The 56,595-nt window shown below is 40.4% G+C and overlaps 2 protein-coding genes and 1 long non-coding RNA gene across 4 annotated transcripts; 2 read left to right on the top strand and 1 right to left on the bottom strand.

Moving 5' to 3' along the window:
• Positions 1 to 2,466: 2,466 nt before the first annotated feature.
• Positions 2,467 to 9,071, top strand: LOC120320713. The gene is made up of 4 exons (XR_005560239.2): positions 2,467 to 2,570; positions 2,621 to 2,684; positions 5,063 to 5,553; positions 5,810 to 9,071. It is a non-coding gene; the product is annotated as an uncharacterized LOC120320713 (long non-coding RNA).
• A 2,038-nt stretch (positions 9,072 to 11,109) lies between these two features.
• LOC6527399 (protein nubbin) lies at positions 11,110 to 55,532 on the top strand. Of its 2 annotated transcripts, XM_015198183.3 has the most exons (6): positions 11,110 to 11,532; positions 17,252 to 18,333; positions 40,642 to 41,199; positions 50,267 to 50,311; positions 52,851 to 54,584; positions 54,857 to 55,532. In XM_015198183.3, the coding sequence occupies exons 2-5, from the start codon at positions 17,415 to 17,417 to the stop codon at positions 54,485 to 54,487; spliced, it is 3,159 nt and encodes a 1,052-aa protein (XP_015053669.2). In that variant the 5' UTR covers positions 11,110 to 11,532; positions 17,252 to 17,414; the 3' UTR covers positions 54,488 to 54,584; positions 54,857 to 55,532. The 2 variants fall into 2 exon arrangements, with proteins under 2 accessions (XP_015053669.2, XP_002088491.1); XM_002088455.3 differs by lacking the exons at positions 11,110 to 11,532; positions 17,252 to 18,333; positions 40,642 to 41,199 and adding an exon at positions 45,656 to 46,434 and having other exon boundaries at positions 54,857 to 55,521.
• LOC6527397 (aly/REF export factor 2) lies at positions 37,436 to 38,378 on the bottom strand. Its single transcript, XM_002088453.4, has 2 exons — positions 38,348 to 38,378; positions 37,436 to 38,291 (listed from the first exon to the last, which is right to left on the bottom strand). Exon 2 carries the CDS (start codon positions 38,289 to 38,291, stop codon positions 37,530 to 37,532), a length of 762 nt encoding a protein of 253 aa, XP_002088489.2. The 5' UTR covers positions 38,348 to 38,378; the 3' UTR covers positions 37,436 to 37,529.
• Positions 55,533 to 56,595: the final 1,063 nt, after the last annotated feature.

Here is a 56,595-nt window from a genome sequence, read left to right as displayed (position 1 = left end):
TGGGATGATGATGTTGATGATGTTCAAGATGATGATGTGTTGAGGTGTCGGCGCTTTTCAAGATCGGCGACACGCCCCAGTCGAGTGCATCATCTGAAGTGGGTCGGCTTGTGGCATATTCCACTGCTGATTTTGCGCTTATTAAAGATTTTTAAATACTGTAATTTGAGGGAGAAGACGATGGACTTGAACTTGCCGCTGGTAGAGTGCCAATTTATCAGGGATTCGTCATGGTCCTTTTTGGAGTGGCTAATTTAGAATGCACTTATGAAAACTCATCCAACTAATTGTCGCCGACTGAAATCCTTTTAAAGCATTTTTACTCTGTTTGCCCCATTATGCGAGCTGTGTTTATGCACAATTGATAATTATAATTGTTCGGGCACAATTACGGTCAGGTTTCCTTTTTAAATTTATGCAAACATTTTGCTGCCCTCAATTGACTCGATTTGATTCGAATCGAAAACTTACATATTTGCTCTCCTTTCATTGAACCGATTGATTGTGCCTTCTAAATGTGAATGTTGTTTTTAAGCTACTGCACAGAACATAGGTTCCTATAACTATCAAGATTGATGCATACTTATAACCTTTTCTTATTCGTTATCAAATAATATACATATGAATGGCCTATCCTAAGTAATACATATACTTACCTCTTTGGGAAATATAATAATGATTTATGTTGAACGCGGTGTGATAATAACTTTTAAGGGTATCTAAGCTTCGCCATTTACTTGTTAAATTTTGAGTTTTGCCTGGCGAGCTGGGCATTACGATCAAATGCACTTGAGAATTAACATTCGGAATGCCTTTAACAACTGATCGAGCTGTGGCATTTAATTGAAAGTCAACATACTTATGCAAATCCCGGCGGCTGACCACCTAACGAGCCACCTCGGACCGCAGCTCCCAACTCATCTCAATGGACTTGAATCGACGGGGACAAACGGATTTGCATAGAATGAGATACGCCGAGGATTTTGGCCAGCTTATTTGCATCTCGCATAGTCCGCCAAAGAGGTAATACATACGAGTATTAGTGTGTATCTACCGGATACACGGATACTCGGATGCCGCGGCCAGCGAAGCAGACAATAAATTATGACAAAGGTTGCATTAAAATAATTTACAAATTAAACAGCAGAAATTACATTAAAATGAGTGAAAATGTGGCAGCCGACGAGAGACGGCAAAAAGCGGAGATTCCTTTCCGAGAAAGCCAGTTGGATGCCGCAGACCAAGCCGAAGACGAAGACGAGTGTACGAAGACCAGACTGGAAGCCTGAATCTGCACTTCTGCCGATGCTGACTGATGTTAATAAGGCGTCTCATAAATTATCAAGGCGAAACGTGCTGAGAGACGCAGAAGAGTGCCTGCCAATGGCACTCCATCGGGCTGTGACTTTCGAGATGGCAGCGTGTCGAGTGAAGAGAAGATCCACTACAGTATTTGTTTTCTATAAATTACAACTTAACATTACCATGATAAATCCAAATCTTAAAAATAATTTAAAATATGTTTAAGCATGCTTAGTTTTACTTGTTCTTTAACTGAATTTAAACGAATATAACTGACCAATTAGCTTGCATTGTTTTAATAAACTAACTTAGCTATAAAATCATCAGAAAAAGGTATTACAATACTAGAGGCTCTAGAATTGGAGTGCTAAACTCACGGAACCATCCCCAATTTTCCTCATCTTTGGCCATCCACTCCGTCAGTGGACATATGCAATGGCGCGCAGAACACAAAAAAATTTACATTGCATTTATACGGATGCGAAATGCAAGACGAGCTCAAATGAGGCGGAGGGAGGATTGGAGGTGGGTTCGGGAATGGGAATGGGGATCCAGGTCGGGATGGGGATGCTGAAGGGGGGCATGTGGATGGGGATGGGAATGGCTGCCACTATTAACGTGACAATTTGTGATTTGTGCTGGATGCTGCTGTGACTGGTTGGTATTTAGAATTTCTTTCTCAGTGCCAGATGAGAACAGCATCCTGTTAAATGTTAAATGCGATGAGGAAAGCGTCGCCAACGTTCTTGGGCTTGTTTTCTTGCTCTGACGATGACTGCATTTAGATTACGGAATTATTTAAAATATTTTATTAAACAGCCGCTGAGAGATCGCTCCTTAAGTTGCAACTAAATGCCAGCTGTGCGTGGTCAACGTAGCGGGGTATTAATTATATAAATTATTCACAAGTCTTTGTCCCATTAATAACAACTACAGTGCAATGGAAATCCCACAAAAGTAGCTCAGCAGCGCCATCTGGCGTGCGGAACTGGTTCCCACTCCTTATCGAAGGGGTTGGAATGGTTCTAAAAAAGCCAAGACCACAGGTTCTATGCAAAAATCAGGGACTGGAAGTGAGAGACCATTCAAAGGGTTGAATGGGTGTTCATTTTTTATAGAAAGGGTGGTTCGACTCTTTTTTTTTACTCCCAACATTCAGTTTGTTTCAGACTCTGAAGAAGTGAGGACCTTAAAATGAAGCTAGGCATAGAACAAGTTTTAACCATCAATAATATGTATCTTCACAACACTCCAAAAAGTTTGCTAAGGTAAGAGACTATTTAAAATCATGAACTGCTTAATATCATTTATATTTTAGGTACTTCTCTGTAAAATAACAATAAAGTGAGGCGCAGAATAAATTTGTATTCGATTTATATTTGGTGAGTTTTCCAATGGAATTTTTAATGGTCTTGGAATTCTGCGTTCTAAAGAAAATAGCCATTGTTGCTAAAATGACAGGTTCTCATTATATTAAACCCAAATATAAATAATTCCTAAACACTGATGTTAGATGCGATCTTATTGCTAAATTTCCAATGCCTTTAAGATGAAAAGTCTCAAACATTAAGCTCATTAGGTTACCATACGATTTGATATGTGAGTTCCGAAAGCCCAAGATAAACTTCTGCATGTATGCCCTGCCACGAATCCACAACCAAATAAATAAACATCGAAGCACGCTTGCCGCAATCAAGACACAAAATAAGCATTGTTTGAACACGAGCCCAATGGGATCAATTTAAATATGTATTTTTTCAGTTTCTGCCTAACCCAAAAACCTGGCCACGCTTTCAAATTAATTCCAAACTCCAAAAAAAAAGCCACAAGTTTTTTTGTCGGATCATTTCCGTTTTCCTAACTGAAAATATTCCAGTCAAAACTTGACAAATTAGACAAATAGAAAACATGTCAAAGAACTGAGCGGATCGAGCTGACTGTCCGCCCCAATTAAGCGGCTCAAATACTTTTTTTTTTTACCAGTCATGGCGAGTGCGTAAGACCAGTGGATGTTGGTAAGAAGGTGTTGATAGGGGAAAGGGCAACCACCTGCTAATTAGAATAAGGAAAAGTGTTTATTCATGGTTTGTGGTAGGGAAAGCACCGACCAAGTGTAAAATCGAAGACAAAGGTTTTCGAACAGCCTGGAGATCTGAAAAATCTAAGTCTAAGGCTAGTTTCTAAATAATACTAAATACTGCTTAAATATGTATATTAAAAATCGAGCTTATCTTTATTCAAATTATCTAAAGTTTACATTTTAGTTTAATAGAAAATAGGCCAAAAATGGTATTTCTTTTAATAGGAACCAGTACAGATCACTGTGTATTAGGAACTCATAGAGAAAAGGTTGAGTGAAGGCATGATATTAATGTTCGTATCGTAGTTTCCTGATATCGATCAATGAATGCCCAAGACCTGAAAAAGGCGCCTAGTCATGCTTCCGCCTCTGGGAAGAAAGAGCTCCTCTGAATCGCATCCCATCCCATCCCAGTAGAATTCAGACACCTTGGGCCCATGTCGTCCAGCTGGCGGGGCCGGCATTTGGCCGTAATCAAAATCCTTTTATAGCATTTACATAGCAGCACATACAAATCAAGTAATGCCTGCTATTGGTCAGGTTTTTTTTCCCCCCGGTTTTTTGTACCTGGCCAACTGGCCAGCCACTTGTTGTGCAGTTAGAGTTAGTCATTGAGACTTGGGCCGCTGACAGGCGAGCCGATCTTAGCCGATCCGATCCAGTCGCTATGATCGTGGGAAAATGATCGATTTCATCAGGCCCGGAGAAGTGTCTCTCTCCCTAGACTACAGCCATGGAGTACATGACATCGAACATGCCTGGCGAGCTGGCTGGCAAAACGCAATTGAAACGTGTTCATAAAGCAATTTTCGACTTTTTTCCACTCCTCTTACAGCACGAAGCTGGGGTTTTTCTCGCCGCCGTTTGAGCTTTATGAAATGCATCTGACAGATTGTTGCCAATTTGGTAGTGGAGGCTTTTTGAATATTGATTTGATGACCGTGGAAAATGCCTTTTTTTTCCACTGGTCTTGATGGCTTGTTAGCCGTAGATAAGCACTAATAGACACTTAATGATTGATTAGGTAAAAATGTTATGAAAAACAGGGGTCTTGGGAAAATAAGCAGGGAATAACTATTACTATTTTTAATTTGTTCCTGCTTATAAAGCTTGAAAAAATAGATCGAAATAATATTTAAGGTTAAATAATTCAAAAACGAATTTTAATAGCCAGTCCAATGAAACCGAAAACCAACTGAGAGTATCAATAAAAACAATTTAATAAATGCTTTGTGTTTGTATACATTTATTGGAGATTTTATTGGAATTTTTATTTGAATTATTAAATCTAAAAATATTTAGATGTCACAATCGAATACGCCCCCATGAAAAATGGTGACATTCCCATTAGAAAATCATAAATTGGAATATGAGAAGCAAAGTTGCTCCACCCCAAAAGTATAATTTATATATGCACAGCCTTCTCGCCTCGCAAAAGTCAACACAACCTTATTGGCAATGGTAATTTTTCGCAACATTTTTATAATGAATTATTTTGCCACTTTTTAGTTGGCCATGCCTTTAAAGGCATTTTTCAGAGCTGCATCACCTTGTAATGGAATTTGTGTCTAATTGCCTCGTTAATTTAATTCATACCACATTAATTAATTCTCCTTATTAAATTAGGAACAAATGAATGTATATCTGAGAATATCATATTTTTCTACTGTATAAATTCAGGAAACTCACTCAACCAAAAACGGATTAAGTGGAGATGGCAAAAAAAAAAAAAGTGGAAAAAATCGCCAGCAAAGAGGCGCAAAAACTTGACCAGGCCAACGATGGATGGTGGCGAATTATTATGCAGCAGCAATTACTCGCCAATTGTCGTCGCAATGAGATAGTATAGAGAATGGGAACAGCAGAGGAAAAAGCTGTTCAAAAAGGCGATAATCCGGTCGTCGGGAACGATGGACGTCCTCCACGTCCAATGATCGCAATGATCAAACGCCTCTGGAACTGGGATGCTGGATGCTAGATGTTGGATGTTGGCCAGCTCAACGGTTTTGGCCCGGCCAGCAGCTACTATGACCAAATGCAGAGGATCAGCAGTCGTCAGTCGTCAGTCGCCCCCTGTGATTATTTTTATTATAATTGCGCGTTTATTGGCGTGAGGCTATGTGTTGCCACTCGAATCCGTGGGGACACCACACAATCGTACCGCCTCGACTGTGAGTGCTTTAAATTTCATAATCAAAAATCAAACACCATTATCAAATATATATATATATATCTATCGCTTTTCCACCATCACCAACTACAACTGCTAATGACGACGACACCTTGGTCGAAACATATACTCCTGGGCCCCCGATTCCATCGTCATCGTCGCTCTCTGGATGCTGAATGCTGAATGCTGGATACTGGACACTGTGGATACTGGACAATTCGAAAACATCCCACTAATTTTTCCATATATGTCCAAAGTGGTACACAAACGGCAAACGGCAAATCGGCTTTGATTTGTGTGGCAAACTTGGCGCTTGTTATACAGCATTTTTGCGTCTCTTAAATGCTGCATTTTCCCCTGCATTTCTTGCTCTTTAGTTTAAACGACCTATATGACTATCGGTTTGTTAAGAAGTCTATACAAATAATATTGTGTTAGATTATAAAATCTTGGAAACTTTCCTAAGGGTTTTTAAGCTGAAAATGTTTTAACAAACCTTTCTGCTGAATATTTGCAAAGTAAATGCTTTCTTATCTTTAGATTTTATTTAATTTAAAAACGTAAAAATAATTTCAAAAATTTAAATGTCAATTTTGTTACAAAGAGCCTTGTGTATTAATCAAAATTTTGTGTTTTCCTGGTTTACACATCAAAGTTAATAGTGCTTAAGAATGCTCGTACCAATTAAAAGAGGTTTACAAAATCAAACACAAGAACCCAAATTAAATTACAATTCCTATGTTGTCCATATCAGATTCTTTATATTGTAATGCCTAATGGCTTATTTCCCACTTCTCATATCTATAATCTCGATGGGAGCCTCACCTTCATTACCTCATCAATTTTTTCAAGCAAATGCAATTCAATTAGGAAGTGCATTTATAATAACCCAAGTCGAACTGTAAACTTTAATTTACCAACTTTTAAAGTAGATTTCAAATCAGGCAATTGCCGTTGGCGCCAACAGTTGCAACAAAGCCGTTAAACTGTTGGAAATCATCCTGAAATAATTAACTATTGAGCTGAAACGCAATTGAAAACACAAAAAGTGTTTTACAGATGGAAATCTCGAGCAATTTTCAGACCCAGTCTATCATTTAATAGAAAAAACCACTTGTAATGCTTGAATTTATTTTCACAGTTCAGGGAGGCGTGTTTTGAGGGTGGGGCTATGCTAAGTAAACGGTGATTAGATAAACTTGCATTAACATTCAAGCAAATTATATATACTATTCTTAGTAAACATTTCAAAAAAATAATACTAAGCCGTGCTTAAAATTGTTGTTTGCGTTTGTTGCACTTATTTACAGCACTCCATAAGTTTACATTTTAAAACGCCCAATATGTTTATAATTTTATAAATTCATTTATTTATGCACCATAAACTTTTATACGTCTGCACTAAAAGCAAATATAATATTAAGGCCAGACATATGTGCCCTAAGGTGCGATTTGCTTAAAAACAATTAAGCCGCAGAAGAAGCGCTAATAAAAAATTAAAATAATCAAGGGAACAGCACGCCAATGGCTCATTTGTAATGCTCCAGAAGAATTCCGCGTGTCAGCGGAGAGCTGAAGTGGATATATAGTATAGTGGATATATAATTACATCGCCTTTTGTTGTCTGCACTTTGCGTTTTGCGTTTGCTGCTGCTGCGGGTGTTGTAACGCGACAATTAAAGTTATAAAACTTTCTGTTTCTTGGCCGGCCTTAGCATAATCGCACAATTTGTCAACGAGTCTGTCTGCAACCGACCCCTTTCATATCACATTTAATTGTTTTTCCCTGATTGTTTCGCGCTTGCCTGTTTTTTAATATAAATGCAAAGTTTTGGGGTTAACCACTGCGCTTTAAATGCGTTAAAGAGAAAAATGTGGTTGGCATGGCGTGCTACAAGTGCGAAGTGAAAAATTGGCTTCCTGTTCTACACTAGGAAAAAATTCTTCTTACTGATACAAGTGTTTAGGAGAGTAGCCTGGATCACATTATAATGTTTAGTAGCTAAGCGTACCGAGTGGCCTAAGTACCTGACTCCATTTAAAATCGAATTACATTGTCACGCTATTCATTCACTTATTCAAGTAAAAACTTTGGGTCTATTAACATATTAACTTAAGATACTAATAGATCAGATAAAAATATAAAAGGATGAAGAAAATATATAATATGATGCCGAATGAATACACTATACTAGAAAATTACAATTCTTCGATTTTTTTCGCACTTAAACAGTAGCATTTCTGTTTTATTTATTATAAGGGCTGGTCGTTATCAAAACCGCAAAATCGCCATTATCTTTGGCATAACAATCATTTGGAATACTTTATGCCGCTGTTTTACCAATTATAATCAGATTAAACAAGACAAACGCATTTGGCGAACAGCGCAAAATGAGGGAATGCCATAAAGCAGCCAAATTATTGCAAATAAATATGGATGTAAAATCGCAGAATGAGGCGGCTAACAATTTGATTTGCTGCTACATTCTATCACATGAAATCGAGCAGTTTATGCTGAACAAAACTAACCATCGGGATTAGACCATAAAGCATGCTAGAGTGCTCGTGCTCGGCGGTGTATCTTCCAGATATCTAGATACGTACTCGCATCTAGACTGTGCGTGTCAGCGAGTGTGTAGTGTGTAGTGTGTCTTTCTCGGAGTCATATACGAATACGAATACGAAGTATAAGTATTCGTATTCGCATTTGGATTGGGATGCTTCATGGTGCACTGGGCCTGGCCTGGACCATCAAACCAGAACGGCCGCCTAGGAAGAATTCTGCCATAAATCATGGTCATAAAACTTAGCTGTAATCTGCGCGGAGAGTAGAAACACTGTTCTGTTCCTCGAGGTTTATATTATTTTTTCTTTTTGCGGAAGCATTGCGGACTTTCAACTGAGCATAACTTTGATTGATAATGATGTGTCAATAATATGTGTTTGCAATTTTATGCTGACTGAGTAATGTGAATGTAACATTGTGATGAAATGCCTCGGCTGGAGTAACATTTAAATGCTAATTTAAACATCGACTTAAGTTCCAGGAACCAATCCAACCATGATGGGAGACCATCAGCCGAAGGATTTTGTAATGACGGTATATTATCGTATTGTAATAGAAGCTTATTAGGCAAGAATTTCATGATTAGAGGAATTAGGATTTTTCACATTTTGTTACATTTTAAGGTAGTTTATGCGGAAATTTAGCGCTGCGTAAAGGCCAACTTGAAAAAGTTAAAGCGGGAGGGATTAGATTTTTATAGAAATATGAAACAATTTATGAACTAAAAAATAAATAATAACTAATAACTATTTAGGTATTAATATAAGATTAAGTTAAGATATTAGAATAAAATATTATAATTTTGTTTTTAAGTTTAAAATTTTATTGCTTAATTTAAATTACATTTTTTTGTCAGAAAAGTAAATAAAATAAGTTGAAGGGAAAATTAAAAAAAATTCATAAACAGAGTAGAATATCTAGTCTACAATAAATCATATTGTTGAACATAAAAAGGCATTTTTTTTCTTACTAATTATATATATATATAATCTTGGCAGGTGAGTAATAAAAGTGTACTTCCCTTACGGATAGGGTATCCCGGCTACCTCGGCATTAAATCTATAACTTCGCGGCCACAGTGAAGCGGCAACATTTGAATGACCAAAAGCGCGCAATGCGTGGAATTTGCATTCAAATTGGGGTCCGTTCACTTGGGGGGCCGGCGCCTTGAACAAAGTGGAAATACCGCAGAAATGCAAACGACAGGCTAATAAGCTCGAGCGGACAGTTTGGAATGCCTGGCCGGACTGCATATGGTAAACAATTGGCCAAGATCAGCTCCAGTTGCCCGGAATTATGCACCCAGGTCGTCGACTGCCGACTGCCGATTCGCAATTCCCGATGCCCGATCGCTGTTGACAGCTTTCTTAAACGCCGGCAAATTGAGCAACAGGTAAAATATCCAAGCCCGCGGAGGTGAATCAACTTAATTGCTGGCGGAATTGTGTCAGCAGATCGTGCGTTTGCGATATGCGATTTGTGAAGTAGCGGCGCCCTCCAAAACAATGCCCTTCAATGGAAACTCCGCGGGGCAGGTCCAACGTGAATGCTCTTCGCCATTCAATGGATCACCGTTTAGCTGGGAAATATTTCCCTCGAATTATTGATGATTAATTTACATTGTTGAGCTTATCCAGATGAAATAAAGTATACGCCATGGAAACAGAATTCTTAATCAGAGATTAAAAAAAATATTATGAGGCAGTATGTAATTTAATAAAAAACTATCTTTCAACATGTTGAAATAATAATTTTATTTTTTTTATATTAGAAGACATTGTTAACCAAAAAGTTAGTAAGCAACTAGCAATAACGTTAAAATGTCCTTTTATCTATTATCTATTATTTAGCTCTAAAACTAATAACAATTGGGTAAGAGTAGCACATAAATACAACAAAGTTTTACCTGGATGAAACGGAGAATGAAGAATACGATAAATAAATATATTCATGGGTAACACATTTTGGTTTGTACTGAATTAACCAAAACGGAAATCAAAAGAAATAAATATTAATTCCCCCTTCTTAACTCCCAATAAAAGCGCTTTTCTAATCAGTTTGCACTTAGTTAATAGCTGAAGCGGACCTAAAAATAGCGCTGCCAATAAGAGGCGTTGGCGAAACCAGTTTGCAAATAAAAAATCCAATTGGATAAATCCAGGCCCCAAAATAAAGATAAAGCCCCCCACTTTCGTCAAAGTGACAGTTAACGAGGCGCTATATGCAGGCGGAATGAGAGTCTATGCGAGCGTTACTCCCAATTGGACAGAGAAACGCGGCTCCACCTCCAATTGGATTAAGTAGGCACACACACAAGGGGGCGATAATCATAAATTTAAATAAGGCGAGGGAGCATGCGGGTGCGAGAGGGATGGCGAGCAACCAGATTTGAATAATGCAAAAGTGTGCGTTCCGAATTAGCGAGCGCGATTAGTTGTCTCTTTTTCGCCAATGGAGCAGCTTTTTGTGGAACCTAAGAGAGCGATCGCTGCTTTTTGCAGTCGTAGTGGTGCGCTCCAAGCACCGTCCAGCACCGCCACCCCCCCGCGATCGACTGTGGAGCGCGAAGAGAGAGAGCGAGAGATTTGAGACACAAGACACATTTTTGCTCTCAAAGGAAACTTAATTGTTTTTTTTTACATGCGAAAATGAATTTGTGTTTAAACATAACTCATTACAGCTTGGAAGAGCTTATGCTCGCTCTCTCTCTCTCTTGTCCCTCTCCCAGAATTGCAATGTTGCAAGCAGGTGTGTGTGCGAGTACCTGCAGCAGATACAAGCGCCTAAAGTCACACACACTTCGAGCAAAAGCACACACAGAGACACTTCACATTGCAATTGTTTGAGTGCACTGCCGTTTGTTTATTTGCCTTTTGTTTATATGGATTTGGCGAAAAACTTGTTGCAGCCCGCTGCCGTTAAAGTTGCCGATCCGTTGCGCATCTTTAAGATACTTTCAGCGAGCTCGCCTCAGTTGAGTTCAGCGTTCAGTGGTTGTAGCTCAAGTGCGCGCGCTCCCCGGACTTTGGCAACACATTGTGTCCTCCGCGATATCCCATGCGCTACTCTGCCGATACAATACGATCCCGAACGATTCGCTTCGTTTTGAAGATACCCCTCTAATAAAAATCCCCATTCTCGTCGCTCTCGCGTCGCGATTTTTCCGATCTCTTTTGTGCCGCAGTTTTTTGCGTTTTGACGGCGGCATTTGTGCGAATCGAAACGTGCTGCGAATGAGACGCAAATTCCGCTTTTGGAAACATCATAGTTTATTGAAAAACTATACGCTTATAGTTTTAAAGTGTGCCTACAATTGTGCAGATAATAAAAGGATAACTTATTACTTATTCACTTGAACGAAATGAATTTGGTATCCAAAGATTGAAAAGTTGTCTGAAAAGCTTAGCAACAGAGGTAAATCCCATGAGTATTCCATTAAGTTATGATAAATATAGAACAAATATAAAACTACATTTAAAACAAGGTGGATACAATCGGATGTTTATTGTATTTTATTTATTGAGTATTTTTGAACAAAATGTTTTATATGAAAGGTAGTTGCAAATAATTTGTTTATACTGTTTTGTTAGGTTAAAATGTGCAAGAAAATAATTCAAAATAATAGTTATTTAAAAATAAAATGTTCCAAGTTTGAAAGTTTTCTCAAAGAACTTATACAAATTTCAAAACGGCATTAGATGTAGATATATTATATAAAAGTCATAGATATAATTATATATTCTTAGGCGCCTTTATAATTATTTACCTTAATTTACGAAACAGTATGATCAAATTTCTCTTTTTTCTTAATTAAAACTTAATTAAATAAGTTTTGTGCCTTTTATATTGCTAAATAACGTACATTTTTTCCAAAAGGTTGAACAAAGTTAAACAATTTTACAACAAGTGACATCCGAAACTTTTTTTGATAACAGTTCCCCAGGCCACCTGGACCCTAATCATGATTCATACAATTAATCAAAGCCGTGTAGAATTTCACAATCCTAATCTGCAATCTTGAACAAGCTTTAATAAATGAAGCATTCTTGAATTTATGTTGCTTAGCGTTTTTACAGGGGCTTTCCCCCACCCGCAGCAGTAAATGGTGTTTGACAATCTAGGGCTTTCCACCATTTAAGATTCAAGAGGTACAAGGTTACTGAAAGTGTTAATAATAAAACAAAAGTTTACCATTTAAGAGGGGGGTATACGGGTGTATAAACCATTTTTAAGGAAGGCGCCTTGGGTTTCAGACCGGAGGTAAACAGAACCTGCATCAAAGTTTACTTTACAAAAGTTGAAGTGGAATACCTGTAACTCCAATGTCTTTCGCAATATCGCTGAGGTGAACCGTGGGGCGAGAAAAAAAAAATATTGAAATTGAAATAAATAAATACGGCAAACAAAGTGTAAGAAGAACCGATCGATTTACACTTTAAATATCGTACCACCCCGTCGTTCGATTTGTTTAATGTGTATATCCATATCAATACACAAGCGTACGAGTATATTATGTTGCCTTATTGATAAGGCTATGGTCTCGATATGTTTTATTAGCATAACACTTGTGGTGTGCCGCAGTTTTGAGTTCAAGTGCCTGTGGACAAGTTGGAGCTGCATTTCCTTTTGGTTGGACACTCAGTCTTGTTTTACTTTTTCTTATTTTTCTTATTCAAATGCCGTTATCTGGGTGGCGTATATAGATACAGCCGTACAGATACCATTACCATTTGCTGTAACGATCGAGTGATTGATTATTTTTACAGTACAATAATAAATATTTGTGCAGCGTTTGTGGCGTTGGCTGCTTAGCCTAATTAGATAAAAATGGAATGGAAGCATGGAACCTGCTCCTTTCCTACTCGTTCCCGTTCTTAACATAGCATTATCTCGACTGCGTTTTCCCATTTACCATATTCGGTGCTCCTCCAGCCAAACTGAACTGATTAAGCTCGACCGGGCCAACAAGACCAAGACCAAGACGAGTTGGGTCTTATTGGAGTATCTATATCTATGTGTAGACCCGTGTCGACAATTGCGTCGAAGCTGTTGTTTAAAAAGAAAAATGAGTTCAATTTGTTTGCTCTGGCCTGATAAGACACCTCCAGGTGAGATAGAGTCAGCCAAGAACCAGTGCCATGCCAGTCACTTCATACCCCTGCACTTTGCATATCATCGACGACGTGTTCAACAATGAAACTTTGGCCAAGCCCCGAAAAACTAATCAATTGAATGGGCATCGATTTGATGGCAAAAGCCACAAAGGTGACAGTTAAATGCTCTAGAAATGTATTTATTTCTTTACCTCTTAGAAGTTGTTTTCCTTCCAAATTTCAATTACATGCTAAAATAATAATTGGAATTTTACCTGTCATATAATATTTCTGACACCCATTCCGAAAATAGCTTTAAAGTCACCCCTTCTTGTATAACTAAGAAAGTGCATATGTAAAATGAAGCCAGATATCAGTAAATGAAAATCTTATCGAACTCATCATTTCCGTATATCATTTAAATATGAATCACTCGAGACTTGGCGACCAAAAGAGTCAGCGGATGGTTGATAAGAATTATTGATTTCTTTGCGGTTGATAAGCCAAATTCGTCAAAAGGATCCTTTCCCCCCATCCCACTACCATCGTCTCTGTGCGGAACTTCGATAGGAGTGAGCCAATAAAATATAATTTGCAAAATTAACAAATAAGTTGAAGGCTCGTGATTAGAGTTTATTAAATTCACCTGATTTCGTTTATTGCGCTCCCCCACTTCCGGTCACTTCACTCCTCACTTGAGTTTGCTGCTTTGAAGTGTGTGCCACAATTCTTGGAACTCGTAATTCTTTCAACGGGGGTAAACAATAGAAACTAGAATCTCGAAATATGGGCTGATGTTTAGTCCGAGCAAAGTTCATTGGGGGCTTGTTTCGCTTAACACGTTTCACATTTCGCAATCTAGGAAATCGGTTTGCACCGGTTTTCCATTCTTCGTTTCGATGGTTTTGGGTTAGGCAAGGTCCGGTGCGATAGAACTGGCCTCAAGTGGCCAATTGCTTGCAGTTAAGGGCTACGTACCTGATACTTGGTTCATTAGCAAGTGTCTTTTTTAAAATATTTTTCTTGTTTAATCAGCTGAATTCTTTCGCTAGAATCTAGAATCTCCATTATATTAAAAAGACAACATACTAGCACAGAACTTACAAAGTCAGCAAACTAATATTTGTATTTTATAATTGCATCAGTAAATGTATATTCTTATCTAGGAACGTTCAGTATAAGCCAAATATCGCAATTCCCAGAAACACTTCCCGTTGTATAGATCTTGACTTAACTATAATATTGTGCTTCCCCCTTTTATTGACCTTTTTCAGTTCCGCACTTGAGACTTCTTGTATAAGGCGATCAGTTATTACCACGTGATAGCCATTAGATCGACGTCTGTTCTTGAGGACCCGTCTGCCAATAATCGAAAGCAATAACAATTGAACGTGACACAAGAACAAAAAACCGAAGTAATAATAAATAAATTTGTCACAAGTTAAAAAAGCAGGAACAATGAATGCCATTCATTAGTCAATTACAGTAAGACTTGGCTAGTTAACAAACACAGACGGTTATCAAGATAGAACCCGTCGATACTGCGAAATGGAAATGAGTCAAAAACAGGTGCCAACTGGGGGAAATGATGATGTCTAGATAGAAAGACAAATAATTTGTTTAGAATTAAAAATTTGGGGCTTCGGCGAGGCGACAAGGCAATCGGTAAAGTGTTGCTAATTAATATTGAGCTGCAATGGGGTTAATTTGTCTTAGTTGCTAAGTCACAAATTGTTTCATTTAGTGTTGAATATTCGGTGGCTATTTTGTTTTCTTGTGGAGCAGAGCTAAGCCAACTTGAGCCGCTGGAAATCTACCTTTGGCACTTTACGAATGGCGCCCCATTATTCATAAATGGGGAATATTCAGACCCCCTTCGATATGAGAGTGGTGACAGAAATCGATGGGGGACCTCTTCTATTTGGTTACGCATTAAATGTAATTAATTTTGTAAATTCCGCCAATACACATGGACTTGCCACTAAACTTCTATTAGCACTTTAAGTCCGCGAGTTAAAAATACGCTTCTATTAATTGTCAATTTTTGTACGAATTTATCCACATATTTCTGACTTTGCTAAGCCCTCCGCTGAAATTGATTAGCTAGGCAGGCAAAAGTAAATAAATAAATATTCGCGCGAAATGTACATATTTCAGAAGAGGTGGTGCAGACCCACCCATAATGAGTGCCAAGGCATTGTCACACTTGGGTAAAGGTCATTTTCATGCCCATATGTAGACCTGTTCCACGCAGCTTATCACTATCTACATACAACTATGGATCGTGTGTCACCGAAATATTTGCTATGAATTTACGATTCAAAGTATCTACGGCTACGGCTATGACATGATTGAAATTAAAGTGAGCTCTGACTTCATCTGATATTTTAAGCAGTTACGGTTGTCTTATATTTATATTTATATACATTATTAAAGTAATTATAATTGTAAAAGTCTGTAGTTATTTACTTGTTTTGACTGAAGGAAGCGCAGTATAAGAAGTTGAGTTTCTGAGCATTGCGATATAGTTTTACCTTATATATTTAACAATTATATATTTGTATATACATATTTCTATCTTATGGACTGAGGTTTTCCCCGCTTAAACTGTAAACCTTCCAGACAAACAGTTCGTTCCCATTAGACACCAAATAAGTTTCGTTATACGCTTATAGGGTTAAATGTTGTTAAATATTTAACAATGGGGAGGAGAGAAATCGGCCGCGTCACTTTCCACATTTCCGCTGCACTCGGATCTAGATCGGGATTGGGAACTGAGAAAACCCCTTCGACTTTAATAATAGAACATGACTTGGGCTAACAAAGTGTTGCCCTCTGTACGCACATTTAAATGGCATTAGCAATTATGCGTGTTTAGGCCCACTGTATGAATGAAAATTTGTATCTGTCGGTGCTTATTGTCTGATTATTATTTTATTTCTATGCGATTTGGCCCCGCCGCCAACATGGCTACTGTTCCGTCTATTCAACTTGGTCTGCTTCTGCTTTTGTGGCTTAAATGGTCAAAAACATCGGGTAGATGACTTGTAATTACGATGCCAAGATCGAAGTCTGTACGGGTATCTCTGTTGTGGTTGGGGAATTTAATACGTCGAATGCGTTGGAGAGCTTGTAAATATCAACTGCTGCACTGACAGAAAATTGGGTGACCATCATACTGGATTTAAAAGAAAAATCATTCTTCATTTTACTTGTTTTCATAAATGGTTTTGATTCATTAAAAGTGATTTTTGAATATAAATCCAAGAGCTTAAATTGAGGCTTTAGATTTACAAAGCAGACGAATATCAATAGCCACTTAAACACATCCTTAAACAATAGTTTGGCAATTAAATAAATGATAATAGCTCAATACATTCTTTTAAAATGAACTTCATTCGTTTTGGTAGTTATTTGCTTTTCAGTGCAGAGTACCCAGCTATTTGTACCTGCGGCTGGCGATTATGAATATTCAGTTCGATTGCCGCTACCGTTGACAGACTTTGTCAACTGTTTGGGCCACCTTCTTCATCCCTCCCATCTGCAGTGGGCTGATAAGCTAAGCAAAAGTAAGAATGAGTTGGCGTTTCTAAATTTTAATTTTCGGCCTTGTCATGTTAAGATGGCTTGTCGCCGAGTGAAATTCCAAGGCAATGGACAGATTTAGGAAAAGCACATAAACCAAAAATTGAACTAATTAAAATGACAAAGAAGTAGAAAAGAAGAAGGGCTTTCAACCTGCAGATAAACAGGTTCACATGTCCATCATACTTTGCGTGCGGAGTGATGAGTTTGCATAAATGAGTTTTCTTCGCTGCTCGTCTTCTAAGCTGAAAATGCGATTTGAGCTCTTTGAATTTCTAATTGTTGGTGCTTTTGGCTCGCCTAGAATTTCCTTTTGGCTCGAATTATATTTTTGTAAATTTATTTATTACCATGACAATTGCTTTGCCATAATTTATGACACTCCCATATGTCCGCCCCCGCACCCCCCGCGTCACACCCTTTATGGCTAATTAATCTTCTTTGGCTAATTACAGACCAGCCTTCGTCCACTTGACCAACTTGCGGCTATCGGCTCTAATCAAGGTTCCTGAGGTGTTTTTCGAGAACCGTTTTCAACTGCTATCTGCTGCGGAGAGTGATTACCTATGTGCTCTATGCTGTTGCTGCTGTTGGCACAGTTAGCCGTAAACACTGATTATGCCATTGTTGCTAGCAAACTACTATCAGCAGCAACTTCAGCAACGGCAGCAGCGTGTTGCTAGCAACAACGGCATGTTACTTGAATACAAAAGCCATTGCAATACAAATCGGGGCAGCAACAATTGCAGCAGTAGCAACAACAGGCGCAGCAGCAACAAGCAGCGACAGCTGTTCGCAGCGGAAGCACTAACAATGTCAACGCCGACAACAACATCGAAATACAAAATCAATGGCGAGGCCACCGAAGGCGTTTCAGCATCCACACTGCTGTATCATCATCCGCATCACAGCCATCGTCATCATCACCATCACCATCATCAGCAGTCGCAGCAGCAGCACCAGCACCAGCAGCAGCAACATCATCATCTGCAACAGCAACAGCAGCAGCAGTTGCTGCTGCAGCAACAGCTCCTGCAGCAACATGTGGCCAGCAGTTCGCCGCTGCAACATCTGAGCAATCTGTTTGGCCAGCATTTGCCTACGCACAGCCTGCAGCACTTGATTGCAGCAGAGTACTGGCAGCAGCAGCAGCAACAACAGCAGCAGCAGCAACAACAGCCAGCAGCAACAATTAAAAGCGAGCCAACAACTCAATCAGTGGCAGCAACATCGGTCTTCAGCTTCACGCCGCAGCAACACGTCAATTTTGCCGCCTCATTAGTCGCATTACAGCAAAATGATGCCCTGCCCGAGGCAACAATGGCAACGGCAACAGCAGCACCAACAACAGCAGCGACAACTGCATCAGGAGCAGCAACTGCAGCAGCAGCAGCAGCCGCAACAAGTCCTGCAGCAGCGACAACGTTGCAGGCGCCAACAGCAACACAAGCGGCAGCAACAATCGACGACATCGGTGATGATGATGATGATGATGATGACGACAGCAACATCGGCGACCACATGCAAAATGCAGGCGGTAAGTTTGATGTTTTATGATTATTTTGGCAGCTGCAGCAGCAAGCGAGAGGAGGCTAAATAGTTTTTAAGTAGTTAAAACATACATGAGACATGAGAGGATTCGATTAAAGAATGAATAATATTAAACTTGTCTTCTAACATTTCTGTCACATGTATATTCCCCTCGCAAGACGCTTTACTAGGGTATTTCTCAAACGAAAGATTCTATTTAATTGTCACATTTAAGGTATATAAATAATTGTTGAAAATCCCCATTTCACACATCAATCTCCCACTGAACCTCTATGGTTTTTTGAGCATATCCTTCGGTTAACCCTCGCTGCTTCCAGAATGCAAGCTCATTTCCATTTCCTGTCCCGATCACGCTTCGTTTTGAGTCTGCTCCGTTTCGATCCACCTCTCAACTCCGTTTTGGCAACGTGTGTGTCTTTTGATTTATTATGCGGCCTTTATTTCATTCATAAAATGAAATGATTATGCTATATGCTATATGGCATGGCTGCTCGCTCACACTTTCGTGTCATCTTTGGCCGAACTCATTTTCATATCATTAGCCTCATCAGCAGACACGTTTGCTGCACTGCACTTCCGCACCTTCCACCTCCGCAGATCCCAAGATCAGAGCCTGAGACCTGGCCAAAACCCAAACCCAAGCCCAAAACCTCTTAAACATCATCATCAGGCGCAACATTAACATCATCGCAGCGCCCTCTCATCAGCCAATCGTCGACTTCTGTTTCCCTTTTTTTTTTTTCAGTTTTTTCTGCTTTTTCTGTTTTTTGTGTCTTTTCAGTTTGCTCTGCACAAAATCGTCTGTAGTCTGCACGCAATATTCGTAGATATAAGAATATTATTGTTGGTTTAGGCCACCACCAGTTGACGTGTTTGGGAGCAAACCGGAATGAATAATATTCAGCGATGGTCAAGTTTTGAATATCTGCTCGCCTGATAAATGTCTCGGTCTGCGGAAATTTACATGGCCTCACAGCTCAGGAAACGAAATCGCATGTCGGGCAATTAAATTATGTTTTTTTTACTCGAATTATGTAAAACAGCTAAAAGCCTTTAGGGTAATGTGCTCTCATTAATTAGGGAATCAGACTGGGAATTCATTAGCATGCGCTTTTTATGGGCAGAAAAAGTTAACAATTGTCTAAGAGAAATATTAACTTTAGTTTCAATTAAAAGTTTTTATTTATTATTTTATTATATTGAGGTACATCTGTTTAAATGATTTTCAGAGCCATATCCATATCAATTAAAAGTGTTTATTTATTATTTTGTTATATTGAGGTACATCTGTTTATATGATTTTCAGAGCCATATCCGTATGCGTAGACATCTTTTCCTGCTCTGCCCGGTTCTATTGAATATGAAAATCATTAATAACTGGCCATAAAAGTGTTATAATCACGTCAGAGGTGTCAAAAACGAACCCCCCCTCCGACCCTCTGGGCCAGCCCACCGCCTAGACATCTAACAAATTGCCAGCCCCTGTAAGCACGTGGATAATTGATGAGCTGAGCCACAGTCAAGCCTCTGTGTAAAGGCCGTCGTACCTGTGGCAGCAGTGCCACCATCCCATCTGGGATGGGATCACACCTCCTCCCCGTTTGGCATTTTAGCATAATTTCAAGTGCCCTCGAAGTGATCTCAAAGTGCTTTGTGTCTATCCCATAATTATGCCATTTGTACAACCGTTTGGAGCCTTTTGCCGAGTGGAGACGGCAACATCAAACTAATTTGAATATAATTTCATAGAAAATTAACCACTTCGTTTGCCGTTCTCAGTTATTTATTGCTTAATCCTTGTGGTTTGTGCTTTGGGAGAGTTGGAGCACTCGTGCCCCGGTTTGTCTTTTATGCAAATTCTTTTTTAATAACCCCATCGGCCGGGAATTCTTCTGGCAGCCAGCTTCTTTTGTTCACTTCACCTTGATTGCAGTCTGTCAGCTATTGTGTGGATCTTTCGGAGGCCCCTGACGCCTTTTTTTTTCGGTTTCATTCAACGGCCTTTGATGGCTTTTGATTATTATTGAAAGTGATAAATGGAGATGAGTTCGTGTCCGGGGCGAGTGCAGTAGCAATTTGAACTCATCAGGCTGCAGGCAGTTGACTGATAGCTCTGATTGCTACCTGAAAAGCTCACAAAAGAAGTTGCAGCTGTGGATCACGTAACGCTAAAAAGCTGGGATTATTCAAAATATTCATTTGAAAGAGGCGATTTAAGTTTATGATGGATTTTTCACTCAACTTACCTTGCTTGGGATATATTTTAGTGAATATACATATTTATTGCATAATTCTTAACGTTTTGCTTAAAACAACTGCTTTGTTAAACTTAAAAGTTGTACTTTTAATTACTGAGCCTTTTTGCTTACCTTGTCTCGAATCATATCAATTTAATGCCGTAAAACAATTATAATAATTTGAATTTTATTATCAGAAACGAATTAATTTCGCAACAGGTGTTTGCACTTGGTTTATTACTTAAGCGCCATTACTCCTTAAGTAAGATTAGTAAGTTATTTATTTAAATTGATAAGTTTAAACTCAACGAGTATGCATAATTTTAAGCTGATACTATCAAAATGCCTATAAGGGATCACCCTCTGAACTAAACTGATGATTTATTAATTTTATTAAAATAGACCCGGCGACCGCCTATCAGAATCATCAATCAAATGTAATTTATGGCTGATTCCGCATTCAGAAAGCTCTTCGCAAGCGAAGTAGACAATTTCGATAAGCTGGCTGGCTGGGGCATTAAAGTTCAATTCGTTATCCCATTAGGCCATTAGACCATTAGGCTGCAAAACTATTACCGGCTAAATGCCCAGTTAGGCAGTTGAAGTAGTTGGAGTTGCAAATTGCTGGGAGAAACGTTCTGCGGCTTCTTGGCCATCATTGCCATATAACCAAATCCCCGGCCACGGCGATCATCAGCCATTTGGCCAAGTACAGCAGCCATTAAGCACAGCAGATCTAGTGGATCCAGAGTGCTCCTCTAACTACTTAACTTGACTGCTCGAACGAAACAGAAACCGAACCCGAACCCAAAACCAAAACCGCGAGAGCTGACAACTGTCAGAATTTAATGGCGGCTTCAATTTTTATAACCAAAGCACGACTACCGTCAAAAGCGCAGAGGGCCTGCGCACATCCACAACCACAACCATTGCAGGTTGGAGTTTCGAGTTCGAGTTTCAAGTTAAAACAGATTACGCCAGCCAATCTGACGAGGGCTGAAAGAAATAAGAAATGCAAACGAGTTGCGGCTTCGTCCGAGGCTCGAATGCAGATTTCAGAGGCACGATATCGGTTCTGGAGGGGAGTTACTAAAACGTACCACACTCGCGGTGAGTTGTATGTGTGCAGCATGCAATATCAGTTCCCACAGTCGCCGCAGCGGTTGCTCTTTGGCAACGCCTTCGAAAACTGATGACGTTGTAAGGCAGCCGCAGCCGTAGTCACAGCCTCCTCCAGCCCATCCCCAAACCCCCATCGCCAATCCCCCTGTCCACTCCACTCCACTCCTCCTACTCCTTTGGCTGATGACTCGGAGACCTCGACATGCATATGAGCTTGATGGCTTCGATATGGGTGCGTGAGTCACGTAGGCATCCTCTTAAAATGTGACCAAGTTTATTTTTAAAGCATGTAGTAGTGTGCCCAAGAACTATGTGAGGCACAGTGTGACCATGCGCTCAACCCATTTCAAGTAAATCTAAGGTAGAACATAAATTAGATCAAAAGGCATATGTGTTCCACTTAATTTACCATTTAATGGATCCAAAGGCATTTAAAAATGTGTTAAAACACTTTAAAAAGTATTAGGCTTTCGTTCAGATTTCCATTACCCCATCACCGTTTCCTAATTTCCTTCGATTGACTGTTGCACCTGCTTAAGCCAGGCTCAATTGCAATATGCTCCGGTCACGCTCACATCCCCAAGCTCTGTGTTTTGGACCACAACCATAAGCATAACCATCACCATCATCATCCACGCTCGTCTTCGTCGTCGTCGTCGTCGTCGCTTATCTGGCAAAATTTGATCAACGTTTTCGCAATTCGGGAGCTCCGCCCCGAAGGTATTTCCATAAATATTCCTTGGCCCCGGCTTCAGTGTTTTGCCTGGATTTTGCTGCTTTTGCTGCTTTTGCCTCACTTTTGACTGCTCAGGTTTTGCTTTTTACTTTTATTAGTTGGCCAGTTGGCTGTTGTTGTTGCTGCTGCTACAAATAAATTAAAATTATGCATGCTTAGCCATTGGGCCATGGGAATTTGTTTTGTGGGAAAGCCTCTTTTGTCTTTGGCTTTACTTCGAATTTTGTGTTCTTCGTTTTTGGGCAGCGTCTTTTTGGGCTGAACTTAAGCAAATATGTTTCGATGGGTGCAGATAATAATTTTTTGCACCGAAATTTATGTGTGTGGGAGCCTATTTCCTTTGGCCATACGTATGTTTATGTCAATGGGTGGGTAATAAAATACGCAATTATGGTAAATGTTGGTTAAGTCGGCTTAGCAAAAATTTTCAATTGCTAATCTTTGCCTAAGACCTTAAGTGCATAGCTTACCATGCAACTTCCTAAGAAGGTGTGACTTACTACGTAATTACATACAGTTAAACTCCGTTGTATATAGTCTGTATCTGCTGATATTACATATGTTTTAACGTGGTTTTTCCTATGCAAAAAACCTCTCTTGGGAAAACTCCGAGCACGAATTTACCCTCTTTGCATGGCATTTAAAAATTTCAATAAAACTGCATTCTATTCCATTCGAATCGAATCGAAAGCTCTTCCAGCACGTTTGGGCAGTTAACTTAGTTTGATTGCTGGCCAATGGCCAATGGCCAGTATGCGAATTAACCAAACCAAACCGAACCCAATCCAACCGAAAAGAGCAGAACGGAGTTGCTCCTCGATGTGTTTACCATAAAAAATGGTAAATTTGTGCTACGTTCTGTTTGAATTGAGCAATGCAGCCGGAGAAGCCGGAGAAGCCTGCATCCTGGCGCCTTCTTTAGAACGCAAGCCGCTGAATTTCCAGCGAACTGAGCGCATCGTAACTCATACGCCTCGTGGGCCTCGCAGTCGGCGATTTAATTTGCACCGCCGCAGACTTCACCTCCAATTAGCCATAATAAAGTTGAGACGTGATATTTTATTTCGCTTTTGTGGCCGTGTGGAAATTTGCCTACGTTTTGCCGTTCAGCGGGGGACGTCTGCTCATAAAAATCCATCAACGACTCTTTCCGCAGAAAAGCCGCGCACAAAAAAAAAAGGGCAGCTGGTCAAATTATATGCATAAATAATAATTTCAAAGAGCCAGGGACAAAGGAATAAGAACTATAAATTTGTTTCATTTTCGAGTGTGGAACGTGAGCTTTTTGGTTTTGGCCAGAAAGGATATGTTTTGAGGGAGGACTGGGGGAGCTCCCTGCTCACTCAGTGTTCGAACTGCGAAACCCTATCATTAGCATTTCCGCTTTTTATTATTGCTCAGCATATGTATAAGACATTGGGGCCATGTGAGAGTACCAGATGATCATACTTAATCATAATTTAAAGTCTTCGGGTCTCCGAGGATCTGCGGATTCAAATTGCTCGAGCATCTCGCCTGGCTTGTCATATGAAAATTGCAGACCCATTAAAGGGAGTCAGAACCGCGGATCCCGCGGGTCAGCGGATATGTTCTTCTCTGAAAATGTGCTCAAATTATCCGCCAGCCTGGCGAGAAAAGGGTGAAAGAGTTTTGGGTCAAATTGTTGCCGCTGCAACAGTGGTTGGGGCATTATAATTGAGGCCATTTACATTTTGCTTACACCGATCTATAAGGATTATGAAATTATGATCAAAAATTTTATGGCGAAATGAGGACTTAATTCCCATTCAATTTTGGTGCTGAAGTAAAAGATTTTTGTTGTTTTCTTGAACTCTATTCTATTCTCGCGATTGAAAACTAATTATAAATATTATTTTTGAAAAGCCACACCCCAGGAAAATAGGTATACGTTTCATCAACCACGAACCACTGTTCTTCGCTGTGCCAAAAATTAATTGACTTTACCCAAAGATCCCGACAACATTTCGTAGGCAAATTAGCTTTGTGGCCTGGTCGGAGTTTCCTGGGAACACAATTAACCAAGTTCCTTTCGGCCGGGGGGCGTTAGACGGCAACCTCTTTTACAGTTAGCCCGCAAATTGAGTTTCGATCTGGGCCAGAAAAGAGCAGGAACCACAACCAGAATCGAGTCCTAAACAGGACCTACCTGCGTTGGCAGAGCGAAATACAAAACAATTTGTCCGATACGGTAAGATTAATGGTCGCCACAAGGAGCTGGGTCTTCGGTAGCGATTGCTTAGACAGTTCCCGGTATTAATTTTGAATTCATAATTCAGGAAATCTCATTCAGGGAGCCAAACACTCCGCTGGCGGCAAAGTCCTTTCAAATCGCTCATGACTGACCTTCAGAGTCTTTAGTCTTTGGTCTTTAGCAGGCGCCGAAGAGGAGTCTTCAGTCTTCAGTCTTTAGTCTACAGTCTTCGCTCTTCAGTCTACTATTCATTCTCCCCATGACGCCGACTTTTATGGTCCCCAGTTTAACGCCAGTTTTTTCTCCCCCTCGATGCAAAAGTTGTGCTCATCTGAAGCTCTTGCGGTTATAAAATTGTGCCAACATTTTTATTACTTTTCAACACATTTTCAAGTTGACGTTCGAGTCAGTCGTCCTCGGCGCTGTTTTCGCTTTCGTTTGGGTTAAGTGTTTTGACCACACTTTGTATGCCAAGGGAGCGCCAGTTCAGCTGTTTTCCGACCTGTAAATTAATTAATCAATCGTCCAAGGTGCTCCTACTAAAGGCGAACATTTGTTGTGTCATCAATAAGTTAATGATAATTTTTTATTATTTCCTCGCGATCATATTTCCATGAATTCTTAATTCCAAAAACCTTATCGTCACAAAAACCTAGACCAAATTATCGCACGCACTTTATTATTTCTAAGAAAAATCAACCACTAATCGGTTTGCCAAAAATCTCTAACGAGAAATCAATAACACAAAAGTGCACAAGCTTACCATTTTCAATTAAATGATTGGTGATTCGGAGTTTAATAATATTATTAATCTTGAGAAGTAGCTCGAATCTTTTGGCAGGCATTTAAAGATCATTACCAACTTTAATTTCACCATTACATTTCTTAAAGCTTAATTTTAAACTTAAGGTTTTTGAATCCTTAATATAAAAAACGTTGTTTATTTTTTTTATAATAACTTATACTGCTATTTTTTCGACATAAATATCGATCATATTGCGCGAAAAGCCATTTTTCTTGTTGCTGGGCAACAACGCATGGGAATTGAATGGAATGAATGGGAAAATGAGGTGCAGCTAAAGGAGCGTACGATGTGCAACGAGGCCGCAGGTTGGACCTGTGCCCGACTGCATCCCGCTCTGCCAGTTGCCACAGACCCCCCCACTCCCCATCCCCCTCCGCACATCACCCTTCCCCACCCTGCCGAGCGAACCTGAACCGATCATCCATTGCCAAAGTCATGGGAACTTTTTGCTGCTTGCGCCTTTCGTACGTTTCATTTAATTTGCATGGATCGTGCGGACGTCGTACGTAAGACTGACGACTTGGAATTGCCGCAGTGCCTCCCCCTTTGGATCCCCTTGGATCCGCTTGGATCCCCGCCCCACCCCCTGCTTACTGCGGCTACTTTGTGAGTTGTTGCTGCTGTGGCTGCGAGAAAAAAGGACGCGAGTCATCATCATAATCAACTGCCATGGCGGCTGCTGCTGCTGCAGCTCTGAAAGCCTATCATTATGATTATGACGAATATTACTTTTGTATATAACTTTTACGCTGAGCCAAAAGAGATCCACTCTATATATAGCAACAGGTGCATTCAAGATAATAGCAACCGAACGATATGAATATATTTGTTCCTTATTTTTATGATTTTATTAATACTTCTACATATTTCTTTCCATTTGCGCTAATTTGTGGGTTTAAAAATGCTAACGAATTATAATAAACTTAGACATCTGAACTTTAACAGATAATTTATTTATAATTTTGCCACATTTTAGTAGTATTTGCTACATTAGCTTTTTGAAATACTCTTGATCCTTATTTTATAAAATTAAAAACAATAAATTCTCCAAGAAGAAAATGTAGCATTTACCATTTGATTTTATATTTAATTTAAATTTTTATATTTTCTGATAACCCAAAAATCGTTTATAACCGTTTATAATCCTGGCTGCTATTTGATTGACCGCTGCTGTGTGTACATGCACACGAGCAACATGTTGCTGCAGATTCTTTTTGCATGTTGCTGTGATTGGTTTTAATTCAAGCCGAAAGAGCCGGGCAGGTTCAGGCCACGGCCACTCAGCTCTTTTGGGCCGGGATCTTTTGGTCCAACAGAAGCGACCTCTTGGCCACAATGGAGATGGAGATGGAGGGCGTGCTGCAGCAGCCGTGGCAGCAACTCGCAACATCGGCCGATGCATATCTGAAATTAGTTTTGGTAAACCCTCGGATTCCTTCCCTTTTCTGTATTTTCTATATATATATACATATATATATATATATGTATGTGCATATACACTATGCCATATTGCCCCCGCCTGTCTGCTCAACTAATTAGCTTCCTTGGCAGCTGGACTCCTTGTGTGATCTCTGAACCGGCATCATAAACATTTGCAATGACACCAACGACTTTATAAAGTCGTAATTGTTATTTAACACTTTGGCAGCCGCCGCCGCTAGATGTCGCTGCAACTGTCGGCAATTGTCTGTCACGAGATCGCTTCATTGTGGACTCCGCCAGCTTGGCCGGTGAATCATTGTGCTGGCCTGGTCGACGCGTCGGCAAAACTTGTCCAATTCACGACACCCGCTTTTGTTGCGGCCATAAAAAGTTATTAACTGTTTCGCGTTTTTTTTTTTGCACCTCAATTGCAACCGTAGACACGCCGCAGACAAGCTCTGTAAAGAAGTCAAACAAGTTAAAAATAGTTATGAATAGAAGAATTGGTTGTTTTGGCTTTCGGATAATAGAAACTTTCCGCAGGTTTTTGCTCTCCGCTAAACGGTATTTAACTATATCGTTTTTTGTATTCAATAAGCAATTTTTGTTGAGTCTCTACCGCTTTATTTATATTTAGATGCATATTCTAGGTCGAGTTGTTGTTCATTTCTCTTGCAGACTTTATATTTGCGGTCATTGCTCTTTAAGATTCTATCGATTTGTCTGTAGATGTTGTGAAATTTGTATTTCATGCAGATTTGAGTATTATTGTTAGCAAGAAGGCTTTTTTTGCACCCCTAGCATTTCTAATAAGAAGCATCTTCAATCTGTTGGTAATTTGTGTACCTCCAATTGGAGGAGAGCTCACCCCTATTTGTGGTGCATCTACTCAACGCTAGATGGCTTTTTAGCAATGGCAAACAAACAACAAACATTTTATTAAAAATCTTTATCTTCAGCACATAGCTTTCATATATCTGAAAAAAGACTATGTTTTCATCGGAAAACCTCCAACAAAAGACCAACTTCTGGATAACTGCACTTGAATTCAGACTTCACCTCTTCTCATTCACCACCAAGCAATGTTCAAAAAGCAAAACTAATTACAATTGACAGGCAATTGTGTCAGTTTCCTGGCAGCAGCGACCACAACTCACTCAGTTGCCCAGCAGACAAGTCGAGTCACCAAGTGCAATTAGTTAAGCCAAAAGAACCCAGAGCCGCGACTGCAAAGAAGGAGCAACTAGCGAATTGTGAACTATAATTAAACATTTGCTAATTACCCCAGCCGAAGTGCGGCCCCTAGTCGAAGTAGGACGAAGGGGTGCCACCTTTAAGATGCAATAAAGACAATATAAATGCAAGTTGCAGCTCGATATAGAATGGCAAAAACAAAGAAAACAACAGGCGAAATTATAGATATGCAAATGCACAGCAATTAAACTACAAACTAGCATATACATAAAAAATATTTATATATAATTTGACTAATAATTTCAAAGAATTATTTCTGAATTTGAAGCTTGATTTTGAAATATATATGGTAAAGTAAATGTATAAACAGTTTAAATTTAGTTGATTACCGTGGGAACTATTATTGAAACACTGAAATAAATTTCATATTTTAAAAATATATAACATATGTTTTTACAGTGTATGTTAGCCCACTGGTGTCTGGTGGCACCCCCCGGGCTCAGCTAATTGAACGCTTTTGGTCCGATTGCAGTTGAGAACTCCATTTCGCGTTCACAGCTGGAGAAGGAGAAATATGGCATTGAGTAGATAGATTTCAGCTGATTTATAGGGAAATTTGCATATGCCACAGTGCAGCAAAGCCAATTGCTTGCTCCAGCTATGATTACCCCCCTCTGCTCTTCATTTCCGCACTCACGAATCCACGTTCGTTGTTTCAGTCTTTCGATTAGCAGACGTTCTGGCCTGTTTGAGCACTTAAGTGCTTTGTCTCCCACTGTCCCCCCTGCTTACTTTGTACTCACTTTATCTGGCATTATTCCTCTATGAACATGCGTTAATTGAACTTTTGCCGAGACAAACTGTTATGCGCCTGCAGACATACATATGCTGAATCGACATCGCAGCTCTTTTTCCAAGACCAAGTCTCAATTACAAAGCGCGGCTCAGTTTGGCTCAGTTATGAAGGCAGCAGAAACAGCAACAAATATTTGCGTATCTTTTGTTGTTTTTTCGGTCTGTTGTGCAACTAATTAGTGCGCAATGCATTGCACCTGTTGCTATCTGAAATACACTGCGTTTTTGTGAGGGTATCTCAGGCTATCTGATGCAGTTGGGTTGAAAAAGAATAATCTTATAATAACTATTGATAATTTAAATATAAATATACATTTATTTAAGGCAGTAAAGCAATTCGAAATAATAAGTGGTGTGAATCTTTATTGGCCAATTAAGGGTATTTAATCAGTCCATAATATTTACTCACCTTTGTCGCTCTTTTCGTGTTTTCTGCGATATTTTGCACCCAGGGAATGTGTTTTGCATGCGATCGCAGCTGGACTCCTTGTGTGATCTCTGAACCGGCATCATAAACATTTGCAATGACACCAACGACTTTATAAAGTCGTAATTGTTATTTAACACTTTGGCAGCCGCCGCCGCTAGATGTCGCTGCAACTGTCGGCAATTGTCTGTCACGAGATCGCTTCATTGTGGACTCCGCCAGCTTGGCCGGTGAATCATTGTGCTGGCCTGGTCGACGCGTCGGCAAAACTTGTCCAATTCACGACACCCGCTTTTGTTGCGGCCATAAAAAGTTATTAACTGTTTCGCGTTTTTTTTTTTGCACCTCAATTGCAACCGTAGACACGCCGCAGACAAGCTCTGTAAAGAAGTCAAACAAGTTAAAAATAGTTATGAATAGAAGAATTGGTTGTTTTGGCTTTCGGATAATAGAAACTTTCCGCAGGTTTTTGCTCTCCGCTAAACGGTATTTAACTATATCGTTTTTTGTATTCAATAAGCAATTTTTGTTGAGTCTCTACCGCTTTATTTATATTTAGATGCATATTCTAGGTCGAGTTGTTGTTCATTTCTCTTGCAGACTTTATATTTGCGGTCATTGCTCTTTAAGATTCTATCGATTTGTCTGTAGATGTTGTGAAATTTGTATTTCATGCAGATTTGAGTATTATTGTTAGCAAGAAGGCTTTTTTTGCACCCCTAGCATTTCTAATAAGAAGCATCTTCAATCTGTTGGTAATTTGTGTACCTCCAATTGGAGGAGAGCTCACCCCTATTTGTGGTGCATCTACTCAACGCTAGATGGCTTTTTAGCAATGGCAAACAAACAACAAACATTTTATTAAAAATCTTTATCTTCAGCACATAGCTTTCATATATCTGAAAAAAGACTATGTTTTCATCGGAAAACCTCCAACAAAAGACCAACTTCTGGATAACTGCACTTGAATTCAGACTTCACCTCTTCTCATTCACCACCAAGCAATGTTCAAAAAGCAAAACTAATTACAATTGACAGGCAATTGTGTCAGTTTCCTGGCAGCAGCGACCACAACTCACTCAGTTGCCCAGCAGACAAGTCGAGTCACCAAGTGCAATTAGTTAAGCCAAAAGAACCCAGAGCCGCGACTGCAAAGAAGGAGCAACTAGCGAATTGTGAACTATAATTAAACATTTGCTAATTACCCCAGCCGAAGTGCGGCCCCTAGTCGAAGTAGGACGAAGGGGTGCCACCTTTAAGATGCAATAAAGACAATATAAATGCAAGTTGCAGCTCGATATAGAATGGCAAAAACAAAGAAAACAACAGGCGAAATTATAGATATGCAAATGCACAGCAATTAAACTACAAACTAGCATATACATAAAAAATATTTATATATAATTTGACTAATAATTTCAAAGAATTATTTCTGAATTTGAAGCTTGATTTTGAAATATATATGGTAAAGTAAATGTATAAACAGTTTAAATTTAGTTGATTACCGTGGGAACTATTATTGAAACACTGAAATAAATTTCATATTTTAAAAATATATAACATATGTTTTTACAGTGTATGTTAGCCCACTGGTGTCTGGTGGCACCCCCCGGGCTCAGCTAATTGAACGCTTTTGGTCCGATTGCAGTTGAGAACTCCATTTCGCGTTCACAGCTGGAGAAGGAGAAATATGGCATTGAGTAGATAGATTTCAGCTGATTTATAGGGAAATTTGCATATGCCACAGTGCAGCAAAGCCAATTGCTTGCTCCAGCTATGATTACCCCCCTCTGCTCTTCATTTCCGCACTCACGAATCCACGTTCGTTGTTTCAGTCTTTCGATTAGCAGACGTTCTGGCCTGTTTGAGCACTTAAGTGCTTTGTCTCCCACTGTCCCCCCTGCTTACTTTGTACTCACTTTATCTGGCATTATTCCTCTATGAACATGCGTTAATTGAACTTTTGCCGAGACAAACTGTTATGCGCCTGCAGACATACATATGCTGAATCGACATCGCAGCTCTTTTTCCAAGACCAAGTCTCAATTACAAAGCGCGGCTCAGTTTGGCTCAGTTATGAAGGCAGCAGAAACAGCAACAAATATTTGCGTATCTTTTGTTGTTTTTTCGGTCTGTTGTGCAACTAATTAGTGCGCAATGCATTGCACCTGTTGCTATCTGAAATACACTGCGTTTTTGTGAGGGTATCTCAGGCTATCTGATGCAGTTGGGTTGAAAAAGAATAATCTTATAATAACTATTGATAATTTAAATATAAATATACATTTATTTAAGGCAGTAAAGCAATTCGAAATAATAAGTGGTGTGAATCTTTATTGGCCAATTAAGGGTATTTAATCAGTCCATAATATTTACTCACCTTTGTCGCTCTTTTCGTGTTTTCTGCGATATTTTGCACCCAGGGAATGTGTTTTGCATGCGATCGCCGCTTAGATGCCGTCGCTGATAATTATTTGTTGCTGTTCTGGCTGCAAGCTTGCTTGTTTTTGTAGCAATTTGCAGGGAAATATAATTTGTTGCCGTTGTTGTAGCACTTTTTTCGTACTCTACCCACAATTAATTATATGTTAATCGCAGTGCATGCTAATTACCCATCCCCCCACTGCCGCCCCCGCCAACAACTCGTTGGTAATTTAACCCTGACTGCGAATATGCGTGCGTTCTACAGCGAAAATGCACTTGTTGCTGGCGCTGTTCATTCAATTGAAAAATTACAACTTTGGCTTATTTGCGTACATTTCGTGTTTTGATTGTTGCAGCCATTTAAAAATAATTTTCTCCATCATGCGGGATAACTGTAGTGTAGGCGCGTATTAATTGCGAATCTTGACCAGTAGTGATCGTAAGTTTTGAGGGTGGTATTTAAAACGGGGATCAGAAACTTTGTTAGTACACATCACATGACCTAACTGAACTAACTTATAAAATGTATTTTTATTTGAAGTTTTTATGTAGTAACCAAAATAGTTTTAGTTTGCTGAATTTAAAGCTATTAAATTCAGGTGAAGTCGACATAGTTAATGAACTTTCTAGTTTACCCTTCAGTGACGTTTCTGTACTTTTTCAAACGATTTCAATGTCAATTTGTTCTTAATCAAAGCTTAGAGACAGCCTGGGATTTGCTCGAGAACTCGACCTGTCCAAGTGAATGTCAACTAAGAGTTAAGAAATCTTTTTTATTGTAGCTCGTTTAACGCTGTCAGCAGATCAGCAAGTGATGCAAGGGGCTTCAAAACGGACTTGTTTAGCGGCTTTTGTTTCAAGCCGAGCAAATTTTTTGCCTTACACCCCTCTGGAGTTTTTTGCGCTGCCGCTTTTGATTTTCTTAACTTTTGTTGCCGATTTTCGCATTATTATGAATGGATTGGTTGGATGGATTGGCTGGATGGACGGCGGATGGATTGGCTAACTGAGACAGCCAAAGAAATCATCATAACAAGACAAGAACAGAGCCGAGATTTCTGATCCTTGGCTTTGATCTTGAGCTGCCACATTTCAGCAGCGGTAAAGTTGAAAGCATTTTTCAATGATTTTTCGCTTTGTTTTTGCCTTTTTGCCTTATTGTCTTGTTTTTTTTTTTTTTTTTTGAAGTCGGATTCACTGTGGCACGCATCCCCAGTAAAACTGTAAAGCTAATTAGGGAGTTCTGCTGCCACAGCCAGTTAAAAAATTTATGAAGTGCAACGAGTTTCTTTTTTTTTTTTTTTGCATAAAGATATGGAAATTTGTGGCAGAAAATATTGCGTGTTTAGCGGGGGAAAAAAAGTGCGAAAAACCAAAGCAACTAACAAAGCGAAATGGAAATATTTGAAATTTATTTAGATGGCATGAAGCGAGGGGATTGTAATAAAATTCAAATAGCTTGCCGCTTTATTTCGATTTTAAAAAGTGCGCAAAAAATAATTAGTTTGGTGTTTGCAAATTGAAAATTACAGCAACTCGTGTACTCGAATGCACACTCACATACATACTTACATATATACGAGCCAAGTAAATTGCAATAATTGTACTAATTGTTATTGCAATTATTGCTGGCAATTACCATGACTAATGTGGGGCAAAATGTTTGTGCATATTGCGCGTACAAAGACAGCCAGCTGAGTTTTAGACAGTTGAGTGCTCTTAGAGCCTGAAATAATGTGTGTTAAGATGAAGTTAATCCACTTACTCTTACTGATTATATTTAAAATTATATTTATATAAAATTGTTATTACGAAAATACGAATGGCAAACCCCAGAGTTTTTGGTAACTTGATTTATTTTGACATCTACTGACGATCAATTTGCTGATTTCCAAGCGCAGTATATTAGCCATTTCTATGGCGGCCAGGACACCTGCATTTCCCTTTCATACCCGACAATTGCCCATCATTTGATTTATGTACATGTGCACTTCCGTGTTCCCCATTTCCCATTTCCCAATTGCAGCATTGACCGACTGCCCCAGACAATCAAATAAAATCATTCGCTCAATATCCGTTCGGGTTGGAGAAAAAGGGAACCAGAAACATCAAAAAGATGGGAATCATCTTGGAGGAAGGATACCCTTCCTGGATCTTTATTCTGCACCGAAATACAATTAAATTTCGTTTAATTTATGGATGGCACAGCAAGTGCCGGGAGCACACTATTGAAGGAAAATTCTCTGCAAAAAAAAGATCAAAATAAACTAACACAAAATCAGAGGAAAACTCCCCCAAGACAGGCGACTTGTTTACATTCCCACGTCCCAGAACGCACCTTGCTGCATATTCAAAGAGGAGAAATAATAAATAATAATGAGCGCCCATCAATAGGATAATGCGAAATGAGTTTCGGATCCTTTCGGCCTTCGTACTCCTTACAGCAATATCCGTTCAAGTGGAAGGCAATCCAGTGAAAGTCGTCCTAGCGTCTCAACTACCTGGCTTTGCAATTTTCGATGCACCTCGCAGGTGAGATTGCCTCATCCCATGGATCCCACGACATGTTCCCAGACTTCTTAGGGTTGTTTTCCAGCTCAATCTTATGCAAAATCACCTTAAGGGAAATTTGCATGGGAAAGTGTTTGTGCGGGTTCCTAAATGGGACATCTTTCAAGGGCATTGTTCTATGGATTTGTTCATAAGCAGGAAAGTGCAATTTCATGCAGACAGGTTCATATGATCCGTGTGTATAGTTAAGTGAATGAATGAACCTTTCAAAATATAGCTGCTAGAAGAAGTACAAAATTAAGCAACCTTAATATTGTAATACCTGATTCTTTCTTCCAACTTAAACAATTTATTAATATCAAAGTACTTTTCAAAGCAGTAAAGTAGGTACTTAGCATTTTCAAAACAGAAGCATTTTTAATTTGTAAGGGGAGGTCACTTTTGTTCATTTAATTTATGGACTATTTTTGCTAACGTTATGAATCATAATTTCCGTTGGCTTAAATCGCAGCCACTCCCCTCTCGGCAAACCCATAATTATTCACTTAACACTATCTAACCTAGGCATATAAATGCATTAAGTTTTTGCTCTAAAAAGAAAGAATTGCAGGAAAATGGAAACGTAAAATAAATTTTCCTGTTCATGTTGCAGGGCTCATTAATTTCGCTTGTTAACATTTTTAGACAACAAATTTTTTTTGTCGGCGCTGAGCCAGACGAAAATCATTTTCCAAGTTGAAAAACATCTGTTGAGGCATTTGCATGGCTTTCACTTTTGTGTGAGTTGGAAATGGAAAATGTGGAAATTTGTGAAATTTGTCGCAAATTACTTTCACTTCAGTATCGAATTACAAGAGGAAGTCAGCGGCGACAGCTCGAATTTGAATTGAATGTCACCAACAACGAAATCCTTTCGCAGGACATGCAGGACTCCACCAAGCAAACACAGGGGGAAAGATGTGAAAATGTTTGCATGTCAAATTGAATTTCCAAACAAATAGAGCGACAGCAGCTGCGACCCGCAGTGGCCGCAATCCTTTGGCCCAAAAGTGAAAGGATCTCGGCGCAGGATATTTGATCGACGTGTGCCGAAACGAACCGCCTTTAATGATGATAAATGCGATGCCCTTGCCATTGGAAGCTGCAAGTTCCGCCACATTTAGCTGCGACGACAAAACATACTCAGTTTTCAGCAAATACCAGCTCGACTCGACTCGACTCACTCGAAACAATTTTAAAGCGGGGTCCTAGGTCCTAGGTCCTCATCCTCGTGCTGTAACCCTTGCAGGAATCGCAGGATTGGGTTACACAACGGGCACAATAACAAACAAGGCGCGCATGCGCAGCACGCTTGGGCAAAGGACTCGGGCGAAAGGCGCATCCTTTTGCCCCGCACGCGCTGATTTCGATTTTCATTTTTCCGTGATGAGCACAATGATAACTCCGCCGATACATGGCCTCTATGCCTCCTGCCCATTCCACTTTTCATTATTCCAAACACTTTTTTATTGGCCCTCGGCAGTTTCATAACTTTGTTTTTTTCTTTTTTTGCTTATCATTCACGTTCATGCAAAATAGGGTTGAAACTGCATGTGTATATAGTTTTTGATTTTTTTTGTCTTTTGATTTTAAAGCCATGCCCACATTTTGTGTCAGCCCCTTTTCCACCCCTTTATTGCGCCATGAGCAGCTGCCATTGGGATTTCCATTTCCCATTTACTATACTTTGCGCGCTCAAAAATTTGGTAAAAAACAGCAAGTAATTGCCTGAAAAAATTGCAGGGTGCGAAAAAAATGAAAATCGAATCCGCTTAAGTGACATTTAACCTCTTGAAAGTATTTCTGCCATATATTCTGCACAATTTTGTAACGTATTTTTGTGTATTCTCAACTGAAAGGATTTTATTGCCGCCAGCATCAAATGGAGTGTTTTCTTGGGAAACATTGATTTTAAATTGCGAAAATAATAAATAAAGTAGAGAAAAACCCATTAAAATAATCAGAAAATATTGCGGGTTTAGTGTCAGCGTGGGAATGGGTAAAACGTGTATTTTATTATTTTTGAAATAATTTTTTTTTATTTTCGTACAGTTTTTTATGGATAAACGCTGAAGCTGCACGATAGAAAATTAAATCAATTTTCTTTTTTCTCTGGCGCGTCTTCAAATGTATTTTCCGCAAGCTTAAATTAATAATACATATTAAAAAGGAAAATCAATTATATTTCAATTAAACTTAAATCAGCGTGATTTCACAATTTCAAACATATCAATCGACCTTAGCCTATTATTTAAACCGACAGCAATTGAAAAATCCTCCGCGATTATGGACTTGCAACACATTTTCACTTCATTTGCAGCGCACCTTTGGAAAATTTAAATGCAATACAAATACAAATTAAATTAAATATATGCATTTAGTATGAATTTACGCAATTTAGGAGCATTTATTTTTTGCGGCCCACTGATGTTTGCTTTTATAATGCGCGTCTTGGGCCAAATAACTGCAATTACAAAACGCAAAAGCGCAGAAGACCGAGTGCGCGAAAGAGAGGCAAGACTGGCGCGTCTCGAGCGGCTGCACATGCAAAGTGTGGCAGGGAGAAAGAGACGGAGAGTGAGAGTGCGAGTGAGAGGGGCCACAGGTGCCTGGCACGAAATTTATGCAAACAAGCAGCGAAGTGTAGAAAGACGTGTAAAAAGCGGGGGCGTCAAAAGCCAGGAGGATGGAGGGAGGGAAGGAGGGGAGGGAAGGGAAGGCGGTACGAACGCACCGCAAATTATAAGCGCTAATTGTGCTCAGTGTATGCAAAAGAAGATTGCGTGCCAAAGGCGCATTAACCAGAGCGCCCCGTTATTTAAATGAGAGCGAAGCGCACAGGAATTGCTGCCAGTGTACTTTATGTGCTTACATGCATTGGGCGGGATCGAAAAACGAAAGAGAAACGTGGAGCATATGACAAAACAGAGATCATAAAGTAGAACATACCAAAAATAATTTAAATTTATTAAAAAATTACATTAAAGTGTTCCTAATAAATGAAAAAATCCGTTTGATAAAGATCAATTCGTTTGCTTGTCAGTAATTCTATGTAATTTCTAAAAATGTTTTGAACTTATCAAATATAAATAAAAAGTCTTTAATTCCGTATTAAGCTTTATTTAATATGGTTTGTTAATCCATGAAAATTCATAAAGATTTATGTAAAGCTCTTATACCAACATTCGTAATGTGGTATTAGTGGATAAAATCATTATTTCTGTATGCATTCTTATGTGGAGTTGAATTGCGATTGCTGTTACGCAAACCAGACTTTCGGAAGGTCCCTCCATTCGATTTGGCCCTAAAAATGGGTTCTGATACGAGGCTTTCGTAAGACGAAGAATCCACTTGGATGCCATCGCGCTCAAAAGGACGAGGCGAGAATGTCAGTGTCTTGAAGGCAGCAGGCCTGAAAGGACGAGGCTGGTAATAATGATTCTTGAAAGGACGAGACTGCAAGGATCCACTCTGCAATGAACGAGATTCACCATCAGGGCGTTTGAAATCGCGTGTTTTTTGTATGAGATGTAGCTTCAATCGGCGTCCGTCCAAAAAGACTCCGTGGAACTGCTTGATGATCTTCATGGCATCGGCGCGATATTTACACATCAATTGAGCGGTGCCCAATGAGTTGCCCTCGCGATCGTAGTGGACCAACCCTTGCTGCACCAGTCCGCTTTCGTTGAAGAGCTCCATGATGTCGTCGTCATTCACTCCGTAGTCCAAATTGCAAACCATGAGAAAAGTGGGTCTTTTTGGTTCCCTAAAAGTTCTTCCCTGTTGGAACTTGGTCTTCTGTATGAATCCAGTTGCGTTGCGAGTCCTTCGAATACCTTTGAAGCCGCCTTCTGCAGTAGTTTTACGAACTTTTTCTTTTTGACCACGACGAACTTTGTTTTTAAAACCAAGGTTCAACTTGATGATGTCGTCTAGACTCATTTCCATCTTATTTAACATCTGTGGAATAGCGCTTGCTGTTTTTGATTAAAAGGTAGAACTGAATTGATAGCTACCAGAAATCCTTTTTTGTGTTGACTTAGAAAATCTTTGACACACAACTCAGTCGCCTTCTTAGATCAGTGAGAAAAACAGAAATAGTCACATAAGAGGTAAAAAAAACACGTTGATACTAGAAATTTGGAAAAGTTTTGCTTTGGAAAGAGTACATGGAGATGGTAAGCAGGTTACCCACTGCGCTGTTTCAAATATCCCTCCCGATATTATAATACTAAGGTAAGGTGAGGTACGATACCGTATAAAAAGTCGCAAAAGAAGCGGCAATAAATTCACGTTTCGCATACACAAAAGAGCAAAAGTCGCAACAATAATCACTTTGGGCATTGTGCTGCCGTTTTGTTTCGCCTATTTCTGGTGCGTAGCCAAGTGATCACAATGGTGTAGATTGTAGGTGATCATCATTTCCCGATTCTCCAGATTTGCCATTGTCTGCAGCCGGGTTCCTCATCATTTTCCCGGCCAGTGTTACAGTTACACTCTGTGTGCCGAAATACGCAGCGGGTGTGTTGCAGTTGCCATGGGACAAAAGCCAAATTGCACTTGGTTAGCTGTGCTCAACGCATTGTCCTTTGCGCAATGTGCAGTTCCCACGTCTGCTCCTGTTTTTGGCTGCGGCATAGGGAATCCTTCTGGACCCCAGCAACACCTCCTTTGATTCCCGAGTTACACCTGGCTGTTCTGTGCTGGAGTAAGAGAGATGGATGGATCGATCTTGGGCAGGTCTCTGCGGCGATTGCTCCTCAATTAAAATCCCTGGCTGGCTGACAGAAATTTATGACCGTAGGAGGATCCTTTTCTCGGTGCTGCCACTTCCTCGTAATTGTGCAATTGAAATGCGCTGTCAAACGGTAAAAAATCTAATAATTTCAGCGTCTTTGTTTTCCTTTGCTTGATGCTGCAATTCGTTTGTAGTCGCAGTTATCCTTATTAAATCCCTGTCGGCTTGTCCTCAGAAGTTTACCTTTTGCTAAGATATTCAGGTTGCGCAACAGGCACAGATTTGTTTGCCGAAGCGAGAAATTGAAATCCTCAAATACCAGCGTTCCTAAATACTTTGCGATAAAAAACTGGTTGGCAGTGAATTCCTGGAAATGAAAGGGGATGGCGAAATGCACTAGTATCACTGTTGTGGGTTGCTTAAGACTTATCTTTGTGGTAAGATTCGTTTAAAAAGATTGCAAAATTTAAGATTAAAACGTATCAGATTATATTGCATTGACATTCCTAAAGACAAACTGTAGTACTCCACAGTCTAACGATTATAAGCCTAAACTTATTTTAAGATTTTAATACATTCTTTAGATATCCCTTGTATACTCCTTAGAGAAATGCCTACATAAATTCACTTTCCTACGGGTAACTTCCCCTGTTGAAGGTATCAAACATTCCTGCACACTTAGGCTTTCCCCTTTAAAACGCAACCCCCCTCCAAGAACTTTCACACTTGAAATCCATCCATGTGACTGATTTTTTAGTGGCATTGCTGAACACAGAAATTACCCAGCAACAGCAACAGGAACAGGACTCAATGGACACATGATGGTTATGTCCTGCCGTTATTTCAAGCATCAGTTACCCGGAGACATTTCAACGCCTTGCGATGAAAATATTTTTCATATTTCCCCGCACTTTTTTTCTGGCCCACATGCCGAGTTCAGGCCATTCAGCCAATGAAATGTGCCCGGTTGGTTGCTTTTTTAAGAGTCCCCCCTCTGGCTTTCCCCCACATCCCCCTCTACCAATACCAGAAGCCAGGAAAATATGACGTTATCAGCATAATGTCAGGAGTGTGCGTAGTGGCCCATCAACCCTCGGGGGGAAATATTAAAATGAAGTCTGCCCGCCCGTTTTTTATGTAAATCAACCCCTTTTTTATGGCCCACCAGAGAGAGAGAGGAGCTTATTCAAATGCCACTGGGGTTGCGTCATAAAAAAAGGGTTGCTGTGATTCCATAACGATGGGCTTATGTAAATGTCGGAGTCAACCCTTTCATAGATAGCGATTTGCGCTTGTGATTGGTTCTTCAGTAGTGATTTGAATATATGTATAAACCAACAAAATGGTGTTTTTTAGTGGTATGAGTCAATAGATTAAAAACAGTCGAGTGATAAATTATTAAAAAATAGTAAAAGACCTGAATTAAAGCAATTTAGATATAATAGTTAATATATGTACATATACGGTGTCCAAAATATGGGTTTTTGGTAAAACCTACTTGCTTAGCGAAGTAAATTCTTGGCAAATCTATTCAATACCCATATAACCATCCTGCACTTTTCCTCTTTGCAGTTGGCAACTTTAAGTTCGAGCCAAGACAACAACTGGCCACGCCGCCGAATGAAGCTGTCCTAACGAGTTGCGAGGAGAACAAAGATGGAACTTTGACTGCTGTTGACACAAATATGCGCGATGTCAGCGCAAATCACAGCAGCTCCTTTCTCTCGTCCTCGCCCGCCTCCTTGACTCTGGTGTCCTGCCACACCCCCTCGCCGCCGCCGTCGTCCCTTGCGGAACAGGACGAGGAAACGAGGAGAAGGATGCGGGACAAGAAGCTAACGCTCGAATTGAAGTTGCAATCGTGTGATGAATATGTTGAGCAGCCAAAGGATAAAGGAGCCGAACGGCTGCATCCAGCTCAGATTGCCAACGACAATGCTCCGTCGCCTCTGCATTTGAAAGTGGAGGAGCAGGACGAGGGCGAGGAGCGGCAGGAGCAGGAGCAGGCGGAGGTAAAGGATAAGGTCCTGGAACTGACTGGAGCAGCAGTTGCTCTCTATGGCCACTTGAACAATGCCAGCAAGGATGTGCGAGATTTAGAGCAGTGTCTGAAATTGCAGGACCCAAATGGTGAGTAGCTAAGAACTATTGCGATGGAAATTGAAGTTAAGAAGGTTTTCAAGAATTACAGGGAGTAGAGGGTACTTTTTAGTAGCCCCTTCAGCTTGAGAAAATCGCTTTATAATTTATTACAATCAGCCAAATGTCGCGTAGTATCTAATTACGTTGAAGAAATCATCCAAGATCAATAAATTATCTTCCATGCAAATGACGTTAAGCCCCGCATTGCAAATACCTAAATATGTCAATCCTCCTTTTGTAACTGCCATTACCCTAAACAAATACTTTATTAGGCAACTGTCCTCTGCTCAACTCAGAAAATCAGAGATGAAGGCATGCAAAAAGATATTCATTTTTTACCTTAAAACTCGTGGGAAACTTCCGCAATGTGGGACCCAAGAAAAAAATTCACAAAGAATACCTCGATTTGTGTTTTTTTCGAGAAAACAGCGCAAAACAAATCAAAACCGTTAGCAACCACAATCCGAGATCTTTGTATACTCCAAATAGTAGGGAAAAGAAAGAAAGAACGCAATTAAGGAAACTCGCTATAAAACTCCCGAAAAAACAGAGAAAGTTTCCTAACTACCCCTAAGTAAACAGAAGGAAACCCAAATTTTCATGCTAAAAATTGCATAAAAAAGCGGAAAAAGTACACTTTTGGGGGTAGGTAAACGCCTCGCATATGCATATACATCTCAGGACTCTGTACTCCTGAGGGTCTACCTGAGGGTCCTGCCAATGTATGTCCTTACTTCTGGGGTGTCAAATGCCAGCAAAGTACCGTAGCATCTTCCTTACCATTTCCATTGTTTGGCCCTGCTCTATCGTGTGTTTTTTAAGGAATAGTTTCTTATCGAGGTAGGCAGACAGCGCAATTGATTTCTGTTCTTTTCTACCAAAAAAAAAAAAAAATAAATAACAGACCAGAGATTTTCTGTGAGGACATAAATAAGAATCAAAGAATGTCATTGAATGTCATCCTCGACATCGATGATTCGGTGCTTCATCATGTTACCCAAAACAATGGCAAAGTCTGAATTGAAGTTGCCATCGGAGATATGTAAAAAACCTTAGGGGATTGCGATGCTAAGTATCATGAATATTTTTGCGCCAAGAACGGAATGCAGCAGCTTTTCCTTTTCCCTCCTCATTTTCAGAGCTGCTACCCTCTTCAGAGCAACCCCAAGTTATTTTCAGTTCAAATTTCCTATAATTTCAAGCAAATTGTGAGCGTATTTTTGGAGATGCTAAGCTGCTGATTAGAACGAGGGACAAATTTAATTAACGCACACTCTCCCGCTGAACTGGGGTGAGATTTCCATTAAAATGTATATTCGCTGAAAGGGTGTAAAAATATAATCCACAAGGGCAGTTGAACTTAAAAAATATTTGCACAAATGTTTGTGAAAATACGTTTTAAATTAAGGAAACCATGAGAGTTGTGTACTTTGGATGTACAAACTCATTTCCTTTTTAATAATAAATGTTGGATACCAATTTAATTTAATCTACATCTTATAAGATATATACCAAAACTATAAAATGTTTTAGTGCTCGAGAAAATTGTACTCCTTACCCCAAATTTAGTTTCCTTTTCCCATTAATCAATGCACTAAAATCTAGAAATCAGGAAACCCACAAGAACAAGCCCCAAAAAAGGGAGATCTCACTAAAATACAAACACATGCCAACGTGTTTGCTGGTCGAAAAAACTTTACGACTTCATTAGACATTTCACTTTTCATTATTTTCTCAAACAATTTACCAAGTACCCTCCAAATGGGTACGAAAATTCCCTTTCCTTTCCTTTTTCTTTTTTTTTTAATATTTTCCGGCTGCCCCAATAAAAATGTTGTTCGCCAGTCTCAACTCTTCTGGACTTCTTGCCTTTTTTATGATCTTTGCCTACATTGACTTAAGTAATTCTCGGCAACGTATTCCTTTTACGATAGTCCGCAAGGACGCTCCGCAGCGAGAGGTGAGTGCGAAAGGGTAGGGGAGTGCAGCGCGAAAGAGATAGATAGATGTACAGATAGCGGGCGAGCCGACAAATAGTTTTGATATTTTTTATGGACACGCACAGTAGGCCACATAGCTGCAGCTAGAGTTCACGCAAATAAAAAAGTCAAACGGTCAGTAAGTCAAAAGGAGCTGTAAATAAACGTATGGACTATATGATACCCTGGAGATATGTCAGTTAAGGGGCTGACATGAAATATCATGAAAGGCTTTAATTTAAATTCAAATGAATTGAATAGACAAGAAATATCATAAAACGGCAGTAATTTTGATTAAAATTTTAATTAAATGTATTTCAAATCACTAATTACATAACTCTTGTATTTTTTTTAGTATTTTTATATTCAAGTAGAATGTAAAAGTTTCGATTTTAGATTGATTTATTTTGAAACCAATAGAATATATTTAAATTGCAATGGCTCCATTCAGCCTTAAACACTCAAAAGCAACACTACAGGGTAATCCAGAAATCCTTTTTTAACAGCTCTTCGCGAACGTGAGAGAGCGGATGACCAGTAGTCAAAGTCCAAGTGGTCCAATGCCTCTAGGGCTAATTAACATGTAGAGCCAGGATGCTGGCCAACAAACCGATTTTCCTACTGCCCGACTGACTCGAACGATTCGGCAACCTGGTATCTCAAACGCATCGAATGTTTTTTATGATTTACGTGGAAATCGAGTCAGTTTGCGTCGTAAAAAGATGGCCAGGAGCGCGAATCCTTCAGAACCGAGGAAAACTAAACCGTATCGGGCCGAAACCTAGGTGGCTGTCATTGATGAAAGCGTTAAACGCTTGTCAGGACCCGGTCACTGATTCCACTGATTTCGTGTCCTCTTCTCATCCTACACACATTGATTTTCTTCTTACCTGTTTGTTGTTTTCGACTTTTTATGACTTTGTAACAATTTTTTATGATTTTTTTCCATAACAAAGCGATGTACGCATAAAAAATATGTGCATACAATGTGCATAGTCCAGGTAGTTGGGCTAGTTTTTTATATGGGAAAGATTTTGTTACTCTCGCCGTGAAAATTTGACTTTTTCATTATAATTCGTTTGTCTTCGCTGTTCTCGGGAAAATAAAAAAATTTAGTTTTCAATATGCATAAAAATGAAATTCAAGGAAGTTGACCTCTGCGTTTGAATTTTACCAGATCACAGAGGTATTTCAAAATCAATTGAATATGTTGATTTATTGGGAATATAAAAACATCACGATTTTATGTAAAGGATACCGTAATATTATAAATGTAATTGCATATGTTAAGCTTGCAATTTTTTGTTGCTTTATTAATACATGATGCACAATTTTATTTAAATTTTTGTAGTGATGTAATATACTTTCATAAGATATTTACCTTTATACGCCACTTTATAATATTTATTTCTAAAGGGACGCCACTTTATAATATTTATTTCTAAAAGTGACTATAGTGCTACAAAATGCAGTCTTATAAATTGTACCTAAAGATGACATCTATAAGCATTTATTTTTAAATATTTATTCAGAAATATTTCCCACCATAAATGTCGTTTCCTATCGAAATATGTGCTAAACCAAAACAAATCATAAAATAATACAAAATCGAGCAAAAATTGAAAGAAAGAAAGACAGGGAAACAAAAGCAAGAAAAGGAAAGAAAACTCTGCCGAGTGGGTGGCATGTCCACGGGAGGAGAAATGTGTGCAGGTGGGCTTTCTTTTATGGGGAGTAGGGGCGCTCCGCACATGTGTGCATACATGAATGGCAAATAAAATTGCGAAAGCGAGGAGCAAACGGGAGGCAGAACAAAGAGCGAAATCAGAAGACGACAGTGCTGCAAACATGGGGTGGTGGGGGGATTCTGCTGCAGTCGACGTCGACGCAGCTTTAAAATATTTTTACATAGCTCAAAAGCACACGCACACACACACATACGGACAGCATTTTTGACTCGCCAATCATAAAATAATATGCATACACACATACGGCTCCAAAGAGCGGGGCCGTATAAAAAATCCATTGCCATTTGAAAGCCAAATTTAAATTTTAAGCCACGCCTCAAACAAGCGCACGCATCTCACACACACACCCATACACGGACAACAATGGAGCCCACGAGCGAACCACAAACGAGGTAGCCCCCAACTCACACACTTACACACAAGCACGCTAAATTTTAAAGCGCATAAAATGTGTGTGTTAGTTTACAATTCACTCGCAGCCCAGAGAGCGAGAGCGAGCGCAAGAACTTCTCCTCTCCACTCCAATTGGATTGTGAATGCGAGAATGTGTGTCCGTGTGGGTGTGGAACGCATTTCTAACGGCAGCAAGACCAAGGCAAAGGCAAAGACAGAGAGAGAGATAGGGAGAGAGAGAGAGCTCCAAAGCTCTCTCTCGCTCTTCTGCCAGCGATTCTGCCTTCACTGCCTTTTCTGCCCCAAGTTCCAATTCAACTGCAGTCGACGCGCAAAAGTGGAACCAGTTAAACGTGTGGAGCGCTAGCTCGCGTTTTTTATCACGTATACGCCACCATTTCCCCAGTCGGTTTTTTACCCCCTCATCACACACGTGTGTGTCCGTGTGCGTCTGTGTGTGCGTGCTTAAAAAAAGGGAAAATCAACCCTTAAGGCTTTTTTAGGGGTGCAACAAACACAACACAGCACAACAGTTTTCAAACTCAAAATCCCAAACGCCGGCAAAGAGAGCGAGCGGGAGAGGGAGAACCAGAACCAGAGCGGCCACAGAGCGAGAAAGAGAGAGCAGACAGAGGCAGTCATCATCATCATATCATCATCGTCGGAACGCAAACATTCAGGCCTAGAGCGATTATCCGTTAGTTCGCAGAGAGCTATCCTGCCGCTGCGACCGCTTCTCTGTTGTCAGTTTCACACGAGACACGAACGCGTCCACACGAAAGCGGCGCTTCCAAGAAATCAGAATAAATCTACAAGATACAAGATACTAACAAGCCCAAGAAACGAATAAGAAACAATTAGAACAGAAAGAACACAGTGCTCCAGTGAATTCACAGTGCTTAAGAAACATTGAACATTGAACATATCGCATATACTCGTAAACACTTTGCATTTGCACCATTGAGTTGTGAAAATGGTTATGTCGGAGCTACGTTGGCACACCGCTAGTCCCGAGGATAATAACAATTCCTTGAAGCGCGATTTGCTCAAATCCACACCGACCAGTGCCCGCGAGGCCGCCGTTCACATGATGCAGAATCGATGTAAGTTAGCGCCTTCTGAACAGATTCAAAACTCATTATAAACTTGAGCTTATAATCATAACAATACCCAAATAATCTACCATACACAATTTAAGATTTAGGATTTTTAAAAGGGCTTTTTGGTATTACTTCTACCTAGAATTTATAATAAGGTTTTGTTAATCTGCAAACTACTGCTGAGCTTAAAAATATAAATATATTTTTTAAAATTATTAATTACACAATTATAGTAGGTTTTTGAAGAACAAAAAGATTCCTCTTAATTTTAGCCAAGTCAACTCTATTTTATATTACCCTTTCAACCATTAGGTTAGGTTCAAAGTTTATAAAATGAATATTGCAATTGTACTTCTAAGTTTTCAGGCTTATACATAGATTCCGTGAATTATAATGTTGAAGTACATTTTAAGCTCATTAAGTGCACCAATCAGCAGTTCACATTGTATCCCCAATAAGAACCATCTTTACTGAGAATCCTGCAAATAGTTTCGCGAAGCAAAACATCTTATATTATATAGTTCCAATCAAAATTTTCCTAAGTATTTGTTACGCTTTTCCCCTTCACCACTAAATTACTAAGCCAGACCTCGTGAAAATTACCATGGTTGAGTCAGTCAGGTGCTCTGCACCTATCACACTAAAAACCCAAGACTCACTGCTATACTCCAATGGCCAGAACAAAGAAAACTGCAATCTGCTTATTGAAAATAAACACCGGCACAGGTGTCTCCGCCATAAATATTAACTCCCAGCGCCCCACTTAAAGACGGGTCTCAAGAACACTCAAGACTGGCGGTGCCAGGCGAGAACTACTACTATGTACAAACTAATCAACTGGCAAACTAAATAACTTATAGACCAGCAAATGGGTATTACAAATGCCGGACCATAAAAATATTTATTAAAGACGCATTTCTTGCACAACCAGCCCACAAATATGACCATGTAAATAGGTGCACCACCACGATACTGGTGGTGGTGGTGGTGGTGGTGTTGGCGATGGGCACTCAATGGAACCGCTTGGCCGTTGTAAACAATACTTTTAATTTGTTGCCTTATCAATTATCGTTTTCGAAGCGCAGCGACGAATGCGGGGCAATAAAAGAGCGCATTTCGATGACAAATGTGGCAAAGAAGAAAATCGTCGCAATATGCGTAATAATTCCGATGAGCCATACTTGAGGTGTACCAAGTGGTACGGGCTTTTCAATGGGCTATGGGCCATGATTGATTATGTAAAATCCATTTCCCCATTGAAAAGTGAGTAACTGCCATTTGCTAGTCGCCCGATAAGCAAACGACATTGAAGCATGCTAATGAGATCGGCGCTAATTGATAATTTTGGGGATTTTTTTTTACGCTAAACTCATTTCCCCGCACACGTACACGGGTACTTATGTGGCTCACGTGACGCAAATGACTCGCGTAATCTGAAGAACTAACGATGGCTAATATATGTCTTATGGTATTCCCATAAGAGTTTACCTTGTACAATACGATTTGCTTATCGCCGACTACCACCGCTTATCGGCCGAGAACCAAAATCGAGCTAACGTTTTGCACACCTGCAGAATACCCGAAGAAAGATTCCAAGAAGTCCAGCACCTATTGTAAACAAGTATCGTCATCTTTGGCTGATTTTAATAAATTAATCGAGGCCCATAGAAAATACTCGTTGGCCAATCAGTTTTGATTTCTGGTCCGCCAAACAGTTTGAAATTAATATATATTTGCCCGATTACGGTCGACGGCAATTGACGACAATGTCCAACTTGAATAATAACATTATTTTTAGTCATTGTCCATGAGCTCATGCAATCTTTTCTGTTTTTTTTCTTTCGGTTTACTATTTTGCGTTATCACCTATCGCCGCCATAAAAGCCGATCAAGAAAGAGGGCGTGTGAGCGCTTTTTATGGGTAATTCTTGGAACTCATAGGAAACAAATGAAGAGTCGATTAAGATTTACAATTCGCGAACGGAAATTGATAGAAAATGCAGTTGATATGATTTTGTAATGCCGGCTAAGTGATAAGCAAACAGTCAACAAGGTTTGTTGACTTTTCAAAGAGCTCCAAGGAGTGCGAACACCGCAAACTGTAATTACATGGCCTTAAAAACTTAAGAAAGGCTAGTTGCATACTTAATTTGCATTTATTATAATGTTGTTAGACTTAAATTGTTAGTTGAGCAGAATGCCTCTATTAACCATAATTCACAAAGAAGTGCGAATAATGCTAAACTAATTCCAAAGGACACTGCCCTACTCCTTTGTAGTTTTCGTTTTCCTTTGTAGTTTTCCTTTAATCAAGCTTTCATTTCGCCGCAAGGAAGCTTTCTCTCTGTGCGATTTTGCCAGTTTTGTTTTGCTACGAATATACAGGCAGAGACAAAGGCCAAGGAGCACGCACATTATGTTTGCTTTCCCTTCACTCTATTATGTTTTATTTTATTTATTTATGTTATTTTTTCGGCTACTTTTCGGGCTGCTCAGCTCAGCCCAGTCCAGTCCAGTCCGAGATGGAGGGGTCAAGAGTTCAAGACACGCAGCTTCCGCCGCCGTCGACGACGACGATTCAATCGATAGTCAGTCTCGGTCTGCGCACGTGATGACCATATAGCATTCATATATAGAAAGTCGGTTGTTGGTTTTAGCCACCCCCAGCCAGCCAACTGTCGAGGTCATTGACTAATTGTGTGCGCCACACAATCCCCTTGCCCTTTACCCCCCTCGTACATCATCATAAACCGCCACCCCCGCTGGGCGATTCTCAAAAATTGTATTTTATTTCCTCAGTTTTGGGGGTGGCCGCCTGTGGTTTTCGCCAATTTCTCTGCCAAAAACTGTAAAATTCTGGAAAACGTTTCCAATGCTGCTGCTGCTGCTCATTTCACTCGTGCTGGACACGCGCGAGGGTGTTGAATTTCCCGAACTCTCCACCTCCGCCGAGTTACATAATTTATGTGGCACTTTAACGCCGGGTTTTTGTAAAATTCTCATCTACCTAACTCTAGCTGATATATACTCGTACTATATGTGCTAGATCCTCACATATGCCGCACCACTTGAACTGGCAGCAGTTGTGCCGCTTAATTAGCGGCTCAAAGGCGTGGCCAAAAGGGCGACAGAAGTGTGCCAGAAGTGAGGGAAGATTGTGGTGGCACAAGGAAAGAAATCCAGCGCAGATAAACTGGTTCACGGAGAATAGGATCTTAGGTAGCGAAATCGAAGGAAGGCACATTTATAGGTGGAGTTACAAAGAGTGATTTACTTCTCCTTTACTCCATCAAAACGCAAGAATATTATACAGTAACCTTATATCAGTACAGACACAATCTGCTGATGGAAACCTTGAAATTTCCTTATCCCCAGTGTCATACAACACCCAAACAAGAGGAGCACTCTATTTCTAGTGCATTTCCGAGGGGTCAGCACGCTGCACTCGTAAATTAGCCATCGAGTCCAAACAAAATTCAATTGCTCCCGAAATAAAAATGCAGCACAAATGCTGCCCATGTCCGTATCCGTGTTCGATGGCAACTTCAGAAATTCAAATCGTACACGGACCAGGTGTTTCTTGAACTCCAGTTCGAATGCCCCGAGGAGGAGGTCCATAAAAATATCCTTTTATAGGCAACGGTGTCGATGTCTGGACTGGCCATTTGGTCAGTTCGAGCTTAGAATGTATATCGGTATCGATTTTGTGTATCGTAAACTTTGAGCATTTGCTGCTTGGAAAATTTTATGTTTGCGACGTGTGTTATTATACTTTTAGCTTTAAGTGGTCTCAATTTGGCTAGTCTCAAATTTGTGTTTTCCCTTTTATTTTCAGATATCAGTCGTCTGTCGCGTTCGCCGTCACCACTTCAATCGAATGGTAAGTGTATTTTTCTATTTTCCTATTTTCCTTATTTCCCCATTTTAGAGCATCAGCTGTTGTCCGAAAACGATTTACGAGATTTGTCCACTTCATACAGATAGACATGGGTGTATATGCCACTATACCACCATACGAGTATACGAGTATTTATTCCAGTTCTGAAACATCTGCTTTTTGGGGGCAAGCGGCATCAGGCATCTCGGTTTCACTAAATCACTCGCATGTTTTCGGTTCGACGTTCGACACAAAAGACAATAAACCGGAGGGAATATCAAACTATTCAACCCTTGCCTGCGACAGCCACGCGCTAGATATATAGGGTATATGGGTGAATGGTTTGGTTTTAGGGTTGGTATGGACTGTTTCGCTAGGGAGGGTCGCCCCTCGCCCCTCACACAATGGCCTGTCAAAACTTTTGTCACACAGCCCCTGCGACTGTGATTGGGATTTGGGCCAGCAAATGGAGAGGGGCGTCTTTAAGTTGATTTTGATGTCTTATTAAATGGGTGTTTCGACTTAACAGCTCCTTAAGTAGTTGCTGAGGTGACAATTGGGCCCCTGTCAATTGCCCCTAATTGTTCGTTCGCCCAACTCGTTCGAGGAGCTGGAAAAACCATTGTCGCGTGTGGTGGTCTTTGAATGCTTGGTGCACTATAAATATTTGATGGATTCATAAAAACCTTCGATTATTATTCATAACTCGTTGCTCGCAGAAGGCTGCGTTCAATTTGCAATTCACACTTTTCAAATTTCATGGACTTCGTTAGTCACGGTCCGAACAAAAAACCAACTTCAACCTTTTCTGCCTCCCTTTCGATATATATGTATATTTTTTCCCCCTTTTAACCGACCACATTATTGACAGCATTTCGCTTGATTTGAATTCGAATATGTGTGAGGGAGGCTGTCTGGTCTTGTGTCTGTGTGTGTGTGTGTGTGTGTGTGGGACTGGACACAGTTGCTGTGATTTCTTTCACGAACATGAACATATATATTTACATATATTTTATGCAAAAATTATTCCGTTATGCCGGCCGTATGTGGGAGCGCTTTTGGGGTAGCTCAATGTGCAGTCAAACTGACCATTTCGCTTTTTATTATTGGTTGTGCTAAATGGAGCAGCGGCGTGCAGAAAAGGGGTTTCCTTATAGGGGCTTGAAATGCTTTTTAGGCTCTATGGTTCATCAAGCTTAGATAGTTACGGAGACACCTTTGGAAAGGCTAGGAAACAGCTTATATAGAAAAGGCACCGAATAGAATTGAACATTAAAAACCTCAATTATTTTAGATATCCCAGAACCCCTTTTACAAAGATAAAGACACACACCTCCGCTCATGCCAATAGCTATTCACACAACACATACAAATCGAATTTGCACATCATCTGAATACCAAATGGACGCACGTAGCCGTCCAAGGAGGAGAGAAAGAATTCGTTCCTGGCCAGGGTTCGGTCGCATATGTAAAAAGGATGACCATGTGGTCGGTTCGGTGGGTCGCCCACTTGGGCGAATAAGTCATCAAATTCACGTAGCATCAGGGATCGTGGTTTGGGGATTCGGGTATGGGGGATTGGAATCAGAGGAATCGGGCATCAGGAGCCATAAAGTAGCCCAGGCAAACATATGCAAAAATTGCCTGCAGTGGACAGGATGTGGAAATTGGTTGGCTTGGGCATTGTGGGATGCGGTATGGGAATGCGAGTTTCTGGACCTTAGATCAGGGACCACTTCAAAGGGTTTAGCTCCTTTGATTGCCCCTTGATGGGGGAGGAAGTCTGGTCTTCTAGTTCTGGCAGTTTTAGCTCAAAAATAAACTCTCGTCGTGTATTTAAATATTATTGCAAATCAATTGGGCCAAACCCTCCTTCACTCCCATTCCCCATCGCCTTGCTGTATAAATAAAATGCATACAAATAGCAAATTTATACAAATCGCCGGGCCAGGCATTTGAAATGCTAAAATGCCACTTAAAAGCGGCTAAAAGCGTCAGCCAAAATGAAAAGAAAACATGAGAATTCCATTTGATGTCAAGGTGGAACTATGTAAACTATGGACCGATGGTCTCAATGGTCGCGATGGGGGTGAACGAAAGAGTCGAGGAAATTTTCGCATAATAAATCCAATGCGGTGGGTGGGTGGTCACGTGAAAGGCTTTCACTCGAAACCGAAAACCAACGGACTATGAAATTGAACGAAAATTATACAAAACGCTTGTGCGGCCTATGCTAAATTTATGCAAAAGGACATTCGAATGGGTAAAACGGTCAGGGGCTCGAGGTCCCCACAGGGTGACTCATTTAGCATAGCATCCGAGGATGGGAAAAATACATTCTCCATGGGGCTTGGCCAGTTGGTTACGCCCCCTTTATCTTCGCCAGATTGGAAAAGAGTTGTGTGCTTTCATGGGAGAGATTTTCAGAGATGAAGAGTTGATGAAGCAGTTAATAAAGTAGCTATGAACAGTTAACATTTAGGTATCCTTTAAAATGGTTAGTTTTCATTTTCCTAACCCCCAAATCATTCTCCACTTGCAGCTTCCGATTGCGATGACAACAACTCGAGTGTGGGCACCTCGAGCGATCGCTGCCGATCTCCTTTGAGTCCTGCGCTCTCCTTGAGCCACCAGCAGGCCAAGCGCCAGCTGATGTCGCTGCAGCCCCACCCGGCGCACCACCATCACAATCCGCACCACTTGAATCACCTGAACCACCATCAGTACAAACAGGAGGAGGATTACGAGGACGAAAATGGTGGGGCATTGAACTTAACCAGCGACAATAGTCGTCACAGCACTCAGTCTCCATCGAATTCGGTGAAATCGGCCACAGCATCGCCGGTGCCGGTGATTTCAGTGCCCTCGCCAGTGCCGCCCATGATCTCGCCGGTTCTGGCGCCCTCGGCTGGTGGAGCCACCACACCCAATTCCATGGCAGCAGCGGCTGCAGCAGCCGCCGCCGTGGCATCCACAATGGGCAGTGGCATCTCGCCGTTGCTGGCCCTGCCGGGCATGTCCTCGCCACAGGCTCAGCTCGCAGCAGCTGGCTTGGGCATGAATAATCCACTGCTGACTGGTTCGCTGTCGCCACAGGACTTTGCCCAGTTCCAGCAGCTATTGCAGCAACGCCAAGTGGCGTTGACGCAGCAGTTCAACAGCTACATGGAGCTGCTGAGGAGTGGTTCCCTGGGCTTGGCGCAGGATGACCCTGCTCTGACCACCCAGGTGGCGGCGGCCCAGTTCCTAATGCAGAGCCAACTGCAGGCCCTGAGTCAGGCCACCCAGCAATTGCAGGCACTGCAGAAGCAGCAGCAGCAGCAGCGCCAGGCGGAGGAGCCACTGCAGCTGAACCACAAGATGACACAGCAGCCACGCAGTTCCACACCGCACTCGATCCGCAGTCCCATCGCCATTCGTAGTCCGGCCAGCTCACCCCACCAGATGCACCACCACCACCATCACCCACTGCAGATCACTCCGCCCAGCTCGGCGGCCAGTCTGAAACTGAGTGGAATGCTGACGCCCAGCACGCCCACCAGTGGCACCCAGATGAGCCAGGGCACCACCACGCCGCAGCCCAAGACGGTGGCCAGTGCGGCAGCTGCTCGGGCAGCGGGTGAGCCATCGCCCGAGGAAACCACCGATCTGGAGGAGCTGGAGCAGTTCGCCAAGACCTTCAAGCAGCGCAGAATCAAGCTGGGCTTCACCCAGGGCGATGTGGGTCTGGCCATGGGCAAACTGTATGGCAATGACTTCTCGCAGACCACGATTTCCCGTTTCGAAGCCCTCAATCTGAGCTTCAAGAACATGTGCAAGCTGAAGCCGCTGCTCCAGAAGTGGTTGGACGATGCCGATCGCACCATCCAGGCCACCGGCGGTGTCTTCGATCCTGCGGCCCTGCAGGCCACCGTCAGCACACCGGAGATCATTGGACGCCGTCGCAAGAAGCGCACCTCCATCGAGACCACCATTCGCGGCGCCCTGGAGAAGGCCTTCCTGGCCAACCAGAAGCCCACCTCGGAGGAGATCACCCAGCTGGCCGATCGCCTGGGCATGGAGAAGGAGGTGGTGCGCGTGTGGTTCTGCAATCGCCGGCAGAAGGAGAAGCGCATCAATCCCTCCCTGGACAGTCCCACGGGTGCCGATGACGACGAGTCCTCCTATATGATGCACTAAGGGATTAAGGATTGTTGAAGGAGTGCAGGGAGGTCACTTTTAGGGACAAAGACAGTGCAATGTGCGGGAGAAAGCGAAGGAAGCTTAGCAACAGCAGGTGTGTACTCCTCTAAACAAATAGTTATAAAAAAAAAGATTTTATTATATGAAATATTCATGTTTAATAGTCGGTTTTACTTTGAATGAATTTTAGTTATCACGTAATTGTGTTTAAAATATTCCGCTTCAGTGCATTAATATATTTTCTATTTTTGTTAACTGGTTTATGTTTAAAAAAAGTAACCAATTCTTTTTTTATTTTTAAGATTATATATGTGTTAATGAATATCTCAACTAACGTTATCTCCCTCTCTGCTCATTATCTTGCAGGTTCAAAGTCGCAAACACATCAAACACTAGCATAATTCTGAATTCTGTACTACGGATAGGTATCAGCTCCTACACAAAATGGGGTTTGCTTATGTTAACTATTAATGGTATTTATTTTAATGTAATTCTACTATAAAGGTTATCCAAAATATCGCTGCTCAAGTGAACAGCCACTCATTCGGCATTCAAGTTTACTTGATCAACAACATTTTGTGGATCATAAGGAATTGGTATTTATTTGCCTTGATAAGCAAATAAATTCGGCTTTTTTATGATGCTTTGTGGCGTTTGTGTATTACTAATATTTAAGTACAGTCTTTGCACAATTTTCGAAGTCAAAATAATGAATTCCTAGCGAATAATTAGAAAGTCTAGCACTTTCCACGTAAAACCCGTAGATTATATTGTAAGCATATTTATTTTTCGCGTGAATACTGTGATAATCAATTTGAATGATTTTAATTTTAATACATGAAAAAGAAAACAAAGAAAAATATTATAAACATAAACTAACTGTACTTTGTATGTTATGAGCAAGTAAACTAACACGAAAAACATTTAATTTAAACCTATCGTATTTATGTGTAAAAACTGATTGAATTTATGAAACACGAAAATATTTACAATTGTAAAACATGAAATACTAGAATTTTTAAATGTATAACAAAAATGAAAAAAAGACAAAATCACAATGAAATAAAATTAATTATCAAACAAAATACCCTCGAACATTTTTCATTTGGGCCAACGACTTTTATTCAAGTTTCAATTCAGTTTCAAGCAGAATTGTTATTCCTTTGCTTGCATAAATTTCCAGAAAGTATCTGAAAGATATCAATCACCAGAGAAGGAATGAATTTCAGAAATTAGCACAGCGGCGCATTTGAAAGGGCATCACGAAGAATCGCAAATGTCTGAGGAGGCGATCTGAAATTTTAATAAATAACAACATGCAAAACTGAAATTAATTCACGGAATTCGTGTGGGGGAATGCGAATGCGCGTGCAGAGCTAATAAGAACCAGACACCCGCAGTAATGGCAACTGGATCGATTCGATCTCATGACCAAGATATCAAGATATATGACATGCAGATGAGCCACATGAAACGAGGTTTCCCTGTGCTTTTCCAGGGGCGAGGGGTGCGCGAACCCGGGTCACTTCAAGTACCCACACTATCAATGGGAAGCCGACTCTACAAAATGAATTCACTGCGATTTGGTGAAGGCGGACGAACGCCGTTTGCTGTCATTGTCGCTCCAGCTTTGAGCAATTAAAAATGGTTTACTATCTCGGTGAGTTGGCAAGTGGAAAGTACAGGCGAAATTCGCTAAGTTTACCGGGCCAAAAGTCATTAGGGCTTTCGGAGAAAAAAGCTATATTCTCTTGGAAAGCAATTCATTGTTTACTTTTGGTACTAATATAAAATACTTTTTATTATCACAACACATAAAATTCAAATAAAATCTTAACTATATATGTATTTAAATGTATTATGTAGGAAAGGGAACTGCTTACAACAATACTTAAGAATATTTTATTAAAAACATTGAAAGAAAGTAATAGTATAGCTTAGAAGGAACATACAACTAAAGCGTTTTCTGAATTATGTACTAGCATTCTGCGTTGGTCTGAAGCACTTTTCTTCATGTGCCAGGACCCACTGTACTCATTAGCAAGCCAGAAGCTCGACATATACGCAAATGATGTTGAAAGCAGATGCAGATGCCCTCCCATCGA

The sequence above is a fragment of the Drosophila yakuba genome, chromosome 2L (assembly GCF_016746365.2).
Source record: "Drosophila yakuba strain Tai18E2 chromosome 2L, Prin_Dyak_Tai18E2_2.1, whole genome shotgun sequence".
In the NCBI taxonomy this organism is placed as follows: domain Eukaryota; kingdom Metazoa; phylum Arthropoda; class Insecta; order Diptera; family Drosophilidae; genus Drosophila; species Drosophila yakuba.
This window is presented reverse-complemented; position numbering and strand designations above follow the sequence as displayed.

Coding starts and splice junctions, on each gene's coding strand:
- LOC6527397 (XM_002088453.4), bottom strand. CDS start 38,291: ATGTTAAATAAGATGGAAATGAGTCTAGACGACATCATCAAGTTGAAC.
- LOC6527399 (XM_015198183.3), top strand. CDS start 17,415: ATGCCATTGTTGCTAGCAAACTACTATCAGCAGCAACTTCAGCAACGG. Junction 18,334..40,641: donor CCACATGCAAAATGCAGGCG/GTAAGTTTGATG, acceptor TCCTCTTTGCAG/TTGGCAACTTTAAGTTCGAG. Junction 41,200..50,266: donor GAAATTGCAGGACCCAAATG/GTGAGTAGCTAA, acceptor TTTTATTTTCAG/ATATCAGTCGTCTGTCGCGT.